This window comes from Mustela lutreola, chromosome 6, assembly GCF_030435805.1.
Source record: "Mustela lutreola isolate mMusLut2 chromosome 6, mMusLut2.pri, whole genome shotgun sequence".
NCBI lineage: Eukaryota > Metazoa > Chordata > Mammalia > Carnivora > Mustelidae > Mustela > Mustela lutreola.
The window spans coordinates 23705253-23777341 of record NC_081295.1 but is presented as its reverse complement, the minus strand read 5'-3'; the positions used below and the strand labels follow the sequence as shown (position 1 = coordinate 23777341).

Genomic DNA, 72089 nt, shown 5'->3' with positions numbered 1-72089 from the left:
CTGGTACCTACCCAAAGCACCCACTCCAGGCCGCGAAGGGGAGGGCCAGCTGCAGCCCCAAACTGCAGGGAAGCCAAACACCTGGGCACACGCACAAGCACAATATTTAATATTGCTTTCTTACCCTTGATGTGTATAATAAGCTTGGGAAAGTAGTGTTATGAATATGTTGTCAGTTATGAATGGGGACGCTCTGTGAATGATTAAGATGTCTAATTGAAATATTTCCATAATATACTAATCCTTTCTAAAAATACTCATATGCATATTTGTGTTTGGGATGCCTATTAATTTATACTTTTTTCACATCTATTTTTATTTACACAAATGCAAGCAGCTCTTGTCTAAATTGGGAGACAGGCCTGGCACTTGGCTCAGTTGGAGGAAAATTTGCTGCAGGGGATAGAAAAGCCAGATGCCCCTCTGGAAGAACAGGCCCCCAGAGACTGGAAATGGGCCTTTCCCAATGGTTATTATTTCTCAAATTCTATAGATATAGATGTTTGTGGGTTTTTTTGTCTACCGATGGCAACTGCGTGTTTAAGCAGAACATCCAAATGCCTATCTCCTTCCCCAGTCTAATTAGGAAATTAAAAGGTTGGCTCTTCTTGCAAAGCTGTGGTTTCCTCACTCCGTGGTGTTTCTCTTTCTTCCCTGCTCAGTATCCCCACGAAGTGAATGGGACCCCAATGTATCTGTACGAAGTGGCCACGGAGTCCGTGTGTGAATCAGCTGCCAGGCTTCTGTTCATGAGTATCAAGTGGGCTAAGAGTGTACCAGCTTTCTCCACGCTATCTTTGCAGGACCAGGTATGACCAGGAGGGCACTGAGCTCTTGGGGAAGGGGACTGGGGGAAAAAACAAAACCAAAACAAAATAAAAAAACCAAAAAACCAACAGTGGTCAGTCTCATGAACCTGGAGGTTACCTGGATAAATCACCAAGGCCAGGCGTCTGTTCTTAACGGCAAAGAGGAAACGATTTTTATCAGCTTCCTACGATGGGTTCAAAATATCTAGCTATGAAATCCTTACTAAGAAGCATAATTATGTTATTTCAGGAAAGTTGGATCTGGTCTATGAAAAACAAATAGACAAAAACATTAGCTCTCTTTTTTCAAGTTTAATTGAAACACCAAATTTAATCACAAATTTTAAAAATCTTAATGACAGTAAAATTGCTAATAAAACAGTGTTTCTTAAGAACATTGGACCTTGCAGAAGCAAGTGTTGATAGTATTTGCCTGTAAGATTTTCAGAGCTAGTCTCATTGTTTTATGTTCACAGCTTTATATTTTCCACTGTGGTACTCATGGCTTTGACCACTAATTGATGAGCACGTATGGGTATGGGCTGCCTTGCAGACCTCCCACAGGCCAGGATCTTCCTTGCTTCTTGAAGTCCTTTATGAGATTTCGTAAACAAATGGGCATTGTGCATAATTCTGTGGTTGTAAATGACAGTCAGAGAGAGAAGTATATGCTGCTAAAAATTACATCTTACCAAAAGCCGGAAATTTTGTTGTTAGAAATCGCAGGGATAGCGTCTGCCAGAATTTTTCTAATCTTAAGGGAAAGAAAGAAAATGAAGTGTTCGTAAGCATTAGACGTTACCAGTACATTCATGGAAATTAATGACACATTTCTCAAAAGGCTAATAAGTAGTTTTGAAAGCAAGTGGCTTATTTCTTTAATTCATTTTATACCTAATTAAAGCATAATGGTGCCCTTTAATATGAAGTATGTTTCCTACGGAGAGACCTAGCAATGTGCTCAAAACATTTAATCTTCTAGCATGGGATGTTCTCTTTTCCATAGCCTGGACTTTCAGACATGGTGAGAATTAGATATTGTTTACCTTGCATTTTAAAGTATTATTTTCTGTACCTAATGCAATAAAACTAAAAATAAAGCATTTTCAAAATTAAACCTTTTTGGTCTGATTGTGATTTTGGTTACAAGCCTTCACAATTCAGCTCTTAGCTCCCAAAAGGAAATACTTTCACATAAATCATCCAGAACTGACTGGTTTTTGAGAGATTTTTCAAAACAGATTTCTTTTTTCCAAAATAGTTAGGTTGTGTCTTTGACCAGAGTTGCATGTTGACTCTAACCATTTGTTGTGTGTGTGTCTGTGTGTGTGTGTGTATGTGTGTGCGCGCATGAGCCCACGTGTATGTGTACTGGCTGCTTTCTCTGAAAACAGGTATTTGTATACTCGTTAATAGAAACAAAATTTACTTACTGTCTGCCACTTAACCCTTCAGTGGAAACCCTTCAACAACAAGCAAACTACAATGAAGTGGAATCCGGTATATTAATTTGAAAAAGGAGTCAGATTTTCATTTTAAATATTCAGTAGCACATTTTATTAGAGTGAAAATGACAAGCACCTTGATGCTGTCCACTTATGAGTCTCAGAAAAATCAGGCAGTGAGATGAGGTAAACTCAGCAAAACCCTATTAACATAATTACACCCTGATTTCCCTGCATGCCTCTTGGGAATTAGTGATCTCTCTTTCTCTCTCTCTCTCTCTCCCAGCCCAGCCCCCCAACCCTCTAGGAAGATGGGGGCCCAGATCTGCACGCTTAGTCTGTAATCCTCAACCCTGATAATATCAGCATTTTATATGAAGGGGATCTGCCTGCTGAGCTGCTGGTGGCATTTCATAGAGCCTGGGTCTCTGGAGAAGTTTCTAGGTGGTCGGGAATGAATAGATTCAAGGCCAAGAAGGGTAAACCCTTTTCCAAAGGAAGCAAAGTTTGGGGAATTGGAATGGCTGACTCTCAGATGCCTGTGCTTATCTATAGGCACCTTTTCAAAAAGGAAAAATGTGGAAAATAAAGGAAAAGCTGGAATATTCAGAGGAAAATTTACCAAGACAGGCATTTAAAACACTTTTTAAAATAATGGAAATTTACATATTGAAATTGTTTATAAATTTATAAATTACACACTATATTATATTATACATCTATTGTATGACAGCTGATGCTTTTGGAAGATGCTTGGAGAGAACTGTTTGTTCTAGGAATAGCACAATGGGCCATTCCGGTTGATGCTAACACTCTACTGGCTGTATCTGGTAAGAATTGCACAATTTAATGACTTTGTTGTAGAAATTACCATAAAAATACATTACTGAAAAAAGAACAACATGTAAAGAATAACAAATTCCTGCTGAACAATAGAGTATACCTGTCATTTATAAATCTATATTTAAATGCAAATAATGTTGTTTTGTTGTATTCATGACTGCTTGCATTGTTATTTAAATGCAAATTACTGTGTTTGTTATCATCCAAGAGAAGATTTTATATTAACTTTCATACAATATAGCCAGTTTACATGGAATCAGATATTTTAGAGTGACAATTGAATAGATATTGATATGCAGAATTCTGTCAAAAATCAATATTAAATCGTGAAAATGCCTTCATATTAGAGCATTTATTCTATATTTCTATTCTAGGCATGAACGGTGACAACACAGATTCCCAGAAGCTGAACAAGATCATATCTGAAATACAAGCTTTACAGGAGGTGGTGGCTCGATTTAGACAACTCCGGTTAGATGCTACCGAATTCGCCTGTCTGAAATGCATCGTCACTTTCAAAGCTGGTAAGCTGACACAGACCCCCGCCTCTTCTCCTTCCCTGGGTTTGCCACCTCCCTCACTCAGCCACCTCAGGGTCCGGACTGATCATTGCACAAAGGGGGGATGGTCTTTTAAGGGAGCCGATACCGGGGGACTGGCCCCGTTTCCCGTGGTGGGGGCCCTACCTGTTCTCCAGCTGGCCAGCCATTTCCAGGGAGGTGCTTTCCCGTCTGCATTTCCTGCGCTGCTTCTCACAGCTTCTCCTGTCTTCGTTTCTAGTTCCTACACACAGTGGTTCTGAGCTGAGAAGTTTCCGGAATGCTGCCGCCATTGCAGCCCTTCAAGATGAGGCCCAGCTAACCCTCAACAGCTACATCCATACCAGGTGACTCTTGTTTGCTTTGACCTGGTACTTCAGAAAATCGCTTCCATTGTGAATGTGTGAAAAGGCCCGAGTCAGCCAGTTCAAATCCTGTGACCAATTACCCTGTTGCCCGCCTGCTAATATAGTTAGAGCCTTACTTACCTCGCAGGTGGCTGAGAGGAGACGGTCAGATTAGATGAGCAAAGTGAAAGCATTGCCAGACACGGAACAAGTTGATCTATCAAAACATTTGGACACATTTGTGTAAATGGACTTGATAGGGGAAGGGTCAAAAATGAAGGCCAAAGTGTTGTGATCTGTTAGCTGACCTATTAGAGAGTGGTCGCATCATCCTTGAGAGGCCATTTGTAACCCTGTCATGACTGTTGTTTGGCTTTGGTGACTGGTATCCACTGAGTTGTTTTGAGTCATGGCCACTTCTGGCCAAGCAGAGCCCATTGGCAGAGGCTGTTCTTGGCTCGTGTAGAAACTCTCAGCCACTGGGGCTCCAGTGGTGCTCCTCCTGGCCCACCAGTGGACAAGTCCACCCAGAGGTATATAGACTCTGATTTCATTTTCAAATGAAGAAAGGCAAGACTTTTAAAGAGTCACAGAACACTGCTAGCTTGGTAAGTTAGGATTGCAATAGATCTGAGGAATAGAATAGAATAGAGTTGCTTATGATTATTTCTTCTTAGATTGACCCTGAAAGTAGCCCATGGAAACCTTCTCCATCATCTCAAAATCACCCACAGACACAGTGCTGGGAGTCATAAATTGAGTGGCTCCGGCCACTCGTGCCTTCCTCATCTAGGGGTGGGAGAAATCCCAAGTCAGTTGGATTCACTGGGGGGGGGGGGGGGGGGACAGAGCTTCTGCTACGAAGCTGCTTATTTCTGTCATAAATCCTCCTTTGAAAACTAACGAATAAACCCGTTCCTGTCCATGGAATATCACTGAAACTCTGTTGAGTGATAGTGCCTGGGTACATGTCTTCCAAATCAAAGTGCTGTTTTTTAAAAATTATAAATACGTGTTAAATTTCCAAATGTACGGTAAACACTTCATCTTTGTTCACAATTATAAAATGGAGCAGTACGTAATTGGGGCACTTTTTGCCCACTACAGACTCACTTGTATATCATGACTGACTCCGACATTTAGAGTCATTAAGGTGTAAAGAACATCACACTGACAAGAATGTGACACCCACTTACTGATTCAGGCAAGCCTCCACGCAGGGCTCCTGGTGAGCATGGTGGGACACCAGAGAGAGCAAGACACTTCCCACTTATCCCTGCATGCAGTAGACACAAGTGTGCATTCAGTTCAGACCAGAGAAGAGAGAAAAGGTAACGTGGGCAGTGGGAGAGACGAATTCTAGTTGGTGAGGGAATGAAGACAACATGTGAGCTGATCCTTGAACGACGGGCCTTCAGCAGGGGAGATGGGCTTCGAGGAGAGCCAGCAGAGGTGCTGTGGGAGGTGCCAGAGTCCAGGAAGGGGAGTCTGAGAGGGCAGGGCCCACCAGAAGTTTCTTCTAGGGTGACCTGAGAGAGTGCAACCACAAATTAACAAAAGTCTTCTTTAGCAAAATGGCAAATATACTACTTCTCCCCAGCCTCAAAACAAGGAGATTATTTATTGAAGGATCACATTTGCTTTGACAAGGAATTTTTAGTTCACGATATGAGCTATAGCTATAATTAATTTTTTTTCTTAGAGAAGGGGGAGGGGGAGAGAGAGAGAATCCTAAGCAGGCTCCATATTCCATCTGAGATCATGACCTGAGCTGAAACCAAGAGTCAGATGTTCCGCTGACTGAGCCACCCAGGTGCCCCTGTAATTAATATTAATACCTAGAGTCATACATAGGGTGAAAAACTGCATACGCCTCATTTCTTAGCTCCTTCAATTAGAGAATATTCTCCTCTAGCACTTTCCTGTCTAGAAAAATAAAATCTGAAATTGAAATGAAAAGTCAGTATTGCAAACTGAGCTAATTATACATTAATTGTTAAAAATTGCAAACTCAGCTCTGTAGGCTACTTCTCTAATTATCTAGGACATAAGGAAAAGGCTAGGAATTGGCATTTCACACAAACTATGTTATAACTGAAGATCAAACAACACGGATCTGTGACGGACACAGAACACTTATGCCTGAAAAGAAAGCTTCTTGTTATTTTTGCTAATGGACAAAATCAGGGAAATAGATATTCTAAAAAATAATATTGAGTAGTTAGGCACTCTTTCTCTCTGCCTCACATGAGCGTGCGCATGCGCGCGCGTGTGCGCGCACGCACACACACACACGCTGTTGCTGTTTCTGGGTAGTACAAGACTCCACATATAACAGACAGTTCATCCTTGTTGACTAACCAGCCCCTTCCTAACTAGGAAATAAAAGAAGTGGGTGAGTAGGTGAGTGGATAATTTCCATGCAGAAAGTCAAGATTTAATGGTCTATGGATTCTCCAAAATCCATCATTTCTGGAAGTTACTACTTCCCACAGTGGTTCCTCACCATGGGAAAATTCCAGCATGTTGGGTTATGGCTACAGACATGGCGGAGACTTGTCTAGGCATCCCATGGCCTCCCACCCACTGTAGGGTTCTCACTCCTCAGCCTGACCCCAGGAGGGGAAGCAGAGCTGTTGAAGAGAGTCAGGTAGAAGGGAGATGTGGGTCTGGGGGTTCCTTCCATTCCATTCCTTGTCCATGGGTGATAATGAAGCTGGGCAGCCAAACAGCGAAATGAGGTTCTCAGAGGCCCAGACAGAATTATCAGCCTGGTATCAGGCTGAAGAGAGGGATTTCCGGGTGCCAAAAGCTAAGAGAAAATAGTGATCATGACTCGATTCTATTTGCAGGCTGACATTACTGGTCAGTTAAACTCAGCGTTCAGCTACCTAGCTCTTATGAGTGAATTTTGGTATCTATCAGGTTCTAGCCCTCTGTGGCCAGGGAGGGGTTAAACCTGGCTTGGTTACTGACAGGTGCCCCTGGACCTCAGTCTTCTGGGTGGTGTGCTGTGGAGGAGGGAGCCCTCCTTGAGAAATACATAGGTAGCTGATTGCAAACAATTAATGGAGGAAGCATCCGGGCCACGGTGAGGTTACAGGCATCTAAGGGCAGCAGAAAATTGAACTTGCCCATCTGAGCACAGACGTATGTTGGACATCAAGAGAGGAAATTGTTAAGCAATTTCTCACATCTTTAATTATATGCCAATTTCATTGACATGAAAGTTGGATGGCATACCACCCAACAGAACTTAGTCTTTAATTTGCAGTGTAATAAGGACGGAATTATTCCTGAGAGTGACTAAGTGTAATGCCTGAATAATAATTTGGAGAATGGCTTAGAAAAGGAAACCATTTTATCTGAGGAAACGAGCCTGAGGAAGGAGCCTTGTGAATCAGAAAATGTGGATATTAGCGCTACCCTTTATCCTCAGCAGCATGGTGATTCCCTGCCCTGGCAGACTTCAGTGTATTATCTGACCTGAACTTGGCGCCATGTTTCTTAAAATTATTTTTCTGGGGCGCCTGGGTGCTTCAGTAGGTTATGCATCTGCCTTTGGCTCGGGTCATGATCCCAGCGTCCCAGGATTGAGCCCCAAATTGGACTTCCTGCTCAACGGGAAGCCTGCTTCTCTTTCTGCCCCTCACCCTGCTTGTGCTCTCTCTCACCACCCTCTCTTGCAAATAAGTAAAATCTTTTTTAAAAATAAAAATTACTTTTCATCCAGGGGTGCCTGGATGGTTCAGTAGGTTAAGCCTTTGCGTTCGGCTCAGGTCATGATCCTAGGGTCCTGGGATCGAGCCCCACATCAGGCTCTCTGCTCAGTGGGGAGCCTGCTTCCCTTCCTCTCTCTCTGCCTGCCTCTCTGCCTACTTGTAATCTCTGTCTGTCAATAAATAAATAAGATCTTTTTAAAAAATTACTTTTCATCCAAAAAAAAAAAAAAAACGCAAGCCCTTTGCCTGATGTAGAGACAGTCACCACGTGATTTGGGCCGCGTCATTTAGGCTCTTGCCTCGGCTGTTCACCCTGCAGAGCAGGGCCAGTAGCACCTGTGGGGGCCTCCGCTGCAGGGAGGGGGGGTTGTACAGAGGCCCAGCCAGGAAGAGGGTGTGTCTTCAAGTATGGGATATGAATTTCCATGAGGAATGGATCTTACCTTGCTTTATGGCTTCTCCTTTTCCAGATACCCCACGCAGCCCTGTCGCTTTGGAAAACTCCTGTTGCTTTTGCCAGCTTTACGTTCTATTAGTCCATCAACCATAGAAGAAGTGTTTTTCAAAAAAACCATCGGCAACGTGCCCATTACAAGACTGCTTTCAGATATGTACAAATCCAGTGATATCTAAGCTCTGAGTCCCCGCTTTTCAGGATGGGACAGTGGCTGATGAACTTCTACCCGCGGAGAACAAGCCTCAACTAACAAACCCTTCAGGAAGCATAAACCTGGGAATGTGTAGCCTTCAGAAAAGCATGCCAATGAACGCAAAACAGTTCCAGTTGCTTTGACCTGCTGCCTCCCTCAGGGTAAGGCAGCAGGGAAGGAAAGGGGGCGTCACAGGACCACCGGAGCTGAGAGAACTCCTTGCTGCCGCGCCTTGGGAGGGGGGCCAGATCGGGGGCGGGGGGGGGGGCTTGCTGCAGGCCGTGCCATCCTGCCTCTTACCTGGAAGACCGGGCTGCACTCTCAAAAGCTGAACCGTCCATAGAACTTCCTTTTCTTTTTTAGCATATGAAGTTGGGTAACCAAATAGAGCTCTGTGTATAACATCATACGGCAGCCTTCAGAACTATTTTACGTTGGAGAATTTATTTTAAAAATAATGGTTAGGTTTTCAATCAAAAGTTTTATCAAAAGTTTTTCTTCTATCGTAATACATCATGAAGTGGCCTTCCGGACTGAGTTAGTAAATGAAAGGTAGTTTATGCCGTGAGACTTGTTTTCTCTCTGTTTTCTCTCCTTTCTCTCTGTTGTGTTCTCCCCCTTCTTCCCCTCCTCCTCCTCCTCCTTCTCTTCAGTACCATAGGCCAGGCAACCTCATCCAAGGAACTAGTGGATGAAAATGAGATTCACACCAGGACTTGAGCTTGGATAACATCTCAAAAATAGAAGAGCTTGACTAAAAAGAACGCAAGTTGACGGAGGATGGATAAAAACAGCAAAACCAAATAAAGCGGAGGTGAAGGCAGAGGGAGATCGCTGTCCCGTTATCAAAGTGCTGAAACCAAAGGCGATGGGGGTCCAAACTCGTGTTTCAGCAAGTCACAGCAGAGTAGCTGAACAGAGACATGACGCCAGAAGGAACCGCATGGAGATGAAGGCTAACAGGTTTCTTGATCGATCCATGGCTACAGTCTGAGACTCTTCAATGCCTTTCCGAAAACCGGTTTCTAGTAAAGCCTTGAACACACGCATGCACATGCACACGCGCGTGCGCGCGCACACACACACACACACACACACCGTCCTACACTATAAGCTGCTCCTTTGGTATGAATCTATACTTATGGAAATGTAGAAACAACCATTTTAAAATAGCTGCTGTACTTTTCACATTTTGATTTCTTAGGTACTAGCACTGAGGAAAAATATTCAGCACTTGGACTATCATAGGATGAGTAAAACTTTTCTTGTACAAAGTGAATTAACTGATTTGTGAAGTTAAAAGGTTGTACTCATTGTATTTACAAAGAATAAAAATATATTGGATTTAAAGGAATGCTCCCTGATTTCTTAGCCTCCCTCCCTGGCTGGTTCTTGCCCCCAGCTCCGAGGTGGCTGTGGCAGCTGGTGTAGAAATTGAACCTTGGAGCACCCCAGCCTGGAGAACTGAACCACAAAGGCAATTTCCTTTTTACAGAGAATCCCATTTGTAAAATGATGAATAAAGAAATAAAACACAAGATTCCGTTCTCTGCAGCTCTCAAATGTAATTGCATCTGTTAGAAAAATTGCTGTGTGAAGAAGAAAGACGCTTAACAGAGTCTTCATTCACTCACTCCTCTAACTCTCTTGCCAGCATTTCAGTCCTGATCAGGAACTTGAAATCATTTAGTGACCAAAAAAGATAGAGTATGAAGGTCTGTATCGGTGAGTAAGATGTGGAAGGAGCAGTAGGAAGAGGGTTCAGATGTTCCCAGCAAATCTCAGGGCACCGGCCCCACTGCCACCGGCTGCTCCCACGTCAGCGGCCAGGAGCAGAAATCAGAAGTGCCCAAGGCCAAGGGCGCTGTGGGGTCCTCCTGGGCAACAGCACCAGTGAGGGCCTGGAGCAGACTAGCGACTCTTGGCTAAACTGATCCTAAAGATTGCCTGTATGGAAGTACAACCAGCTGGGCACTCCTGCGCTGAGTCCACAGAGAGGAGAAGCGAGGCTTAGAGAAAAGCAAGGTACTTAAAGATGTGTGTAAGAACGTTCCTTGTAATACTGCTCATGTTTGAAGAGGAAAATGTCCACCAGTGGAGAATATATACTTGCGGTATATATAGTATTCTGTAGAAGGTTTGCATTTAAAACGAGTAGCCTGGAACCAATGTATTCATCAAGGGTCCATGTTGTGAACTACAGTGTGTGAGTGGGTGGGAAGTGAATCACAAAGGAGACATAGAGCTTGGTGTTTATGTAAAGTTTAAAGCCTACAGAACAATACCAGATTATGTTTATAGATATATAAATATACCATAAATATTTAAAACAAACATGAGTAGGATAAACACTAACTCCGTAATAGTGGTTACCTTTGGGAATGTGTGCATTGGTGAAAGGTACCAAGAAGATGCTAGAATGTTTCTGAGATGTTTCTGAGGAGGGGGACAGAGGGGTATCACCGACCTGTACTAAAATCTGTCACAAACACAGAATCTATTTTATTTATTTTTTTTTTTTAAAGATTTTATTTATTTATTTGACAGAGAGAGATCACAAGTAGGCAGAGAGGCAGGCAGAGAGAGAGGAGGAAGCAGGCTCCCTGCTGAGCAGAGAGCCCGATGCGGGACTCGATCCCAGGACCCCGAGATCATGACCTGAGCCGAAGGCAGCGGCTTAACCCACTGAGCCACCCAGGCGCCCCAGAATCTATTTTAATCCATTGAAAACCATCTCCATAAAGTTAAGAGGGAGTAAGTTTCGTGGGACCTGCCCTAGAACACATTCCCACTGGAACTGCCTGTCTGGGGCGTAAGCATGAATCAAAGCTGGCTTTCAATGTTTGAAAAAGCCCAGAGTTAAAAACTCTCTTCTGGGATTCGGGGATCTCTGCTGGCTGCGGCTTCGGTGCTCTGGCTGGTGCTAAGGGGCTGAGGGGCTGTGTCACAGGGGCCTCTGGTCATACAAGTTCAAGTTAGACCATTCCAATGTATGGAATTTGAATACACAAACAAGAGGAGGTGGGCCTAGCCAAGTGACTTCTGCAGCCAAAAACCAGTCTTCTGGGCTCTTTCTCAACACATGGTTTTTCTACATCTGGGAGGGTTGCTTTTCAAAAGTATTAGTTATTTACTGTGACAATTAGGTGAGCAGTCTTACCTTTGTGTTTGAATTGCTTTTAGTTGTCCTTTGATGTTAGGGAAGAGAAAGAACAGTGGGTGAGTTCAGGAGCTCAGTCAATAACGCTCCCAAATTATTTCACTTCGAGTTTAGGGTTTTCAGTCTAATTTAGGAGCCTAGAAACTGAACCCCTTGACCAGAGATGTGAACTGTGGTTGCCGTCCTTAATCTTTATAAAAACGGAAACCTTCTACGTTTCTGCAGATTATTCTTGTGTGTTTGGCTCTCTCTTCTGGGGGTACACGTGGCTCTGCTTCATTCTTTTTAACATCTGCCTAGCATTCCATTTTATGGATTAACTGTTGTTGATCCAACTAATTCCTCACTGACAGACTTTAAGTTATGTGCTGTTTTTCACTGTAATAAACTGTCAAGAAACATCTTTCCACGTCTACATCCACGGACTTGGGGTATTTCTGTAGGAAAAATTCTTAGAAGTGGCATTTCTGCGTCAAAGATTATATGCATTTTTAATTTTGGTACATACAACCGAATGGCTCTCCAAAAAGTTTGGATCAATGTGCACTCCTGCCAAGAGGGTATGAGAGGGCCCATTTCATTGCTCAGAATTTAAAAGTGCTTAATCAGACACGGGCTTGATGAACACTTCAGAAGCTGTTGGAAAAATACAGAGCGCGTCTGTGTTTCTGTGCTGGACACGCCTCCGCTGTACTGCTTCCCTGGCTGGCCAAGGAGGTCTCAGCCTGTCCACCGTCAAGCTCAAGTCCCCCAATTTTTCAGTCCAGACCTCTCTGGTGAGCGTTCGAGTGTACCCATGTCATGAGGCAGGTTGAGAGAAAGTAGATGAATGATTTTTTTTTTTTTTTTAAAGATAATGTAGAAGCAGCTTGGCAGCCACTTTCTGGGGCTAAGATGCTGCTCTGAGAATCTCAAGCCATTCATTTTACAGTAACATTTTTTATAATCATTTAGGAAAAATTGAAGAACAATGACCCTCTCTGATGAACCCCAGTGCCTTTAGCACAAAGGACGCATGGTTTATTTTATTTGTAAATCATCTTTTTATTTTTTTATTAAGATTTTTATTTACTTATTTATTGGTCAGAGCAAGAGCACAGGCAGGGGGAGAAGCAGGCAGGGGGAGAAGCAGGCTCTCCGCTGAGCAAGGAGCCAGATGCGGGACTCAATCCTAGGACCCTGGGATCATGACCTGAGCTGAAGGCAGACGTTCACCAACTGAGTCACCTGGGTGCCCCATAAATAATCTTTTCAGATTTGTGAAGCCTGTACTGGGACGTGAAGTGGCTGTTTGCTCTGAAGACTGCTGACCAGTACAGAGACCATCAGTGAGGGTCATCAGAATTTTCGCCACTGCTGAGCTGGGCTCCCCGGCTGCGTGCACAAGGCAGTCTCCCTAATGTGGTAACCAGGATGTTGCCACATCGCCTGGGCAGCTGCCTGACCTACCCCAGTGTTGCAATGCTCTCCTGGGAAACTGTGAGTAGGGTCAGTGCTTCGAGAAGGCTGAAGTCCTAGGTTTGATTCTCAGGAGAGCCAGGGGGACTTATTCTCATTCTTGTCCTCAGGTGGGGTCAGGAGACCAGCAGAAGAAAGTCCCCTCGGTGGCAAAAACCAGTCAGGTTAAGCGGATCCCCAGATGCGCTCAATCCTAACTACTTGCCCCCAGATCCTTTCATTTAGACAAGTCGTTCTCCATCTTGGCTGCTCCAAGAATCCCATGAGAAGCCCTCACAGCTGTCAGTGTCTGAGCCGTGTCCCAAGCACGGTGACAGCAGAATCTCTGGGGGCAGAGTCTGGGCATCGTCCTGGGAGCCAGGCTAAGGAGGAGAAGCCGCGAGGCCCACCCTCAGTCAGGAGCCTCGGGCCGGGGGTTCGCGTCCAGGCTCCAGGATCGTCTGATGCCTGGTTACTCTCCCACTACTTGCTGATGACCTTTAAAAAAGTTAATTCTTTCCCTTCTCTCCCTGCTCTGGCCTGTCATTGAACTCACCCAGCTGATTGTGGCGCTTGTGATTGAGAACCTCTTCTGACCGCTTCCCTTTCCCCAGAAATTAACGTGATCATTAAGGCTTATAATTTCACTCACCAGTGCTATCAATCAAGGGGCTGCGAAGCAGAGTTAAGAGTCCTTTTGTAATTGGCAGCAGCCTGTGATTCAGAGCGAGCATCTGGGGCGGTGGGGAGGCTGAAGTAGGGGAGGGCCTGGTGTGCAGGGAGGGGCTGTGCTCCCTTGAACTGACTCCCCAAGCTCTTTGTGGCCAGTTGCCGGCTTCACCAGCCCCACATGTCAAAAGAACGAAGCCAGCCCTTGCCTATAACACTTCAGGCTACCCCCTTGTCCACCGCACACTCTCTGCAAGGGGAACAGGTTCTCTTCAGGACTCCGGACTAGGAGAGAGAGCAACAGATTCTTTAGATGTTGGGCAACTCAGAGTCATGTTGGGCAAGGGCAGTGGGTCCAGATTATCTGTAGTTCAGAAGCGGGGTGTTGAGGCTTTCAGGCCTAAGGACTACCACTCCTCCCTAATCCCTTTGTTCAGAGATCCTCTGGAACCTGATAGACAGCAGCTAAGCCTGGAGCAGTGCACAACCTGTGCCCCCTTCCCCAGGCTCGAGTATCTCCAGGCTGGAGGCTTGTGATCAGGGTGGCCCGGGGATAATAGCTACATTTCCCCCTCCTGGGAGAGTTGGCTTGGCTGATTTGGTTTCGAGCACACACAGTGCCTGGTGGATTATCTCACACATACACAGGAGGTGCACTTTGGGCCAGGGGTGATAGGGTAGTTAGTTTTATTTTATTTTATTATTGTTTTGTCTGCATTTTTAAAAAATTTAATTAACATATAATGTATTATTAGCCCCAGGGGTATTTTGTTTTATTTTTTAAAAGATTTTATTTTATTTATTTATTTGACAGAGAGAGACCTAGCAAGAAAGGAAACACAGCAGGAGGGAAGGAGAAGCAGGTTCCCCAGACTCCCTGTTGAGCAGGGAGCCCAATGCAGGGCTCGCTCCCAGGACCCTGGGATCATGACCAGAGCTAAAGGCAGAGGCTTTAAACCCACTGAGCCACCCGGGCGCCCCAGTTATTTTTATTTTAAAGAGAACATTATAACAACGATAGAAGTGACTTTCTTTTATTAGATGATAATATAGGAAAATCTGGAGGGGCAAAAATCATCTATAATTCCATCTCCCTAGCATTTCACCCTTGCCTTTGTCTAGCTGAGATGTCCATTGGGCGGAGAGAAATACTGGGATTTGCTCTAAAAAGAATGAAAGGAGAGCAGGTTGGGGAGGAGGGAGGGGATTCTGCTTCTGATCTGAAAAAAATATGTTTATTTTATTTTATTTTTTAAGATTTTACTTATTTATTTGACAGAGAGACACAGTGAGAGAGGGAACACAAGCAGGGAGAGTGAGAGAGAGGAGGAAGCCGACTCTCCGCTGAGCTGAGAGCCCGATGCGGGGCTCCATCCCAGGACCCTGGGATCAAGACCCGAGCTAAAGGCAGACATTTAGAGTCTGAGCCACCCAGGTGCTCACCAAAATGAGTTTAAACAACAATACGATACCATTACAAACCAGGCTTATTATTTTCAGTGTTCCTTTTTCTCTTTCCTTTCTTTCTTTCTTTCTTTTTTTTCTTTTCTTTTTTTTTTTTTTGACAGAGAGAGTGAGGGACAGCACACGTGAGCAGGGTGGGGAGAAGCAGAGGGAGAGGGAGACAGAGAATCCCAGGCAGGCTCCATGCCCAGCAGAGCCTGAGATGGGGTTCGATCTCATGACCCTAAGACCATGACCCGAGTCGAAATCAAGAGTCAGACACAACCGATGGAACCCCCCCTGGTGCCCCATTCTCTCCTTTTTCAAAGGCAGCAGCTAGAGAACCGAGTTTTCTGAGTTCTGTAGTCTAGAGAAAACTCTGTTTTGGTGTATGACAGTGAAGTCATGGGGTGTGCTGCCTGATGGCTGAAGTAGAGGGAAGAAGTAAAAGAAAAGCTCCTACCTTCCTGTTTCTTGAGGGGAGAGGGAAAACCAGAGGGTGAAGCAGAATGAACCAGACCCATGTCTGTGTCCTAACTTCCAGACCTTTCACCTGGTGCTTGGGGAGGGACATGGAGAAGTTAGGATAACTTCCTGGGAAAAAGGAGTTTTCTGTGTCCACATCTGGATTCTGGTGAGCCCCAGTACTCGGAGGCTGCTTCCACGATCATCCTGGGCTGGCCATAGCAACTGGCCCCAGCATGTGGAAAGAAAAGCGAGGTCCTAAGCTTTCAGTGTCTCTCAGATTTCCTGTTAAGTGGAAGCTAACCCAAGAACTAGGGGCTGGCCATGGCAGAGCAAGGAGACAGACTGGTCCACGGAGGGTCAGGGTGGATCCCTGGGTCTACGACTATCTGAAGAACTCTGCAGAGGTCCAGGGATCAGCAGCCACCAAGACCTGAAGTGCTGCCCTGTCTTTCAGGGACCAAACCTGGAGCCCAGACAACGACTTAGAGCTGCTGCAATGCTCTGTGCAAATACCAATGGGTGGGCAACCCCTCAGCAGCAACCGCTCCAGAGACCAGTGGTTCAGAGGCGCTGTGCCTGAGGACCCCAGTTCTTCCGGACACTGGGAGCACATTTCTGCTGCACTAACCCGCATGACATGGGGACATGTTCTTGGGGAGAAAAGCAGGGAGAAGGGGTCATTCTCTGGGGGACTACAAAATAGTCAAAAAGCTATGGAAATCACCCCCACAAGATAAGCTGCAAAGTGAGCTTTTATCTCGAAGCAGCAGGTGAGTTTGGGAAAACCAGGGGAATTGTAGATAAACTGAAGAAATTGCGCACTTTGCAACTGAATTGTAGTGGGAGTTTCATTTGGGCCTCCTCCATTTGCTCTAAGGAGCTGGGTGAATCACTAGAACTGTGAAATAGCGAAACTAGATCTCCAAACTCCTGGCCAACTCTGGCATTCCGGCGCCGTCATCCGAAAGAAGAATTTTGATTGGCAGAAGGGAATGGGATGCCTGCCACCACCTCGCCGGTTATGGTATTCATCGCTCATTCATTTCTTCAGCCAGTAAGGCTGACTGAGGGTCTGCTGACACCAGAAGAGCGGGACACAGACAGGAATAGTAAAGCCCTCAAGGAGCTCGCTCGTGGTCTAGTAAGCGAAACACGCAGTGACGAGAGCCATCATGAATGGAGACGTGGCCACCTTGCTAAGGGGACATGAGAGCCGAAGAACCTCTTCCCTGGGAGGCGCAGTAAGCCTTCGCTGAGCGGGTGACAGTTACACTGACTCCTGAATGATGAGCAGGGGTGAATGAGGTGCTGACCAGCCGGGAACAGCAGTTTAGCTGGAACAGCGTGTGCAAATGCCCGTTCGACTGGTATTTTGAGTTCAAAGCCTTAGAGGCTGGAGGATGTGTTGGTAGGGGATGAAGGTAGGAGATATGTTTGAAACAAGACTGGAATCAGATTCTGAAGAGTATGTACACCTTGCTTTAGACATCACTTTCTGCCTTGAGTTGTTAGGTCTGTACACACCTTCAGTCTCCTACGAGACGGCGACATCCAGTTCCGTGTCCTGTGCTTAGAAAACAGTCACTATGTCCTGAGTAAAGACCTCAGTAGAGTGTATGGGGTCAATTATACTGAGGAGATAGGTTCTACTGATCCGTTTGACGAGTGCCAAGGAAACACAAGGGCATGGACACTGAGAGGAGCGAGTGGTGAGAGAGGCAACAGCGAGAAGCCGCCAGAGTTTAGAGATGAGCTCTCTGTTCCCCTTGCTTCAAACGCAGGCGCAGGCAGGACAGACATGTCCACGGTCCCGCAGCCGGCTGACCCCAGGGCTCAGGTTCTCTACAACTTCTCCAGCTGAATTTGGCAATCCATATAAAAAACCAATTCCCTGCTTCTTAGTATGGAATGCGTCTACTCAGTGCCTCTATGAGGAGCTTAGTTTCTTCTCAGCCCCTCTATATCCCTGGGGCTCCCCCTTCAGCGGCGCGGGGCCTGACCACTCACTTTGCTTGAGTGTTTCCAGGAAGGCAAGAGAGTTTGGTCCATGGTGTCACATTTCTGCACAAGTAGAGATCAAGAATACTTTCTTTTCTCAACAAATTCTTAGAAATCACGACTACTTCCTCAAAGAGCTATTGTTTATTTGTTTGGTCTTTTTAAGCAAATTACGGATACATGCAACAACATAGCTGAATCTTAAAACATGTTGACTGAAAGAATTCAGACAAGAAAGTACATACTGGGACGCCTGAGTGGCTCAGTCGGTTGAGCGCCCAACTCTTGATTTTGGCTCAGGTCATGATCTTAGGGTCCGGGGATGGATCCCCGAGTTGGGCTCTGGGCTCATCAGGGAATCTGTTTGAGGACTCTCTCTCCCTCTATTTCTGCCCCCCTCTCTCTCTCTTGGATAAATGAATTTTTTTTTTTTTTAAAGATACCTACTGGTCCAAGGACATAGAGCTGGGACTTGAACCCAAGCGTGGGTGACTTTGAAGCTTATTCTCTTTCTACTACTCCCTCGCCCTACCTTTTGGCTTCTGGTCTGGACTCTGGGTCTGCTGTTCGCAGAGGGCCTTGGACAAGTCCTTTCCTGTGTCTGAATAATGAGAGGCTCGGATTGGATTGTTCCCGAGATTCCTTCTAGTTCTAACATCCTGTAACTCCATATGTTTCTTTCTTTTAAAAAATATACTTATTTTTTTTGAATAGTTAATAGTCACATGAGACACAACCCAAAAATTTCCAAAGGGTGTCCATGTCACAGACCAGAGAGGCTAAAGAGATGTGACCGCTAACTGCCATGTGGTCTCCTGGATGGGATCCGGGAACAGAAAGAGGATTATTAGTGGAAAAGCTGGTGGAAGTCAAAGTTTTGAGTTTAGTGAAGAGTGATGTACCAATGCTGGGTTTCTCAGAGTTGGCAAAAATCCCGTGGTCATAGAAGATGTCAACACGAGGGCAGCCAGGGGAGGGGGCATAGGGGAACTCTGTGTTATCTGTACCAACACTCGGTAAATCTAAATGATTTCGAAATAAGAAGTGGTCTGGTTTTGTCTGCGTATACAGTGAGACATTGTCCTCTCACCCCTGCCCTTGGGCCGCCCAGTCTGCCCCCCAACCAGGCAGCCAATGGTACCTGTTTTCTTTCATAATCTTTCACAGATTATGTAAGAAAATATCCATATTGTATAAATACCATTTCTCAAAGCAGAAAGTACATCTGTGAGATAAATTCCTCTGAGCGGAATTCCTGGGCCCACAGGCTTCATGCTAAGTTGCCTTCTATGAAATTTGGGCCAGTTCATCCTGCCGGCCCACAACACGTATGAGGCCCCGCCATTTCACCAACACAGACGTGTCCGGGAGACCAACTCACCTCAGCTTAAGTCAGACTGCCAGCTCTCTAGAGCCTGCGGACTGCAGACCTCTCTAGAACGCTCTCCTGGAACGGTGGGTCCCTTCTGAAGCACGTAGCCAAGGTGAGTGGGGGGTGGCCGCAGTGGCCATGGGCAGCGAGGCTGTGGGGAGTGACAGCCAGGTGGTTAACATTCTTCACAGCCATGACCACTGTCCTCGGGAGAAGCCATTTCACAGAAGGCCATTGTATCGGCTCCATGGCACACAAAGGGTCAAGCCTCACAAACTTGCTCATAATTGGGGGGAAATCTCCCCATGGGTCAGAATGTTCAGATTACAGGTCCAGGAAAATCCCTTTACAGAAAGAAGACAGCAAATCCCCAGTGCAGTTGAAAGGACAAAACTTTCTTCACCTCAGAGATTCTCCAATGAATAAACCGGTTAAACATGGTTTGGATTTACTGAACATGAAAACAACTGGATTAAAGTATAATCTAGCTAGAAAGGAGAGGAAATGTACCGAGGAAGCTAAGTAATGACAAAGCTGCAGTGTTTGTATGTGCCAAGCGTGGACGGACATTCCAGTTTTATAACTGGGTTCTCTTCACTGTTTAACTTTCCTTTAGATCAAGAGAATGAGTCTCTGCTTGCGTTGGCCTCTGTGCTAACAATACTGGTATCAAGGCAACTGTTGGAGCACTGGAGGGGGGAGAGGGCATGGATGCCGTGGAGGCCACGGCCCTGGCAACCCCAGGATCTGGAGGCCGGGGCTGTCAGGGCAGATGCTTAGCGTGGGTCCCGCCCTCACGGCCGAGGGCCCATGCAATCCGTATTGGGGTCAGCATGGCCCTGGCCCCGGTTCCAGAATTAGAAGGACATGGGTTTCTTTCTTTCTTTCTTTTTTTTATTATTTCTTTTCAGTGTAACAGAATTTATTGTTTATGCACCACACCCAGTGCTCCATGCAATCCGTGCCCTCCATAATACCCACCACCTGGCTCCCCCAACCTCCCACCCCCACCCCTTCGAAACCCTCAGATTGTTTTTCAGAGTCCATAGTTTCTCATGGTTCATCTCCCCTTCCAATTTCCCTCAACTCCCTTCTCCTCTCCATCTCCCCAGGACATGGGTTTCTACGCCAGTTTCACTTCTTACTGCTGGATGACCTTGGACTGATCAATCACACCGTCTCAACTCTTCTTTGGTAACATGAGGATAATAACCACCCAACAGGCTATTTTGTGGGTTAAATGAGATAATACACATGAAAGCCCAGGCCGGAACCTCAGCCCATGACAGACAGTAGTAGGTCAGTTGTCTTTTGATCTCCCCCGCCCTCTCTACACACGCACAATCTCCCCCGCCTCGCTCCATGTAGACTCAGGACACGTCCAGGGCTCGATCTGGGACAGGAGCCTTCAGGAGTTGTGACATCACCACCTCCTGACCTTATTTGTGCCAAACATTCCCTCCTTGGATGTTTATAAAAGCATAAAATAAAACACACCGGATTATGAAGAAAACGAATTTGTTGAAATCATTTATTAAAGTGGTTTTTATTTTTATTTTTTAGAGTGTGCACTCGTACACGCACGCACACGCACACACACACACACACACACGAGCAGGGGTAGGGGCAGAGAGAATCTCCAGCAGACTCCCCGGTGGGCATGGAGCCAGATGCGGGGCTCCATCTCACGACCCTGACATCAGGACCTGAACCGAAACCAAAAGTTGGATGCTTGACTGAGCCATCCAGGCGCCCCATTAGCGTGTTTTTTAAAACTTGTGATAAGGTAACATCCGGGCCACTCTGTAACACATTAAACAAGATTCAGGGGTGGGTCTGACAACTGCACTCATTTTCAAGTGGTGACCAGTGGATTTCAAGATCTGTAGCCACACATGGGACATACATACTCGTATTCTACTACTTCTCTGGGTGGCTCCCACCTTCACAACGGAAGAAATGCTAAATCCCAGTTAGAGAATGTGGAGTATAAACATGCAACCTTCCCCCCATCTGAATCCAGACTCCAGATGAAACAACGGCGCCCACTCTGGCCTCCAGACTGCAGATGAAAAGCATTTCAAAACCATCCGGCCAGTATTCCTTTGACTCTGAGGCTTCTCTCGAGATTTTCCTGTTGGTCTGGGATTTTCTGCAATTAGAAAATCATATGCCTATGGGTTTTTTTTTTTTTTTAAGATTTTATTTATTTGTCAGAGAGAGGGAGAGAGAGTGAGCACAGGCAGACAGAATGGCAGGCAGAGGCAGAGGGAGAAGCAGGCTCCCCGCCGAGCAAGGAGCCTGATGTGGGACTCGATCCCAGGACTCTGGGATCATGACCTGAGCCGAAGGCAGCTGCTTAACCAACTGAGCCACCCAGGCGTCCCCAGGTTGTTTTGTATTGAATTGGTCCTGCTTGCTACCCTCTCAGCTTCCTGGACCTGGGGTTTGGTATCTTTAATTTTGGAAAGTTTTCGACCATGGCTCTGTTCTGTTTCCCCTTCTGTTCTTGCATGTGATCTTAAAACCTTTCACATATTATATAATTATTTTAAATATAACATAGTTGGGCACCTGGGTGGGCTCAGTGAGTTAAAAGCCTCTGTCTTCGGCTCAGGTCATGATCCCAGGGTCCTGGGATCGAGTCCCGCATCAGGCTCTCTGCTCAGCGGGGAGCCTGCTTCCTCCTCTCTCTCTCTGCCTGCCTCTCTGCCTACTTGTGATCTCTGTCAAATAAATAAAATCTTAAAAAAAATATATAAATCGATATATCTATATCTATATCTATATCTATATCTATATCTATATATATCTCGTAGTTATTTTAAATTCCTTGCCTGACGGTTCCAGAATCTGTGCCAAGTCTGGCTCCGGTTCTGATGCCTGCTCTCTCTCTCTCTCTCTCTCTCTCTCTCCAGACTTCCTGCCTTTGGGCATGCCTTGTGAAGTTTTGTTGAAAGCCAGACTTGCTGCATTGGGTAACAGGAAGTGAGGTAAGTAGGCCTCTGTGATTTATGGTAATCTGGCTAGGGAGTGGATATGTTCAGTTTTTGCTGTGGTTTTAGGTACCAGAGACTTCAAATTCCTTTAGGTCTGCTTTTGTCTCTCTCTTAACCTTGGGTTTCCCTCATTACTTCTCAGAGTCTTACAGCAGTCAGCGGCAATCACTAGGGCTCTACCAGAGCTCTGGGGTGTGGTGGTGAAGTAGGGGGAGTATATGCATGTTCTTAGGCCCAGATTAAATCTCCCTGTCATAGTGGGCCTGTGACCCTCCCCAGTGCGCCCGCAGTGGTAGAGCCTTGCCCCTCTGGCCCGCCCTCCCTTCTCTGACAGCCCCATTCCCAACCTGTTTCCTTGAAGTCTTGACAACCTGGTTGACTGAATGTATCCCCCCCTCCTTAGGTAAGAGAGGAAGGCTAGAGGGGCTGGTGGGCAGGGAGTGCCCTTCCCCCGACAGGGATTCAGCTCTGGCAAAGTCTTTTGCCCTGGAGAGTAGGCCTTGGTGGTAAAGAAGGTTCTGGGTGTACCTCACAATGATTATTCATCTCCTCTCCCTGCCAGAGCCACAAGGAGATCTTAAGCTTCACTGTGGTATCTGGTGGGGTGCCTGCAGGTTAAAAGCCCAGGGACATGGGCTTTGAGCCCTGCAGCCCCTCAAAACTGCAGGCTCCAGGAACTTCTCACTCTCGTGCTGGGCCATGCTCAACTTGCAGCAACCCAGTATCGGCGTCTAAGTGTTCCTGCCAGTTTGTGGCTCAGCAGTGTCTGCTCCAGGTAAACAGATTTTGACTGTCCGTTCTAGAGGAGCCTCTTTCTTCAGATTTTGGGATGATGGTTTGCCCTGCAACCTCAATTCTGATGGGTGGGTCCAAGGAAAGACACGGAATTTCAGTGTGACCCGCTTTTCTGAGAGAGAAGTGTACACGTGCATGTGGGGTGGGGCACTGGGGGCAGAGGGGGAGGGAGGACATTTTTTTTTTTTTCTTAGTATTTAATTCATTTGACAGGGAGAGAGAGAGAGCACAAGGAGGGAGAGCAGCAGGCAGAGGGAGAGAGAGAAGCAGGCTTCCCACTGAGCAGGGAGCCTGACTCAGGACTCCACCCCAGGATCCTGGGGTCATAACCTGAGCCAAAGGCAGATGCATAACCAGCTGAGCCACCCAGGAGCCCCGAAGGAGAGAATCTTGAGCAAGCTCCACTCCCAGCGCAGAGCCCAATGCAGGACTTGATCTCACCACCCCGGGATCATGACCTGAGCCAAAATCGAGAGTCAGATGCCTAACCAACTGAGCCACCCCAGCTCCCCTGACCAGCTTTTTCCGGTAAGGACAAGAGTGCCAACTTTCACCTCTTTAAACATCAGAGTTGGAACCGGAAGTCCCTTTATTTTGAATAGCCATTGCCTTGCCTCCATCTGAACTCCTAGATCCCTTCTCGTCCTCACATTTGCCGTATCATCTCTCTGGCTAGACTATCAGTGAGTTCTTTCATGACGATGTCTTTTTTTTTTTTTTAAGATTTTATTTATTTATTTAAAAGAGATCACAAGTAGGCAAAGAGGCAGGCAGAGAGAAAGGGGGGAAGCAGGCTCCCTGCCTAGCAGAGAGCCCGATGCAGGGCTCGATCCCAGGACCCTGGGATCATGACCTGAGCTGAAGGGAGAAGCCCAACCCACTGAGCCACCCAGGCACCCCTGGGGTCTTATTTTCTTAGCAAAGTTGGAATAACACAAATTTCACGCACTATGAGTTGAGTTACAAAAGTAACTTCTCAAGATCTCGTAAGTCCTGACTCCTTTCTTTTTAAAATTTTTCAGTTTTTACTAAGATTCCAGGGAGGGGCACCTAGCTGGCTCAGTTGATAATAGCACACCACCCTTAATCTCAGGGTCATTGAGTTTATTAAGCCCCCTGTTGGGTGTGGAGCCAAATAAATAAATAAATGAATAAATTCCAGTTAGTCAACATACTGTGTAATAGGAGTTTCCGGTGTACAATATAGTGATTCAGCACTTCCACACAACACCTGGTGCTCATCACAGGTGCCCTCCTTAGTCCCATCCCCTGGTTAACCCCTCCCCCCACCCTCCTCCCCTCTGGAAACCATCAGTTTGTTCTCTATAGTCCAGAGTCTACTTCTTGGTTGGCCTCTTTTTTTCCCCTTTTGCTTGTTTTCTTAAATTCCATAGATGAGTGAAATCATATGGTACTTGTCTTTCTTTGGATTTCTTGACTTTGTTTTGTAATGACTTAAGTAGCTAGGTTAAGATGGAATCTGACCAAATTCTAGGCAAAGAGCCTTCTGGCTAAGTGTCTGAACAGTTCTGTTTCAGAATTATCTAGCAAGTTAAAAAAAAAAATCTTGGACTCAGTCTTAGGGAGCAATTATGGTACACACCTAAGTGTAGAAAAATAAACTCCTGATCAGCAAGTTATTCATGTCCAAATAGTGTTTTTGTATACCCACACTTAAATCTAACCAAAAACCAAAACAAATCCCATCCATTCTTCATTCATGTTCAGTTTAGAAGACACAGGAAATGTTACTGAAAACTCATTTTTCACTCATTCGGTAAATGTACTGAGCACCAAGTAAAGGCTTGTTACTGGGTCTTGGGACCCGTTCAAAAGCAGCAAGTGCACCAACATACAGATTTTAGAGTCAGACGTCCCTACAGTCTTCATCCAGAGCCATCGCATCCTGGGTAACCGTGAGTGTGTCCCTTGGGCGTGCACGGCCTCAGTCTTCCCATGTGTGAGATTGATGCTCTGCAACAGAGATCACGAAGCAAGTACCAAGGGAAATTCACACTTCATCCTCCTAAAATGGTTTCTAACTCATTTCTCAGGCCCGGCACTGGCACACTGTAATCATCACAGCCAGCATCCGCCGAGCAGCCCACCCACGTGCCTGGCAGCGCACCATGCTATCTGTCCATCCAGATGTCACACTGTTATCTGTGAAGGTCTACAGGCCAATGGCCTCCTCTCTCCAGTGGCTGTTTATCCTCACTCCCGCAACCGAACACTGACAGAGCGGGCTGCAGCAGCAGGACAAGGGCTTGTAATCTCAAAAGCCCCATGATGTAATAAAAAGATCCTCCCTTGCGTCCCCTCTCAGAGGTCATCACCACAACTGAGGGGCACGATGGCAGAACCTCCAATAAGGAAGCCAAATAAATACCAGATGAACCTATGCAGGAACAGCCATGAGTTTCGTGGTGGTTTCAATGACGAGCACTGCCATCAGATAACGAAGTCTTTAGGTGTCCCAGATACTGCTGTGCTAAGGATTTTACATCCGGTTTGCCACCACTGTAAGTTACTGGAGGCTTTAATCACTGATGCTGATGCTTCACAACTAACAGCCGAGACGAGGCAATTACTGAGAGGCTCTTATAGCACAACTCACTGCCAGGTTAATTTCTACTTCTAGGAAGAGCCTTAAGGACTTCTAGAACCTCCTCCTTTATGGTGGGAGTTAACAGCACCTGCATTTTTACTTCACAGGCTTGAAGGTGTCATTTCTTCTTCAGAGAAATGAGAGTGTTCACGTGCACACAACACATTGCACACATGCACACATGACGAGCCAGGGGGCGGGGCACAGGGAGAGGGATTAGCAGACTCCCTACTGAGCTTGAGGCCTGGGAGTGGGGCTCCATCCCAGGGCCCTGAGACCATGACCTGAACCGAAATCAAGAGTGGGATACCTAACCAACTGAGCCACCCAGGCGCCTCAAAGGTGTTATTCTAATAGGGACCATGGTTTCAATTCTCTGACACAACCCTGAGAAGAACTTTCCCGCATCAGGCAAAAACGTATCTGAAAGAACCAACTCTTCACCTAACTTCAACTTTCTAAGAGCATGCCTGCCCTTAGGCAATTGCAGAGGTTAAAAGTAAGCAGGCCAATACCATCCCTCCGAAGCCATGTTATTTCCTTGCCTATAAATGACCAAAATCAAAAGAATTCCAGTGAGTGGAAGCCTCTGTACTCCTGGTGTTTTCTGATGTAGGAGCCCGCCCCTTGCATTGTAGGAGGCTCAGCAGTATCTCTAACTTCCGCCCACTACAGTCGGCAGCAGTCCCCAGTTGTGACCAAAGATGTCTTGGCATAGTGCAACATGTGCCTTGGGGGCAAAACCATACCTGCTTGAAAACCACTGCTTGCAAGGAATGAATTCAGAGCTGCCACTGTTCGTCCTGCATACCAAAACTCAATGGCCTTTGATGTTACTTCTCCAGCTCACTGAAATCACCTGTTGTTTAGCTTTATACCTTAGTTTATAGTAAGTGAAATGTTCAGTTTATGGAATTGTGAAGTTTTTTTTTTTTAAAGATTTTTATTTATTTATCCGAGAGAGGGGGGGGGGAGAGAGTGAGCACAGGCGGGCAGAATGGCAGGCAGAGGCAGAGGGAGAAGCAGGCTCCCTACTGAGCAAGGAGCCTGATATGGGACTCGATCCCAGGACGCTGAGATCATGACCTGAGCCAAAGGCAGCTGCTTAACCAACTGAGCCACCCAGGCATCCCTTGTGATGTATTATTTAAGCAACAAAAGGCCTTAGAGGGCAGCTCTAATTCCTAGGACTTCCAGTCTGTTTGGTGGACATCCTAGTTTGGCCCAGACCTAAGCTGGTTTCCTCTCAAATGGACTGAACTGTTTCCAGAGACAGCTCTGGAGTGGGAGGACCAACTTTCCTTACCTTGGGGTTTAACTCTGGGTCACAACGAGACCCCCCAAACCACCAGATGTTGTACAGACTCAAATTAGAGACCACATTCTGACTGCAATGGTCTGGCTACAACACAAGTTAGAGAGCAAGGAGTCCTTCATTTTCTGGCTTCTTATCACTTACACAAGTCAGGCTAGAACATTGTGCCCCTCTGCCTTGGTTAAAGAGGATGAAGTGTGCCACGACCCCAAACCAAATTAAAGAGAAAGCATGACTCTGCTGACCAAGAAAAGGGTTATTATACCCTTGCTAAGTGTGTTTAAACAAGTCACTCAGAAAACTAGGAAAAAAATTCCTGTGAAAAATAGGAGGCACAGTACTGACTTATCTTAAAAGGCCTTTTAAGAAGAATGACTTAAGATTATAAAGCATTTTTCAAATACACAAAGTGCTTCATAACAACTCAGTAAGCTTTAAGGAATGCTTTTTCTAGTACATCACTTTTTTTGTTGTATAAAAGAAAATACCCCAATTCAAAAGGTGGTAGCATATTTGATATCACCACTGTTTAAGAGGAATGGAGTTACAGGAATGAGAAGTATATAATTAGTAAATAATCCCTCTCAACAGTGAGTTAAGCAGGAAAGCCATGGAGCAGCCGGAGGCAACACAATCAGTGCATATCAGAAATGCTTTTTTATTTTTTATTTGAAAACAACTTAAATTTTTAGACAAATGATTTTAGTATATAAATTTGATTTTGTTTTTATACAGAATATAAAGATTTCCCTCATTAATCTTCCACGTGAAGGGTATTACAAGCCTGAAGGGAGACTTTTCTGCACACAAGTGTGTATCTTACACACAGGGGACTGGAAACCAATGGTGTAGTGCTTCTACACATAAATTAGGTCAAGGGACATCACATATTAAAAAGGATAAGAGAAATATTCTAGTTAATCAGATTCAAGAAGCAAACAGGACACAAAAACTGTGCAGATAAGACCAAGTCAGTAACTTTAGTTAGGACACTGCGGGTTATACTGGAGTAACAGGTCTGCGAGGTGATCATGGGGACCACATTAGAACGGCAAGGAAGAGCTATTTATATAGAAAGGCTGGAAGGAGGGATTTTCACTAAAGCAAATTAACTTCTTGTCAACTGCCAAAACAAAACAAAACCAAACTGAGCGTATGGATGTTAGTATACCGAGGGCATGTTATACCAGTTTTTGTGCGGCATGCTGAGAGTTAGTTAGAACTTCTTCACTGGTGCGTATGAACCATTAATAGTCACGGAGAGGTGTGGTTTTTTTTTGTTTTTTTTGTTTTGTTTTTTTTTTTTTGCCCCTTCTCACCAAATTTCAGGCATGTCTTATTTTAGATGGAGTATAGCTTTTATCTATAATTTCATCCTGTAAAAACATGTGAAGACAACGTTCATTCTGTGCCAGAGGATGACCAGCGACCCTAGGAATTAAAAAACACACACTTAGTCCAGTATTTTTCAAAAGAAAGCCTGGTGGGTCAAACACACATTTTCTAAGGTTAAGAAGCATGTATGATTTAGTAATAATACGTGTTATTCTGGACTGCTCACAAGGCTATGCTCTCTCAGCAAATGGTTGATATTTCCTTTCCTTTGGCTCACTGGGGTCATTTAGAAAACATTTAATCACCTGCTCTGCACTGCTTCTGGAACAAGTGACCAATTCACTTCTTTATATATTACTGGGTATATTCACAAGAAACCTAAATGAATTTTAATGTCAAAGGTAAAACATGTCATTAATTCTATGAACACATTTTAAAGAAGAAAAAGCTACAGGATTAGAATTAGAAATATACTGAAGTTCACTAAAAGCTCAAAATATTAAGAAAGAGGTGTAAGTGTCCAGTTTTTTCTTTTTGGCTTGCTTTAAAGGTTTCCATTGCAGACTACACATAAGATACAGATGGGTGACCAGACTTCTATCTCTGAATTACAAAACCACCTCAGCTGGCGGCATTCCCTTCTCCTACAGGAAAGCATATTCGTAAGACAACAAAAGTGACATGCTACAGCACTTAAGTAGAAGTTTAAGGCTTTGTACAACTTTCCCTCCTGTTTAACCACTCACAGATCTTCAATCTTTATTACTAGGTAAAAACTGAAGTGTTGATTAATACGTAAGCTCACACAACCATATTCTCCAGCATTTGATTTTATTTGGTCAAATTTAAGGCCAATGCACAATTACAGCGATCCCTTTCCTGGCATAATTCTATTACTTTGGTTTTTAAAAACTGCTGTATTTCCAAAGGAGTAAAATTAAAAGCTAGAAATTTGGTTTAAAAACCAAAATCTCAGGTCTTCTTACATTTTGAAAAAAATACATTCTGCCATGAACATTTTAAATGTGTACCTTTACATAAGACATGCTGATAATACCTCCATTTGCAATCAAACAAAATGATTGCAAGTGTTCTGTAAGTTTTATTGTTCATGCTAGAACATACCTTAAATGAGAAAGAATCATAAGTAAAACTGTATTTTTTAAATGCTGCAATTTTAAATGTAATTTGCATAAATTAACTATGAAAAACAAATACAAAACTTAGGTCAACACAAAGCTACTCATTTTAATCACTCAAGTGTGTTAATATTTATCACATGATCTTCAACTTGTTACATACTTCTACTTTATTCAAATGGTACAAACAGGAAATGGCCAAAAAGAAAAGTAGTGTTACCGTTCAGCTTCAGACCTAAACTACTAGTATCCACCTGAAGTCGTCTCAGAACACTATTCCCTCTTAAACCTCGAGGTACAGAAAGTACTCACTTGTTTATAAACTGCTCCAGTCCTTGCTTCCTTTCTTCAATAAAATTATCATCAAATATTCCATCATCTCCTCTAAAAGGAAGCTGGCGCAAAAATGCTTTTCCAGGGAGCGGGGGAACTACAACCTGAAAAAACACAGGAAAGAAAGCTCTTGAAGATGCTGACCAGGCTGTGAAAATATATAGAGCACAACATGAAGACAAGTATACGTTCACTAGGACAGCCATTCCACTGTTACACCAGTTTAAATATAAAAGAAAATCAGTAAAAAACACACTGAAAAAAGATTCAACGTTTGGAGGCAAGATAACCGAAACGCAGAATAACCCATCAGACTATGTACGGCTCCTCAATGGCATGGCCTGTAGCTTAATTATCGTTTTCCCTGAACCTGTCGAGGCACAAGTGTACCAAGAGAACACTCGAGCAATGCTACAGGAAAGGCTGTGAAGCCTCCAGACAGTCTGGATGCCACTTAGGGGAGACAATGCTCCTACAGTTGAAACTGCAGAGACCACGATCAACTTTCAATTACAACAGTAACAAACTCTTTCCAGCCTGGGCAGGTCAGAATTCCATGGTCTCTTTCTTCCACCTCATACCATCTATAAATAGTCTTTCCTACTTGTGTTCGAGCAGCATTTAAAAAATAAAATACTCAACAATTCTGTCACCACTCTACCATTTTCTAGGCTAAGAAACATGTCAACTTTCTCCCACATCCACTACCCTCTCTCTCCCCAAGGACCTGTTATTTCTTTCTTCTGACAAAGGAATATCCTAATTTTCCCCTTTAGAGCCTAACTGTCCTCTAGGACCAACTCATACTGATCTCTCTCCAGATCAGGAATTACCTGAAGCTCAAATATTTGTCTGAGTTAAACAGCACAAAGCTCTATTTCACAGGCGAGTTTGGTTTCTCAAACTATGGCACTATTAACATTTTGAACCAGGTCATTCTCTGGGGGTGGGGTGGGGCAGGGGAGGGCTTTCTTGCACACTGCATAATGCTTAACAGCATCACGGGCCTCTACCCACCAGGCTGGCTGCCACCCAGGAGCACCCCCTTGTTGTGACAATAAAAATCGTCTCCAGACATTGTCACATGTCTCCTAGGGGACAAAACTGCCCCTGGTGGAAAACCACCAACTTAAGCTCCTAATGCCTTCAAATAACAATCCCGTCTCAGGTCTTAAAAATTTTAAGAAAGCCTGGGCACAAAACAGAAGCTCAAAGACCTGTTATGTAACTAACCACTTAGCTGGATCCGTATCTTACACAAAACAGAAAAGGTGTAAGGAAACAATTCAGACAAGAAGAAATATAAATAGTAAACACCAGTAATAAAATTATATGCATTCTAAAAATGTTAAACCCTTGATGCAGTTTCTATCCTGAAACAAAAAGAAATGAACTAGGGTGAAAAAAGAAAGATCAACACAGGGCGCCTGGGTGGCTCCTGCCTTCAGCTCAGGTCATGATCTCAGGGTCCTGGGATCAAGCCCTGGATTGGGCTCTCTGCTCAACAGGGAGCCTGCTTCCCTCCCTCTCTCTCTGCCTGCCTCTCTGCCTACTTGTGATCTCTGCCAAATAAATAAATAAAATCTTTAAAAAAAAAAAAAAAAGATCAACACTTCATACAGAATAGCAAAGAACAAAATAAAAGCAAAAGAGAACAGAAAACCAAATGCCCAACATGAACTTCCTAATTCCTTCCCAGACTCAACGACTCTTCTCCCCAGAAGACCAATGATTAAGACGTCTGAAGATTTACCTTCCTAACTCTGCCTTAGCATTCTCAAATCTCTCTCCCTATATCAGCATTTGTGAAGTTGAGTGTTAAAACCTGTAAGGACCATATAACTGAGAAGCAGAGATTGTGACTACTAATTGAGCTCCAGTACAATGGCTATCTGATGGGCAGGGAAAAACACCTGTATGTATAAAGCTATTGTTAAAAAAAGAAGCCAGAACTATACTAAACAAATAACTACCATTAATTCAGGGCATAATTTAGCATGAAACTTAAGATTACTATGTGTTATCTGCAGAGATATATTCTTCCTAACATAATATTCAAAGCTGTCACTGAAATGGATGGTGAGGCTGTAGGATTAATAACCTACAAAAATCATGAGTGGCTTGTTCGGCTAAGATTCCAAAGATCCTCTTCAACATCAAATTATTTTTGCTTAAGCAGTCTGAAACGATCTCGTTCGAGTATACTGAACATCACCTACTTTCTAGCCTCAAAAACCATTATTTTGGTTAAAAGTACTAATACGTAAATGAAAATAACTGTTTTTAGCAATACTGTAATACAAGTACAACTTTCACAGTAAACCCTTCAGATATTTAACTGGCCTATTACTAAAAGTGCAGTACTGACCTTCAAAGGACAGTAATTATATGAAAACAATCCATAAAATGCGAGATTTTTGCAAATCACATGTCTGATAAGGAACTTGTAAGACTTTTTAAATATATTCTAGATACAACTCAATAATAAAAAGACAAAACATTCTATTAAACGGGCAAAGGATCTGAAAAAAGTATTTCTCCACAGAAGATATATAAATGACCGATAAGTGCACGGAAAAATGATCAACATCACCAGCCCTCAGCGAAATGAAAATCAAAACCACACTGACCCCGCACCACACATGCTAGGCCAGCTATAGTAAAGCAGCTAGCTGTAGAGGCACTTGGGCGTCTCAGTCGGCTCAGGTTGTGGGATTAAGCCCTGCATGGGGCTCTGCACTCAGCAGGACTCTGCTTGAGATTCCCTCTCCCCCACCCCCCAAAGCGTGCATACATACTCACTCTCTATCAAGTAAGTCTTAAAAGAAAAAAAAAAAGACAGCTATTAGTAAGTGCTGGTAAGGACAGAGAGAAAAGCGGGACCCTCAGACATTGGTGGGATTGTAAAAATGGCATAGCTGCTTTGGAAAACAGTCTAGGAGTTCCTTAAACAGTTATCACAGAACCCAGTAAATCCACTCCTATGTATACACTCAAGAGAAACAGAAATATATGTCAAAAAACCCTGTACCAGATGTTCAAGCAGTGTTATCTGCAACAGTCAAAAGTAGAAACAACCTGAATGTCTATCAACTAATGAAAGGATAAATAAAATAAATAAATAAAATGCATATCCATACAACAGAATATTTGGCAACAAAAAGAAATGAACTAGGAAAAAAAAAAATGAGGGAGTAATGTTAAAAACACCCTCCGTGAAAGAAGCTAGACACATCAGACTCCATACTCTATGCTATTTATATGAAATGTCCAGAACAGGCAAGTCCATACAGAAAGTCAATTAGCAGTTGTACAGGCCTGGGTGAGGAGGGGCCGAGGGAGAAACTGGTAGTGACTACTAATGGGCACGGGGTTTCTTTTATGGAATGACTAAGTTGTTCTAAAATTGACAGTAAAGATTGTTGTACAACTTTGTGAATATACTAAGAACCAATTAATTTTACTTTAAATGGGTGAACTGTATGGCATGTGAATTCTATGTCATTGAAGCCATTATTTTTTCCAGAAGTGAGGTCTACATGCCCCAAATGTTTACTAAACACTCCGGGGCAGCACATGCTATGATAAGCAAAGCCCAAAACCTATCAAGACACTTCTTCCCATCAATCAAAGACAGAAAAATACTGCATCATTTCACTTATGTGTGGAATCTAAAAAAATGAGACTCTTAGCAACGGAGTGTAGCAGATTAGTGGTTGCCAGGGGGTGGGGGATGGGGGAAACGCAGGCTGCTGGTCAAAGGGTACAAACTTCCAGTTATAAAAATGTTCTGGGAGTCTAATGTAGAGCATGGTGACTATAGTTAACAATACTCTACTGTACATTTAGAAGTTGCTAAGACTGTAGATCTTAAATTTTCTCACCACCACCAAAAAATACCAGGCGGGAGGGATAGGGTGATTGAGTTATGGTTATGGACACTGGGGAGGGTATGTGCTGTGGTGAATACTGTGAATTGTGTAAGACTGATGATTCACAGACCTCTACCCCTAAAGCAAATAATACATTATGTGTTAATAAAAAAAAAAAAAATTAACAACTATGTGAGGTGGATATATTAACTAAGCTTACTGTGATCATCATTTCATAATATATACATATAACAAATCATTATGTTGCACGCCTTAAGCTTACACAGTGTTATTTGTCAATTATATCTCAATAAAGCTGGGAATTCTTCCCTGTGGTCATAATTAATTTCTTGTTACCCAAAATGTTCCTAACTTGTTTTGTACATTTAGATCTTCAAACCATCCATAATTCATATATAGTGAGTTATAAATTTTTATTCCTAAATAGACAGCCAAAATGTTTCAATCCCATTTACTGAATATAAATTATTTTCCCTACTGATTGACAATGTTATTTTTGTTACTAAATTTCCAATAAACATGCAAGTTAGCCCCTAAGTTCTATTACATTCTGCTAATCTATCTGCTTATCTCTAAAGCAATACCAAACTGTTTTAATTACTGCAGCCTTAAGAGAAACTCTGATGTCTGCAGGTGTTCCGCACATGCTGAAAATAATTTTTGACTCTTCTTGGGGTTCTCTTTGATTATAAAGCTCATATATAAATCTGTAAGTTTATTTAAAAAAAAAAAAAAACCACTAAGATTTCTATCAGAGGAGATAATGCTTTGCTTTGATCAGGTCTACTGCTAAAATGTCACCTCTAAGTGAGGCCTTCCTCTGACAACTCTAAAAAAAGAGTACTCTCCTGGCACTCCCTACTTCCCTTGGTTTTTGTTTTTTCTTTTTCCTTCTTTCTTTTTTACAGGCTGTATTTATTTATGTAACACACAGAGATCACAAGTAGGCAGAGAGGGGGGTGGGGGAGGAAGCAGGCTTCCTGCTGAGCAGAGAGCTGGATGCAGGGCTCTTTGATCCCAGGACCCTGAGATCATGACCTGAGCCTAAGGAAGAGGCTTAACCGACTGAGCCACCCAGGTGCCCCGGTTTTTGTTTTCTTTAGAGCGTATCACCATCTGACATACTAGATATCTACTTTTTCTGCTTTCCCATCACTGCCAGCCGACTTCCCCAACAGATTATAAGGACCATGAAAGTGGGGTCTTAATGTGTTCACAGATCTATCCGTAAGTCAAAGGACATTCAGGATAGCTCTCAAATGTTTACAGAATAAATTAATCTTCAAAAGTGACTATTCCAAACCAAGAATGTAGCATTTCTATTTATTAAGTTATGCTTTTGTCTTTCGGTAAAGTTTTGAAGTTTTCTTTACATAGGTCTTAAATTTCTAGTTTTATTCATAGATATTTTATTCTTTGATATTCTTTTGAGCCAACTGATTCTGCTTTACATTTCGATAGAATGCTATGATTTGTGTAATATATCGCTCTTCTATCCAGCCACAGGTATCTGGTTAAGGAAGTTTTCCTTCCATTTCAACTTGTCACACTTGAGAAATGAGCACAAGTTAGCCTTCACCTGCTTCCGGGCTCCAACACACCAACTTCTGATGCCCTTCTGACACCAGGCTGAAATTAGGGTCATTAGAATGAGACCTTGCCTTGCCGTAATTTTTTTTGCAGCCAAAGCCACTAAATTTTAAGAGAAGATAACTCTTACCAAAGTATACAGCAGTGTTTTTAAATTGCATGTAGCAACCAATGAGACCATGGCCATCATTTGAAAAGCTAAGCTGAACAATATCAGCACATATCACAGGTAAGGTGAGTACTGGTTTATGAAAACTCTGGCTATATGTACATGTGTGACAATGAAAAAGTGTATTACGAATCAGTAAAAGAAAAAGAACTGCAAATACAGTGATATATGAGATGTACTGAGGAAGAGAAACTTCGGAAGGTGTAGGGAAGGGGAGGGGCAAGACGGAAGAGGAAGGTGAAGGAAAGGAAGGAAGGAATAGCAAAAGAGTTCTGAGAAGTAAGTGTTGGCCAAGCGTGAGTCCGTAAAGGCCTCAACTGGGCCATTAAAGTAGACAAGGGAAGAATGAGGTTTAAAGAAACATTATAGCCTTCCCCCATCGCCCAAAAAATAAGAGGAAACTGAACTACCAGAAAAAAAGAAATTATACTTGCTTTTACCCCCTTCATTCAAGGTAAGTTTTCTGAAACATTAAAATTCAGAGTCTTTGGCTTTAAAGTCCCATTACAAATAGTTCTTACCTTGCTCTCTCTTTCTAATTCACTTCGCAGCCATTCAAAGTCACTGTATCTTCTTCTAACGGTAGATTCCTTCAGCTTGAAAATAGGCAGATTTGTCTGAAATTTAAAAAAAAAAAAAATCACTCCTAAGCTGAAGCACAGGATAGGGACTTCAAAAACAGAGCTGGGGTGAGGAATCTGTCAAACTGATCACATGGCAGGCCTGGTTACCTTAAGAAAATCATGAAGTTATTCCGATGACATTTTACCTCTAACAAAATAAAACTTGACTAAACATTAAAGTGTATTATATATGCTGGAGTACAACTTTTAAAAACGCACGTCTGCACATATGCTTTAGAAGGTCATTCTGCCTGAGGTCAGTTACGTAAATATAGGGCATTTTTCCTATTTTGGTGAGCTGTAGAAATGTCAAGTGGACAGGAGTGGGATAAAGCTAGCTCCGATGGCTGTCCAGTTTAGACAGTACTGTACCATACAATGCTCAAAGGGGGGAAGAGACCTTAACTACTTTGACATGATATACATAATATTTTATTGTGATGACTGGATTAGATGTTTCACAATGAAAGAAATGAATGAAGGATTATGCTTAATGGTCTTCTAAAAAAATGCGAGAAACTAGCAGGGAAAGAGTGCAAAGTCTGCACTATTATTACTAGTAGGAAATCAGGAGTCAATCACATTAGATCGAGTTCATAGATCCACAGCTTTATAGACTGAGGGCAAGTTTAAGAACGGAAAACAGGGGTGCCTGGGTGGCTCAGTGGGTTTAGCCGCTGCCTTCGGCTCAGGTCATGATCTCAGGGTCCTGGGATCGAGTCCCGCATCAGGCTCTCTGCTCAGCAGGGAGCCTGCTTCCCTATCTCTCTCTCTCTCTGGCTGCCTCTCTGTCTACTTGTGATTTCTGTCAAATTAATAAATAAAAAAATCTTTAAAAAAAAAAAAAAAAAGAACGGAAAACATAATGCCCAGAACTCTGAGGTTACGCTGGAATGGAGACTGCTCTTTACAAGACTGCAAGGACCATTTATGTCTACTTCTAAAAGTAATAAAAAAGATTTCTGTTATCTTTTACTGATCCCTAGAAAAAGAGAAAATACACCACCAAACCCACTTTAAAATGGCTCATGATTAAGGGCTATTAGCAGAAGCCCATGACTTTTTTAGCAAGAACAGAATTTAAAGTGCACATAATATCACAAAGTTTATAGGAGACAGAAATGATCTAACATAATTAATGCCGTACCATACTGAAAATGCTATTTAATACTAGATACTCATGGGTTATACTTTGTCTCTAATTTGCTCTTTGTACTTGTAGAACAGCAAACCGTTTTACAGCTGAAAAGAAAAGTTAAGTGTCACCAGAAGAGACATCAACCATCATGTAAACCTTACTCTTCAGAAAATGTCGATCATTTGTTAAACTTAATGCCACTGATAAATAATTGTCATTCAGCACAAGAAAAGCTTTTTATTCAGGGACCTAAACCCATTTTGTAGTAGATTTTAGTTTTTTCCAAAGTGTATTAACTTCTCCATGCTGTATACCTTATAGCTTGGAATCTTCTACAGATGCTACTGGGCATAACACTGGATAGGTTTCAAGCGTGAAACCAAATCTCACAAGAGGTTTAAAAGCACTTGGATTTTCTTTCCCAGGTAACCACAACATTTGTTCATTGTATTAATGACTAAGAGCAAAATTGCACCTAACAAGACTCTTATTATACTAAAAGTCAAGCTTATATTTAGAGATGCTGGCTTGCTGTTTACAGAAGGGTATTCTCATTCCCCACAGGGAATAAAATTAGGTCCCCTGGGGAGCAGGATGATAATTCCCAGAAAGAAAGCACTGGATTATTTCTCTCTAATTTCACCCATTGGCTTTTTAACCAAGTTCACCCTTCCGCATTAAAATATTAAGTCTTTGTAAGTGTCTAAAGATAGAAAGGCTTTTACAGAATTGAGTGTTTTCTGCAGGTGAGATTTTACATTCTGAATTCCCTCCTCTCAAATTACTTTACAACAGGGATTAGCTGCTCTCTTTATTCAATACGTTAAGATCAAGCTTGTGAAAAGAGTTCCCTGCGAATTTTCATACTTCTGGGTACGGAAGTCCATAAAGTTAATCTCTGAAACAACATATCAAGCTTACAGGTACAATGTTGAGGGAAGAGTGCCAATTCAGCTCATTTTACCTTCCATTTTCCCTTTTGAACTTTTGACACAATCATGATTATATCTGATTCACTTTAATAGAAGGGGAGTGGGAAGGCGAAAAAGTCCGTTCCATTCTATGATTAGCTAGTAATTTTTTAGATTATATATAAAAAAGGTTCACAGTTAAAGAAAATTCTTCTATTTAGTCTGCTCAACGGGCTATGCTTTCTCTTTACATGATGATTCCTTTAAAGTTTTGATAAAGTCACATCATGTAATTCTTAATATTATTTACCCATTACATTTGGCGTGGCAAGTTTGCCTGTTAACTTCCTCCTGATCAACACAACTTGATCAAAATAAAACTGAAAAAAACGTGGAGGTGTTTTCGTTAAACCACTATTGATTATAAACTCTTGATCAGTCACTTACAACTTATTTAACCCTCATAAAATGTTCCATTTTGTTTTTCTAAATAGAGAAGAGTGAGGGTGATTACCTTTTTTTTTTTTTTTTTTTTAACTACAGGTTTAGGAGGATTCAACTATTTTTACAATTTGGGAACATTTATAAAAGGGCTAGTGCTAGGTAAGTTGAGGAAATGTAAAGACTGAGATGGAGCCCTAACCCTTTGAAGCTTGTTTTAGGGAGGTTAAAGAATAAGAACACAAAAAATTTATGTGGTTAAAAATACCATACACCGGGCGCCTGGGTGGCTCAGTGGTTAAGCCGCTGCCTTCGGCTCAGGTCATGATCTCAGGGTCCTGGGATCGAGTCCCGCATCGGGCTCTCTGCTCAGCAGGGAGCCTGCTTCCTCCTCTCTCTCTCTCTGCCTGCCTCTCTGCCTACTTGTGATTTCTCTCTGTCAAATAAATAAATAAATAAATCTTTAAAAAAAAAAAAAAAATACCATACACCATAAGCAAAAACAAAGTTGAAAGACCAAGAACAAATTGTAGACAAATATTTGCAACATAAAACAAAGGGATAATTTTATTAAAATGTAAAGAACTTAGAGACCAATTAAGGAAAAGATGAATAACCTGACAAAACAGGCAGAACATAGACTAAAGGTCAATAACGTTCACCAACTTCACTCACACAAGAAATGCTAGTTGAAACAGGAAGATCCTATTTTCCTTCAGACCAGCAGGTATTACATTTTAATACCTAGTGATGGAACGGAGACAGACAGACGGACAGACAAGTGAAAAATCTGGTTGACGGAAGCAACTTGTAAGGAGGGCATTCTGGTAACACCTCTCATTCTTTCAAATGCATAGATCTTAAAAATAAGATGAAAACAGGGAGAGAAACCGTAAGAGACTCTTAACTGTAGGAAACAAATTGAGGGAAGGCTCCTGGAGGGGAGAAGGGTTGATGATGCGGTGGGAACTGGGAGACATTAAGGAGGGCACTAGATGGAATGAGCACTGGGTGTTGTATGCAGTTGATGAATCATTAAATTCTACCCCTGAAACTACAGTAATAAAATAAAGGCATATATCCTCTAAGCCAACAGTTCCACGAGGAATTAATCCTACAAATATTTCCACATACACAAAAAGATACCAGTATTATATCATAATTATATATCTCAGTAGTTTACTTAAACATTGTTCATGTGATAATAAAACAAAATCTAATACAACTGCTACAAACATAAGTGAAACTTTATACAGCTTTTACAAACTAAAATTCAGCCAAAGGCTGATCAGAAAGCCTAAGATGTGTTAAAGAGACGTTTAAGAGCATGTGACCTTTTTTTTTTTTTTTGAGTATGTGACTCTTGATCTCAGGGTAATGAATTCAAGTCCCATGTTGGGGGCAGAGATTACATAAAAAAGTAAAACCTTTAAAAATAAGTTTCCTAACAGTACATACAGTATGATACCATTTTATGATACCATTTGTATAATTAAAGCGTAAGGGAATTGATACTGGATTTGGCCAGTATTCTCTTCACACATGGAGTAAGCCACACTGTAGGAAGACCTTGGAAAAAGTTAAATAGTGTGAGCTACATGCTGAGTACACTAAAGCGTAGGTCATGGGAAAACTGAAAAGGTTAAACTATGCCCTGAGTATGTGGCTAAGGTGTGTCTCTGTGAGCATCAGGATTAATAAACATCTCTAAACAGGAAAATAACTTCGAAATAGAAAAACAGAAGAGAGAAACTGCCATGAAGTTGAAGCCACAGAACTGGACAGATTAGCTACATGTTGGTGCACGAGGGGCCTAACAACGGGTGCCGTTCCTAAGTTGGTTCCGTTCTCATCCCAAGAAAGAAAATTTTTTGTGACTATGTATGGTAGGAGATGTTAACTAGACTTACTGTGATCATTTCACAAAGTATGCTAAATATGGGATCATTCATTACGCTGTACATCTGAAACTAATGTAGTATGTCAATTATTATTATTATTAGTTTTAGTTTTCTTTCGTTTGGTAAGCTCTCCACCCAACATGGGGCCAAAACTAACAACTCTGAGACCAAGAGTCACTAACTCTTCTGAGCAAGCCAGGCAGGTGCCCCATGTCAATTATATCTTAAACAAACAAATAAACAAAAAAGAACAGCTGTTCTAGCCACTTCTAAGGCTTGAAGAAAATGCACAAGAGCCAGACTACTGAGGCAAATTAAAGCAAAAGTTCCTAATAGATTTTACTTTAGATTTCATTTAAAAATGCTTCATAGACTTATCCAGAGAGAAATAAAGTGGTAAATTCTGAAATTAAATGTAAATCAGACTTCAATATGGTTAACTTATTTAAATGACTAAAACTCTGAAACTTCCAAAAGGCAACATTTAGTATTCTCTTATCCTGACATTCATATTTCTCCCGTAGTTGTTCTAAATTGCTCAGACTGTGCATAAACTAGAAGCCACTATTTTCTGCCAGCTACTATTATTTTACCTATAGAACCACAGTTATTTTATTTGTAGGAACAGTGATCAGAGGCCCGTAACATCAGAGACAAGTAAAATAAAGTCCATCATCAGGCAAGAACCATAAACTAAGCCATAATCTTCATTTATGTGTACAGGTACCTATTACTAGTAAACGCTGAAGGTGTGAGTAATCTTGGTCTTTTTTTTTTTTTTTAATTAAATTAAATTTATTTGACAGAGAGAGAGAGATCACAAGTAGGAAGAGAGGCAGGCAGAGACAGAGAGGGGGAAGCAGGCTCCCCACTGAGTAGAGAGCCCGATGCGGGGCTCGATCCCAGGACCCCGAGACCATGACCTGAGCTGAAGGCAGAGGGTTAACCCACTGAGCCACCCAGGCACCCAAACTTGGTCTTTTCAATAGTATCCATGTAACTGTGAAAGTTGTACAACTTGTTTCATTATAAATCTGAAGCAAGACAGACGCGCCTACAAACACATCAACTATTCCTATAGCTTCTATGTAAGAAACCCAGTATTAACAATAATTTGAAGCTATGTCAGGCCCAAACTTTACATTTAAAAAGCAAAGAATTATAATTATCTGCCTCTTAAAAAAGCTAAGCAAGTTGCCAGGAATTCATTAAGTCTGTAGAAACAATTTTATACACTAAGGAATCTGGGTGGCTCAGTTGGTTAAGCATCTGCCTTCAGCTCAGGTCATGATTCCAGGGTCCTGGGATTGAGCCCTGAGTCAGGCTCCCTGCTCTGCAGGGAATCAGCTTCTCCTTCTCCCTCTGCCACTGTTCATGTGCTCTCTCTCTCTCTAATAAATAAATAAAATCTAAAAAAAAAAAAAAAAAAAAAAAAACCACCAATTTTATTCACCATTCCAAAATATACCTTTTTAATTATTATACAACCCAAATACTAGTTAATGTGTCAGCACTACTTATTGACTTTTGGGGGGGGCACCTGGGTGGCTTCAGTTGGCTATGCATCCGACTCTTGGTTTCTGCTCAGATCAAGACCTCAAGGTTATGAGATCAAGCCCCCTAGTGGGGCTCAGTGCTCAGTGCAGAGTTTTCTTAAAACTCTCCCTCTGCTCTTCCCCACCACTCTAAAATAATTAAAATAAATAAATAGAAAGGTAAATAAATAAATGGTGCAATGTTAAGTCACAGAGAAAGAGACAAACCAAAATCTCCACTCTGTATCTTACCACTACTAAAATCAATGACATCAGTAGTTCTTTTTTTTTTTTTTTTTAAAGATTTTATTTATTTGAGAGACAGAGAGAGAGAACATGTCTGGGGGAGTGGGGAGACTCCCACTGAGCAGGGAGCCCAATGTGGGGCTCGATCCTGGGACTCCAGGATCATGACCTGAGCAGACGTTTAACCAACTGAGTCATCCATGTGCCCATCAGTGGTTCCTAAATCCAGTTATGCTTCAGAATTACCTAGGTACCTTGAAACAATTTCTTAAATGGAAGTATAACATATGAGCAAATAACACCGAGGGTATAGCTTGGTTAAGTTTTCAGATGGTAGCAATTTGGGCAGTCTTTATAATCAAACAAACAAAAACAGTCTTGAGGCCTGCCTCAGAGCAACTAGATCAGTTTCAAGGGGAATGAACCCTTTAAAGATTTTACTTACTTTATTTTTTTAAAGATTTTATTTATTTTACAGAGAGAGCGCATGCGACCACAAGCAGGTGAGCGGCAGGCAGAGGGACAAGCAGGCTCCCCAGAGAGCAGGGAACCCAATGCAGGGCTCGATCCCAAGGCCCTGGGATCATGACTGGCACAGAAGGCAAATGCCTGACTGACTGAGCCACCCAGGTGCCCCAAGACTTTTTTTTAAGGTACCTCAAGATTTCAATTATTTTAGAGAAAAAGAGAGAGGGCAAGTTCAAGGAGAGGCAGAGGGAGCGAGAAGAACAAGCAGCCTCCACACTGAGTGCAGAAGCAGGACACAGGGTTTGGTTCCACAACCACAAGATCATGATCTAAGCTGAAATCAAGAGACCAATGCTGAACTGACTGAGCTACCCAGGTGCCTTGGGAATGAGCCTTTTAAAAAGGTTCCCCAGATGATTAATATACAATTTTAGTAACTATTAACTATAACATGTATGACTGGTTCAAACAATCACCCAACAAGTAGCTAAACCAGTGCTCAGATGAAAATCTACAGCTGTAAATGTCTACATTAAAAAAGATGAAATATCTCAAGTGAATAAACTTCCACCTTAAGAAACTAGAACAAACTAAAAACAAGTAGAAGAAAGGAAATAATAAAGATCAGAGTGGAAATCAGAGTGAAAAACAACTGAGTGGAAAACAGAGAATAGAAAAACAGAAAAAATACAAATGAAAAGCATTCCAGGGCACTGGGTGGCTCAGTGGCTGAGCATCTGCTTTTGGCTTGAGTCATGATCCCAGGACTCTGGGATCAAGCCCTGCATTCGGCTCCCTGCTCAGCGGGGAGTTGGCTTCTCCCTCTGCCCCTCACCCCGCTTCTGTGCACTCTCTCAAATAAATAAAATCTTTAAAAAATTCAATGCTTCAAATAAAGAAATGAAATTTTAATCAAATTTAAGATTTTAGGGTGCCTGAGTGGCTCAGTGGGTTAAAGCCTTTGCCTTCAGCCCAGGTCATGATTCCAGGGTCCTGGGATGGAGCCCCACATCAGGCTCTCTGCTCAGCAGGGAGCCTGCTTCCTCCTCTCTCTCTCTGCCTGCCTCTCTGCCTACTTGTGATCTCTGTCAAATAAATAAATAAAATCTTTTAAAAAAATTTAAGATTTTAATATCTTGTTTTATAAAACTTTATAGTACTCATACTATTCCTTCTGCGGTCAAAGAAAATTAAAGTCAGTAACCCTACTCTTTCTCATTCTGTCAAATCTCACATTTAATACTGAATCTCACATTTATAAAATCTCACATTTTATACTGAATCAATCATTCAGTATAAAAGTACACACTTTATGATATTCTATATTACAACAGTGGTTAAGAGCTCAGTCTCTGTTTAGGTTCAAATTCCAGCATGGTCAGTTAGCTGTATGAATTAGGCTAGTCAATCTATTTTTTTAATTTGCTCATCTATAAACTGGAGATAACAGTGTGAGAGTGTATAAAAATAAATGGTTTAGAAGTTGAACTAGCCCAGATAATTTCTTTTCTACTGCTTGGGAAATCATTCAAGGGATAAATATTTTGAAATAAGTTAGATATGTGGTTCTTGAAGGCCATGCTCTTATAACCCTATCTCGTACAGCTGTTGTAATGATGAAATGAGGTATGTAATATAAACACGCTAGAACCATACATAGCACCCAACTGCAAAGTCTAAGTTGCTTTTCTTACATCACCCCTTTTCTATCAGCAAAACTTTCTATTATTATAATACCCTCCTTTACCTTTAACCAACTGTTGTTAGTTATATTTGCTTTCTTTTTATTTTTTTTTAAAGATTTTATTTATTTATATGACAGACAGAGATCACAAGTAGGCAGAGGAGCAGGCAGAGAGGCAGGCAGAGAGAGAGGAATTAAAGCAGGCTCCCCGTCAAGCAGAGAGCCTGATGTGGGGCTTGATCCCAGGACCCTGGGATCATGACCTGAGCCGAAGGCAGAGGCTTTAACCCACTGAGCCACCCAGGCACCCCTACATTTGCTTTCTTAATCTTCTGCAGCAGTTATTTCTGCTGAACCATTTGAGAGTAAACTGCAGACATCATAATCCGTTACCACTAAGCACTTTGGTGTGCATTCCCTAAGAACATTCTCTTATTTAACCACAGAACAAGGACCAAATACAGGATATTTACATTGATGTACAGTCTGTATTCAACTTTAACAGTCGTCCCTTTAAAACTTTTTAAAAATTGGAATCTAATTAAGAATCAAGCTCTGCCTGTTGTGTCTCTGATCTTCAATTTAGAACACTCTTCCTGATGTATTACCATTCAAGATGCTGACAATTTTAAACACCGAAGGCCAGATATTTGAGATGCATTATACATTTGAGTTCGTCTGTTTCCTCTTAACCAGCCATATGTCCTGCATTTCTGGCAGTAATGTATGTTCCTAATGGCTGGAATGATGAATCTGTCTCAGCACATCACATCAGAAAGACATGGTGTCAGTTTGTCCTGTTACTGGGTCACCTGATTAAGGTTAAGTTAGCCAGATTTCTCCAGTGTAAAGTTACCTTTTTTCCTTCTTTACAGTAAGTCTTTTTCTTATTCTTGTGCTTGCCCTTATAATAAAGTTTAGGGCCATTTGGAATTTATCCACCTAATTTAAAGCTCAAGAACTGTCAGAGCATAAAATGAATTCTGCTTCTTGGAGAAATTCACATTTTTAGGTGAAGTTATATGCCTGACTTTAACCATAAGGAGATGAGCTTACTGGACTGCCAAATAATAGCACCAACATACAGATATGTTAAGGACGTTTGGTTCACAATTTGACTTAGTAAACAGATCCTGAAGAGGACTGATAGTCTATTTGGCTAAAATGAAGCCTTAGGAGAATATTTGTACTTGCCTTAGGAGAAATTCAGGGTGATTCTCAAGCTTCTGTGTATCAATTGCAAGAAGAAAATATATTTTGCAGAGCACATGACAAGGTAACGGACTAATTATACAAGATACCTGGTATATTCAGAAAACTCGAAAAGAGTGTAAGACTAAAAACTTGAAGAAAACTATTCAGTATTGTCTTTTATGTTATAATAATATACCAGAAACAAAACTCCAAAGGGATGAAACGTAGTATCTGTACGCCTGTACTGCACGACTGCTATCTAGTGGAGAGCACGGCATAATCTACAGACACGCTCAGTCATTAAGCCGTACACCTGAAACTAACATAACACTGCTGCAACCGCACGCAAATATAAAAAATTTTAAGTCCTACCATTTGTATAAAAGAGAAACCAGCCAATGTCCCAGAAGGTGTAATTAATGACACAGAGTAAAATCTTCAGAAATCCAAACAGATACTACACACTATAGAGCAGAGTTTTGAAACCATGGTACAGACCACTATTTTAGAAAATAAGTGCTCCCTTCACATGTAAGCAGAGGAAACGGTCACACTGGTCTCCAAAAACCTGAGGCTGACACGCTTCCACAGGCTGACCTATTAAAAGTCAGCAGCTCACAGATACCCTATATGTAACCTGATGATCACTGATAGCCAAAGAGAAAACCAAGCCTCAAAATGTGATCACATGAATATAGCTCAACAATAGATATTAGAAAAATGTTTACTAGGTGTTTCTAGTATTTCTTCAGATAGTGTCATGTATACATTTGAGAAAAGAGACTGGCAACAACATCAAAAGTATACTCAATAGACCATACTCTATTTAACCAATCCTAAGAGATGTAAATGGATGCCTCACTCCTGTTCTCATTAAACGGCTGCATTTCTCCAAATATCTACATCTAGAGATAAAGGATAAGCTGAGAAGTGCTTAAGCTATTACCTCCCCCGTCAGTACTTTTGATACTTGTTTTACCCCATCTGGAACAGCATGAATAACTGCAGATATGGTTTATAACCTAGATGAACTCTAAATATGGCTGGGGAGAAGTCATTTAAGTGAAGAATAAGCTTTTTAGTCCAGAGAACCTTTGAAATGTAGATTGTCAGTAAGCCAAGGTATTTAGTTTAGTTTCTTTCTTTAAAAAAAAAAAAAAGGACATGGCTTTCCAGTGATACAATTTCCCATTATTTTAAAAGAAGTATCCTTTTTTTTTTTAATTGAAGTATAGCTGACATACAGTATGATATTAGTTTCAGGTGTACCACATGAAAGAAGTATCCTTTACAGCATAATATCCAAAACAGTAGAGAAGAAATTATCTAGACTTCTTTAATGCATAAATCAAGTAATTCCATATACTTTTTCTACTTTGACCATATTCTTCATTTGTGAATTGGCAACAAGACTCATTTGTGAGCCTATGAAAGGTTTTCGCCTTTAAGGAAACCGCAGTAATACTTCTACTGTAAAGAAAAACTGGTTCCTCATAGTTCATGAACATTTATATCATCCCAGATAGGCTTCTGAAAGAAAACTGCTTATTAACAGTCTGTGACCTTTTGTGAACTATTTTAAAAGTGCAAAATTATTTTCTGTATCTTCCTAACTTGCCTCATGGTGAGAACTGTTTCAAGAGCTGTAAACACCCCCCAATTCCCACATATCCCAAGTGCCACAACCTACAGAATCTCATTCGTAGTAGTCTGAGGTGGAACCCGGACATTGGGGTTTTTAAGCAATGCTAAGGGGCAGCCAGGGTTAAGAACCACTGCCCCAGAACCCCTGCCCTACACCTACTAACTGTGAGACAGGGAAAGGGAGCTAAGGAATCTGCATGATGACCCCATCATTTCAGTTTAGCCAAGATAATTACAGGCCATGATATTTTACCTCTTCAAGGACAGTGATTTGGAACTAACTCTTATGACACTAACTGGGAATGAGATGCAAAGTCATTGCAGGTAAAACTATAACGGGGAAACCAGCGGAAGAATATTAGCTAAGCACCTACTCAGTAAGTGTATTCTGAACAACTATATACACAACATCAGGCATGCGCAGACTACAGGGATCTCAACAGGATCTCCCCCTCAAGAGCTGTGCATGGCATGAAGATGGAAGGTGGGAGGGATTAAAGAAGCAGAGTAGAAATAAAATAATTTAAGGGGTACGCGGCTGGCTCAGTCTTGGAACATGCAACTCTAAATCCTGGGGCTGTGAGTTCAAGCCCCAGGCTGGGTGCAGATTACTTAAAAATTTAAAAATCTTAAAAAAACCCCACACCAATATACATATGAAAAACACATTAGGTTAAGTTTGCATGATAGGCTCATAAAAAGTATCCTTACAATTCAAAAAATTAGAACAGTAATACACATTCCTTTCTAGATATTTCATTTTGATACATATCCTTTCAGACTTCTATATATACAACTTCTATTTTTATTAAATATGTTAGGAGAGTCTCATTTGTATCATTAACAGGATTATACAGAAGCTATCTCCATGAGAGGTGGGTCAAACAATGATGAAGCACACAGCTCTGGAACCAGACAATCTGGTTTTAATCCCAACTCCTGCATTAACCAGCTACCTCACCCTTGGCAAAATGCTATGGAAGAGAGAGTTAGATGAAGCCTTGATACAGCTCCAGGGAATTTATATACTTTCCTTGAGACAAACCCCTGAAGGTGAAATAACTGAGCCAAAGGCTATGAATGCTAATGCTTCACAATGGCCTCAAGGGAGGCTACTTCACTAGACTGGGGAGGTCTGGAACCGGAGCAGGCGGTTACTTTGGTTACCTGAAGTAAGTCACGCTTTCTGTATCCTTTCCCCTCTTGACTCGGCCATGTAACCGCCTTTGATGAATGGTACATTACCAAGTATTTGTGAATTGAGGCTTGTCCTCTTGGAGCATCTGTTCACGAAAAGACATTCTCTCTTGGAACCCAGACACTATTCTGTTAGAAATCCAGCTATTCACATGAAGGAAAACTCAGGAACTGATCAACAGCCCCAGCTGAACTCCCAGTTGGTGCCAGCACCAACTTGCCAGCCAGCCATTTGACTGAATCATCTTGGAAATAAATCCTCCAGCCCCAATCAAGGTGCTCCGGCAGGTATCAAGGAAAACACAGATAAAACTGCTCCTTCTAAGACCTGACCAGATGGCTGAATTGTGATAAAGTGAAAGTTAGTTGTTTTAAGACACCAACTTTTGGGGTTGTCTATTACATAGTAATAGACATGAGTAATGAGTAACCTGACTTTGGTAGAATTATGCTAAACAAAAAGCACACTGAGAGGACAGTATCTCATATATAAAAACATGGTACTTAGTAAGTGTATAGACTTCTTTATTTTTAACACTTTGCTCTTAACTTTTTTGCTTCCTTATTACCTCCTATGTTCTGAGCAGCTGAGGTTCCCAAAAAATCTAAAACAGTTCATTGATTATGGATTAATTATGGAAGTGTTTTTCCAGAATTTAAGCAGGTGATAAAATGAACTGAAACTTTTCTACTCTAAACAAAAGCAAGGTCCTAAAGTAAGTTGTAATTTAAGGTGCTTTCTCTGCACTAACGTGATAAACTTCTAAGAACAGAGTATGAAATAATTGGCCACCTACATTATAAAAGAATGAAACAGACGTGTTTCTTCAAAGTATGAAGTAGTACCTGGGACACAAAAACAAGAGGGCACTTACCGAGTCTTAATTATTTAAGACCAGAGTAATGCTTCTGTTAATAAAGTCTCTTCTGTTCTTGTGAGAGTGACTAGCTATAATAAGACCACCAGACAATGGCATTAAATACTATATACATTAGACTGGCAGCAGTGTCATTACAATACTTCATTCCTTCCATAAAGCCCCACAAAGAGTGATTACTGTTCTTATAACCCAAAAGTACTCAAATTACTAACACAAAATCCTTTTACTAGATACAGTAAGTAACTCTCTTAAGAACCCCCATAATAAACAGCTGGAAAAAGCACAGATCACAAGTTATAACATGTCATCAAAGATTTCAATACATTATTAATTAAGTCAGTAATTTTAAAAAAATTTCTTGCTAGCATATTGTCTTTAACTATTAAGTGACTGTGGTGGGGCTGCAGAGCAGGGTATTCTGGGTTCTGTCCCTCACAATTTAAGTTCATTTCTGAGTACTTAGTCTAGCCTCTTTTTTTCCCTCATACTTTCCCTCCCTTACCCTGTCCTCTGAGTTGTAAAGTTTCTAAGAAAAGGAAATCATTCCAGATCCTTCACCTCTATCAGGTGATTTATCAGATATGTCATTTGCAAATATCTTCTCCCATTCCGTAGGCTAGCTTTTATTTTTTTTATTTTTATTTATTAATTATTTTATTTATTTTTTATTTATTTTATTTTATTTTTTAAGATTTTATTTATTTATTTGACAGACCTTCATAATACATTTCCAAACTATTTGGAAAATATTTGTGGGAAATATATTTTAAGTCATGACACTTATAAATATTATGTATCTCATAAGCCACTGGTGTTACTTAGAATGCTAAGAACTATACAGGATAAAAGTATTAATTGGGAATCCACCACAAACACTGGCTAAATATATGGACGTGGTCCCTGATTGGCAGACTTTATACAGACAAGGATAGGTAAGGTTAAGGAGAGGGAAATTAAGGATACTAGAATACAATGGGGCAAATTTCTGTAGATGGTACCCAATCTGGGGAGTGCATAATTGTAACACAGACATGTATGTACAACCTTTTAAGCTTAGAGGCTTTAAGACTCATTAAAATTTTTTCTGAGGCTCCTGGGTGGCTCAGTAGGTTGAGACTTCACCTCTTGGTTTCTGCTCAGGTCCTAATCTAAGGGTGCTGAGATCGAGCCCTGCATCAGGTTCTGTGCTCAGTGGGGAGTCTGCTTCTCTTCCTCTGCCCTTCCTCAGCTCTCTCTCTCTCAGATAAATAAGTAAATCTTAAAAAAATAAAAAATAAAAAAAACCCAAAAACATTACTTTAGGGGCGCCCAGGTGTCTCAGTTATTAAGCCATTAAGCCTTCGGCTCAGGTCATGATCCCAGGGTCCTCAGATCAAGCTCTGCGTTGGGATCCCTGCCCAGTGGGAAGCCTGCTTCTCCTTCTCCCATTCCCCTTGCTTGTGTTCCCTCTCTTGCTGTGTCTGTCTCTATCAAATAAATCAATAAAATCTTAAAAAAAAAATGTTACCTTCCTTCTCTGAGTTGCATCATCTTTAAAATGAAGACACTGTCATTTACCTCAGTAATTAAAGAGGAACTTTTATTACTTCAAACATATTATCAAATGAAACAAGATGGGATTGGGAGGGAGACAAACCATAAGTGACTCTTAATCTCATAAAACAAACTGAGGGTTGCTGGGGGGAGGGGGGTTGGAAGAAGGCGGGGTAGGGTTATGGACATCTGGGAGGGTATGTGCTTTGGTGAGTGCTGTGAAGTGTGTAAACCCGGCAATTCACAGACCTGTACCCCTGGGGATAAAAATATATTATATGTTTATAAAAAATTAAAAAAACATATTATCACTTATTGGATATTGAGTGTAGGACAAATATCATGCCACATTTTTCCAAAATTTTTATATCAATTCTAGTTAGGTAACATACATTCCAATATTGGTTTCATGAGCAGATCAGTGATTCATCATTTACATAGAACACCTACTGCTCATCATAACAAGTGCCCTCCTTAATGCCCATCGCCCTCTACCTCCCCCTATCAACCCTCAGTTTGTTCTCTACCTTTAGAGTATCTACGGTTTCCTTCTCTCTTTTTTTGGTCCCCCTTCCCGTATGTTCATCTGTTTTGTTTTTTAAATTCTATGTATGAGTGAAATCACACAGTATGTCTTTTTCTGACTCATTTTGCTTAGCATAATACATTCTCGCTCCATCCACATAACTGCGAATGGCAAGAATCCATTCTTTTTGATGGCTAAGTAATATTCCATTGTATGTGTTTGAGTGTGCATGCATACCACTTCTTTATCCATTTATCAGTCTATGGATATTTGGGCTCTCTCCATAGTTTAGCTATTGTAGATAATGCTGCTATAAACACTGGGGTACACATACCCCTTCAAATCAGTACTTTTTTTTTAAAGATTTTATTTATTTATTTGAGAGAGAGACAGTGAGAGAGAGCATGAGCGAGGAGAAGGTCAGAGAGTGAAGCAGACTCCCCATGGAGCTGGGAGCCTGATGTGGGACTCGATCCCGGGACTCCGGGATCATGACCTGAGCCGAAGGCAGTTGTCCAACCAACTGAGCCACCCAGGTGTCCCTCAAATCAGTATTTTTGTATCCTTTGGGTAAATACCTAATAATACAATTACTAGATCGTAGTTTCTATTTTTAACTTTTGAGGATCCTCCATACTATTCTCCAGAATGGCTGCACCAGTTTGCTTTCCAACCAACAGTGCGAGAGGGTTCCCCTTTCTTCGCATCTTTGCCAGCACCTGCTGTTTCCTCTGTTGTTAATTTTAGCCATTCTGACAGGTGTTAGGTTTCTCAGTGTGGTTTGGATTTGTACTTCCCTGATGATGAATGATGTTAAGCATTTTTTCACATGTTTGTTAGCCATCAGGATGTCTTCTTTGGAAAAGTGTCTACTCATGTCTTCTGCCCATTTCTTAACTGGATTATTTGGGTCTTCTGGGGTTTTGAGTTTGGTAAGTTCTTTATATATTTTGGATACTAACCCTTTATCAGATATGTCATTTGCAAATATCTTCTCCCATTCCGTAGGCTAGCTTTTATTTTTATTTTATTTTATTTTTTAAGATTTTATTTATTTATTTGACAGAGAAAGAGAGAAATCACAAGTACACAGAGAGGAAGGCAGAGAGGAAGGGAAGCAGGCTCCCTGCTGAGCAGAGAGCCCGATGTGGAGCTCGATCCCAGAACCCTGGGATCATGACCTGAGCCAAAGGCAGAGGCTTTAACCCACTGAGCCACCCAGGCGCCCCTTTTTATTATTTTTTTTCAAAGATTTTATTTATTTGACAGACAGAGATCATAAGTAAGAAGAGAGGCAGGCAGAGAGGGGGAGGGAAGCAGGCTCCCTGCTGAGCAGAGAGCCCGACGTGGGGCTCGATCCCAGGACTCAGGGATCATGACCTGAGCCGAAGGCAGAGGTTTAACCCACTGAGCCACCCAGATGCCCCATAGCTTTTAGTTTTGGTTGATTCCTTCACTGTGCAAAAGCCTTCTATCTTGATGAAGTCCCAAAAGTTCATTTTTGCTTTTGTTTCTCTTGCCTCCAGAGATGTGCCTCGTAAGAAGTTGCTATGGTCATCAGAGTTTGCTGCCTGTGTTCTCCACAATTTGGATGGTTTCCTACCTCATATTTAGGTCTTTCATCTATTTTGAATTTATTTTAATGTAAGAAAGTGGGTCTAGTTTCATTCTTCTGTATATTGCAGTTCAATTTTCCTAACAGCATATGTCTAAGGAATTGCCTTTTTCCAGTGGATATTCTATCTTTTGTCGAAGATTAGTTGACCATATAGCTGTGGGTTCATTTCTGGGTTTTCTATTCTGTTCCACTAATCCACATGCCTGTTTCTGTGCCAGTACCATACTATTTTGATGATGACAGCTCTGTAACACGGCTTCAAGTCCAGAATCATGATGCCTCCAGTTTTGTTTTTTCTTTTTCAGAACTGCTTTGGCTGGTAGTCTTCCAGTTCCATACAAATTTTTCCATACAAACTGTTCCAGCTCTGTAAAGAATGCTGGTGGTATTTTGACAAGGATTGCATTTAATAGGTAGACTGCTTTAGGCAGTATAGCCATATGTCACATTTTATCCTCTGAAGTTTCATTTTATGGCTGAAGAAACTCAAAAAAGCAGAGTGAGGTAACTTGCTTAGGGTCATATGCATACAAATAGGCAGAGAGAGAGAGAGAGAGAGAGGAGAAAGAGAGAGGAGACAGAGTTTTTTCTTTCAAGTTCAAAGTTCATGATCCTAAGGCATACTATGGTTACAGTACCTGACCCAAAGCAGATGTTAAATAAAGCTTTAAAAACCCCACTTAAGGGGCACCTGGGTGGCTCAGTGGGTTAAGCCTCTGCCTTCAGCTCAGGCCATGATCTCAGGGTCCTGGGATCGAGCCCCACATAAGGCTCTCTGCTCAGCGGGGAGCCTGCTTCCCCCTCGTTCTCTGCCTGCCTCTCTGCCTACTTGTGATCTCTCTCTCTCTCTGTCAAATAAATTAATAAAATATTAAAAAAAAACTCACTTAAGCGTTTAATATCTGAACAACTACTATGTACAAGAAGCTAAGTAATATTTTATCAAGAGGCCTTTAAAAACATTTAAACGTTGCACAAAGAGTACTCCTGAGCAGATAGAAACTAACATTAAAAGCATAATAATATTAGTAAGACTTTTTCAAAATATAAAACCTCAAAAAAAGATAGAATGCAAAACAGTAAGGGTGGGAGCTGCTGGAATGGTGAAGAGCTAAGTAAAACGTCTCGGACTCCCTCGCCCCAAATCAATGATAAAACGGTATCAGGATTCTGAAAATTGGCTGAAGACATATAACAAATCGAAAAGCATCTATTCAAGGAAAAAACAGTGAACCTCAGATAAGAGTGGAAGTCTGTGGTGTTTTAACCACCACCCACCAGCTCCATCACTGGTAGTTTCACCAGTGTGGGACAAAACCAGCATCATCATTACTAGAGGGGGATAAGTGATTAAGAGAAAAATGCAGAAAAGTTCCATATGCAGGGGGTATTGTTGAGAACAATAGTGATCTTGGTTGCAAACAGTCAAGAAGGCCAAAACTGCAGCAGCCAATGGTTCCAAGACTGACTAGGGCAAGAAAACAAATGGCTACACCTGACAGAAACTCAGCAGAGATGTCCTGAGAATGGCACAACCACGATGGGTCTTAGTAAGTTATCCCTGGTGGTCTGAGAGGCTGTGTGCTTGCACAAAGCTTGCAGGCCTAGGAAAGACTGACAAGGACCCTACTCATCTAGGTATCCCTGGCTGTAAGGTCTTTCACAGATAAGGAAGAGTCACGGACGTGAGAAGACTTGGCACAAACCAGAAGCTGGAATCTGTAAATTGCTTATGCTTTGAATTCATTCCCAACCTACAAATTAATTCACTGTCAAAGGGCAGAGGCCTTAATGGCTCAACATGCTTATGTAGAACCTCCGACTCAGTCACTGGCTAACCACTAAGCTATGCTAATCCAAGAGTGACCCTTATGAAACTAGGCTTAAAAAACAAGAACTACGGGGGAAAAATCAGAGATATTGGCAATAGCACACCACAGACTTTGTGCAGGCAGGTCCTTAAAAAATATACAGAAATAGACCCTGTCCTGTGTGGGAGAGGCAAAAGGTGACAGAATTCATTAGTCTCTAAAATATATTATCTAAGGGGTACCTGGGTGGTTCAGTTGGTTAAGTGTCTGACTTCTGCTTGGGTGATGATCTTAGGGTCCCAGGACTGAAACCCATGTTGGGCTCTGTGCTCAGAGGGGAGTCTGCCGCTGCTTCTCCCTCTGCCCCTCCCCGTTTGTGATTGCTCATGCTCACAAATATTTTTAAATAAATAAGTAAATAAATTGTCTAAAATGTTCAAACAAAATAAAAAGTTCAGCTTAACAAAAAAGTATTATTAAACATGCAAAGAAACAGAAGAGTGCGTTCTACATTCAGGGAAAAAATTGTTTTCAACAGAAATTATCTCTGAAGAGGCTCAGCTGTTGGACTTAGCTGACAAGGATTCCAAGGCTTTCAAAGCTATCACAATAAATATGCTCAAATAACTAAAAGAAATCATGCTTAAAGGATTCAAGGAAAAGTATGTTGACAATAACTCAAGGAACAGAGCACCTCAACAAAAAAAGATTATAAAGAAGACCCAAGTTGGGGCGCCTGGGTGGCTCAGGGGGTTAAGCCTCTGCCTTCAGCCTGGATCATGATCTCAGGGTCCTGGGATAGAGCCCCACATCAGGCTCTCTTGCTCAGCAGGGAGCCTGCTTCCCCTTCTCTCTCTGCTTGCCTCTCTGACTACTTGTGCTCTCTCTCTCTGTGTCAAATAAATAAATAAAATCTTTAAAAGAAGAAGAAGAAGAAGAAGATGATGCTCCAAGTTGGAATTCTGAAGTTGAAAGTGTGTAACTGGGGCACTCGGCTGGTTCAGTCAGTGGAGCACGCAACTTTCTCGTCCTCAGGATTGTGACTTCAAGTCCCAGGCTGGATGTGGAGATTATTTAAAAGTAAAATCTTAAATATAAAAAAAGAGAGAAAAGTGAAACAACTGAAATGAAAAATTCACCGGAGGGGCTCAACAGATTTGAGCTGGCAGACAAGAGAAATCAGCTAATGACAGATCAATAGAAATTGTTCATTCTGAAGAACAAAAAGAACTAGAACAGAGCTTTAGAAACCTGTGAGACTCTGTCACAGGTACCAACACACAAGTAATGAGAGTCTGACAATAAAAGGAAAAAATAAATTAATGACTGAAGACTTCCTAAATTTGACTAAAACCTTTATACATCACATCTAAGAAGCTCCATGAATTCCAAGCAGGAGAAACATAAACACATCCATACCTACATACATCATGGTCAAACTATTAAAAGCCAAAGACAACTAGAAATCTTAAAAATGGCAACCAAATCATAGATAGGGAGACATACAAGATTAATAGCTGACTTCTCCCCTTAAATACAAACTAGGAAGCATTGGAATATCCATAAAGCTGAAAAAAAAATACCACAAAGTCTATAAATTCAGTGGTAGACAGAAATCTGACATGCACCTGTCCCAATTCCCACCCCTCCCATATGAGTGGTATACATCTCCCATGAGAGTATGGGTGAGATCCACAAATATGATGAATGTCACTTTCATGATTAAGTTACACTGTATGGCAAAGATGAAGCACTTTTGCAGATAAAGTCCCTAATCCACCTTTGAGTTCCTCAAGAGTTTTTTGACTCGACTTGACTTAATCAGGTGAGCCAATTAAAAAGAGAACTTCGGTTCCCCTGAAATCAAGACTTTTTCCCACTGGCCTTGAAGAGGAAGGCCACTATAAATTTTATAGCTACAAGAAAATGATTTCTCCCAAGAACCACACCATGTAAGCATGGAAAGAATCCCAGGCCTCACATGAGACCACAACCCAGATCAAACCTTGACTGTAGATCTTAAGACCTGAGCAAATGGCACAGCTAAGCCAAGCCCAGATTTCTGACTTACAGAAATTGGTGAGGTAGTACTTTAAGGTGCTACATTTACTTTAATTTTTCATGCACTAATAGAAAACTAATATATCTATTAGTTTTATTATTCACTATTAGGATAGCAAAACTATCCTTCAAAAATAAAGAGAAGGGGTACCTTGGGCTCAGTTGTTAAGCATCCAGCTCTTGATCTCAGCTCGGGTCTTGATCTCAGGGTTGTGAGTTCAAGCCCCACAAGGGGCTCCAGACTGGGCATGAAGCCTACTTAATACATACATACATACGAAATAAACTGTTCCCAGAGGAACAAAGATTGCAAGAATTTATAGTAAGATCTGCCTTACAAGAAACACTAAAGAAAGCCCTTCAGGGGTGCTTGGATGGGTCAGTCAGTTAAGCAACCACCCAGGATCCTGGCATCAAGCCCCATGTCAGGTTCCCCGCTCAGCCTGCTTCTCCCTCTCCTTCCTGCTTGTGCTGTCTCTCACTATCTCTTTCTCTCTCAAATAAATATCTTTAAGAAAAAAAAAGAAAGGAAAAAAAAAAAGAGAGAAAGCCCTTCAGGCTCAAAAGAAATGATAACAGATGGTTACGGGGATCCACATGAAGAAATAAGAGCAGTAGTAAAGGTAATTACACAGTAAATGTAGAAATGTGTTTTTCTCTTTTCTTAGATCATTAAAAAGACAACTGCATAAAACAATTATAAACCTCTTCTGTTACCCTTGTACTATGTCAAGACATAATGCACATGACAATATAAAACAAAGGAAGGGGGAGGAACTGGCTATATTTGGAGCAAAGTTTCTATATTTTACTGGAATTAAGTTAGCATTAAAGTGAATCATACTATGATGTAAATTCCTAGCTCAAACACTAATAATTTAAAGAAGAATTTTAAAAGGTCTTAGGAATTAAAATGGTATATTAAAAATATCTATTTAATAAAAAAAAGCAGTAAAGGAGGAATAGAAAAACAATGAGATATAATGAATAAGTATTAAGAAGTACACTTGTGGGGCACCTGGGTGGCTCAGTTGGTTAAGCATATGACTCTTGATTTTGGTTCAGGTGATGATCTCAGGGTTCTAAGACCTGTTCCTGCGCTGGGCACGGAGCCTGTCTGAGATTCTCTCTCCCCTTGCCCTCTGCCCCTCCCACCCAGCTCATGCTTGCTCTCAAAATAAATAAATAAATAAATAAACAAATTGAAAGGGGCACCTGGGCAGCACAGTCAGCTAAAAGTCTGACTCTTGCTTTTGGCTCAGGTCTCGATTTCAACATTGTGAGATCAAGCCCTGTGTTGGGTTCTGCAATCAGCACAGAGGCTGCTTGAGATTCTCTCTCCCTCTTCCTATGCCCCTTCCGCTTGTGCGCGCTATCTCTCTAAAAGAAGTAGTAAAATAAGTAAATCTTAAAAATAAATTAATTAAATAAAAAAGTGCACTTGTGATGAGCAGTGGGTGATGTATGAATTGCTGGATCACAGTATTGCACACCTGAAACTAACGTTAACATGGTATACATTAACTAACCAGAATTAAAATAAAAGCTTTAAAAAAGAAAAAAGTATCAAATGGCAGAAATAAACCCATCACTCCAATAATTTCATTAAACATAAAACTATTAAACATTTCAATCAAAAGACAGAGATTGTCAGTCTGGATTTTAAAAAAAAGATTACCATTATATCCTGTCCACGAGAGTCACATTTAACATTCAAAAACATAAACAGGTTAAAAGCGAAGGATGGAAAATGATATAGCCTACAAATAATCACAAAAAAAGCTTGAGTGACTATATGAATAACAACTAAAATAAACTTTAAAAAATTTTAAAAATATTTTATTTATTTTTAGAGCGCGAGAGAGGGCCTGTGAGTAGGGGAAGGAGCAGGGGCAGCGGCGGGGGTGGGGAGTTGGAGTGTGCAGAGAGAGGGAGCCAGAGAGAGAACTGAAGCAGACTCTGTGCTGACCACAGAACATGACCTGGCGATCATGACTTGAGCTAAAACCAAGAGACAGTTGCTTAACCAAATGAGCCACCCCGGCACCTCTAAAATAGAGGTGAAGCCAAGATAAATGGGTAAGGACAAAGATTCTTGTTAAAACGTCATGAAGAGGAGCACCTGGGTGGCTTAGTGGGTTAAGGCCTCTGCCTTCAGCTCAGGCCATGATCTCAGGGTCCTGGGATTGAGCCCCGAGCCCCGCACTGGCTCTCTGCTCAGCGGGGAGCCTGCTTCCCCCTCTTTCTCTGCCTGCCTGCCTCTCTGCCTTCATGTGATCTCTGTCAAATAAGTAAATAAAATCTTTAAAAAAAGGGGGGGGGTCATGAAAAACTGCTTTCCTTCCCTGCTTTGGTAACTTCAAAGAAAACATTACATTAACTTATTCAACTGCTCCTCCTCCATAATTTGTTTCCTTTTTTTTTTTTTTTAAGATTTCTTTCTTTATTTATTTGATAGAGAGGGAGACAGCAAGAGCAGGAAACAAGCAGGGGGAGTGGGAGAGGGAGAAGCAGGCTCCCCGCCAAGCAGGAAGCCCGATGTAGGGCTCGATCTCAGGACCCTGGGATCATGACCTGAGCTGAAGGCCAGACACTTAAACGACTGAGCCACCCAGGCGCCCGTTTTCATATTTTATTTTTATGTGATAAAACACACATAAAATTTACCATTATATGTCACAGAGTATACATTTTTAAATGTACAGAACTCTGAAGCATTAAGTACATTCACACTGTTGTACAACCATCATTACCATCCATTATCACGTTTAAATAATACACTCTGCAATAGTGTAAGAGATTCTATAGAGTTTTTACTTTTCCTTAACAACATTTCAATGATAGGGGCGCCTGGATGGCTCAGTGGGTTCAAATCCTCTGCCTTCGGCTCAGGTCATGATCTCAGGGTCCTGGGATCAAGCCCCGCACCAGGCTCTCTGCTCCGCAGGGAGCCTGCTTCCTCCCACCCCGCCCGCCCTCTGCCTACTTGGGATCTCTGTCTGTCAAATAAACAAATAAAATCTTAAAAAAAAAAAAAAAAAAAAAAGAAAACCAATCCTTTACTACATTCAGTACTTTCTTTTCTCTTTTTTTAAAGTAATCTCTACACTCAACGTGGGCTCAAACTCACAATCCTGAGATCAAGAGTCACATGCTCTAGCAACTGAGCCAGTCCGGCGCCTCCTTCTCTTTGATAATGCAATAGAAAGCTAAAGCCAACTCAGTAATTAAATAATAGCAACAGCTAATATTAAATGAGATAGGAACCCTGAGGAACACTGAGATCAAGACCTGAGCTGAGATCAAGAGTCAGACGCTTAACTGACTGGGCCACTCAGGCATCCCAAATGAGATTTATCAAAGTGCTTTACAATCTGAATTTAATGTCCTCCGCTGAGTTGCTTTTCATTTGCCTACAGGAGAATTTAGTCGTTAACATTTAATCTAGCAGATTTTCCTGAGGCCTTTATTAAGAACCCTTGAGGAAGTGGGGCAGGAAGGGATTTCCTCTTCTACTGGCCACAGCAAGACCTGTAAGAGATCCAACTTCTGTGAAGAACAGGAAATTACTTCAGGGGCCTGAGCTAAATACCACCGGAAGGCCCACTGCTCTCAACAGACCTGAAGGCAACTGTAACTGAAACCACTCATATTTTACACGTACCTGTACAACACTGAAGAGAAGTAAGAGTCTATCCACTCTGAAAGGCACCATTTACTCTTATCCCAGTTCTCTTTGGTTAAGCTACAGCTTAACTATAGTTTCCAAACTTGTGCTCAACTTCCTAATACATTAAAATTATCCTATAAAGAAAGTAAGTCTCTAACCTTTGACTGGATTAGGAAATTTTCTCTATCTTAATCAGCAGAGAACAGGGGGTGTGTGTCAGCGCATGCTGGGGAGTTTCGCCGAAGGGTAACAGTGAACAGACTGTGAGTGACCAATGACTGGAAACGACAACGAGATGGGGCAAAAGGTTACAGAAACTCAAGGGAAAAAGCCCTGATACAATGGTCCCTTTATATATGACACATACCGTATATTCAAGCCCAATTATCACTTGTAATAAACTAAAGACAAGTCAAACAATTCAACTTTAATCCCAAGGAAATAGATGTCTGGTAGCTTCTAACTAACACCTCAATTTAAATAGCCTCTTATGACTAATGGCTACTGTATTAGAACAGTTCTAGACAAAGGGCTATCAAATGTTCTAGAGAAAAGCAAATCAAAGAATATATACAGAACATCCTTCTAAATAACCCACTGAATAGTATTCATAACTAATAGCCTACTCCAACCTATAAATACTTTCTTAATTTTATGAATGTTTTATCAGATTTTATAGTTAAAAATCCTTCTTCTACAATGCTTCCTTAGCTTTGACATTCTTGAACTTTCTTCATATAGAAATTCTGGGTGCCTTACGTATTTGATATAGTTCATATACCTCATAGCCTTTTAAAGTTGGATTTTTAAGATCTATCCTGTCATAAATGGATCTGGATATTTTAAAAGAACCGCCTGTTCCTACTCATTATAAATAAATGCCTGAGGCTAACGTGCAGGTTTCTTTCCAAAATAGAAATCCAAGAAAAAAAAAATGTAACATCAGAAGAAATCGTGTAGTTATACATTTATTGCCTGAAATACTTAAATGTTAGACTTTGAAACCTAGAATCACAAGATACAGAACTCAAAAGTATTTTTCTTCCAATGTGTGCTACAAATATAAGATACTATTGCTTCCAAGAACTTGCCTAGAATTATGGAGGGTCAAAGGCTAATAATAAAGAATTATACCTTTTCTAAGCTAAATTTTTTTTTTTTAAAGATTTTATTTATTTATTTGTCAGAGATAGAGCGCGAGCGAAAGCGAGCACAGGCAGACAGAGTGGAAGGCAGAGTCAGAGGGAGAAGCAGGCTCCCCGTGGAGCAAGGAGCCCTATGTGGGACTCGATCCCAGGACGCTGGGATCATGACCTGAGCCGAAGGCAGCTGCTTAACCAACTGAGCCACCCAGGCGTCCCTCTAAGCTAAATTTTAACCAAGAGCCAATAATCCACAGTATTCATCACAAAGTACGCATAATTTTATATCTGTCTAGTCTCAGAAGTTGGCCCCCTCTCATATAAGAGCACCAGATAACAGCAAGGATAAAAAACCCTATTAAAGGGGCACCTGGGTGGCTCAGTGGGTTAAAAAACCCTATTAAAGATTATGTGGTTCTTTTTCTTATACCCAGTTTTTAAAAAAGATTTTAGTTATTTTAGAGAGAGAGAGCAAGCAATAGCAGAAGACCATGAGGGAGGAAAAGCAGACTCCCCACTGAGCAGGGAGCCAGATCTGGAGCTCAATCCCAGGACCTTGGGATCATGACTTGAGCCAAAGGCAGACATTCAACCACCTGAGCCACTCAGGTGCCCGGGGAAATGACTTTTAGTAAAAGGGTATGGTTATTCTTATTAATTTCCTATTGCTGCTGTAACAAATTGTCACAAACTTAGTAGCTTAAAACACAAATTTATTGCCTTGAGTTGTGGAAGTCTTCCAATAAAACTATAAAAACAGGGAAGTCCACAGCTTACTCACTACTGCTCTAGATCTATTAGTACCTTTTTTTTCTTTTAAATCTATTAGTGTCTTAATAATTTTCTCAGTGAGGTGCCTGGGTGGCTCAGCAGGTTGGGCTTCTGAATCCTGATTTCAGCTTAGGTCATGATCTCAGGGCAGGACAGAGAGATCAATCAAGCCCCAGGTCCAGCTCCACACTCAGTAGGGTGTTGGCTTCGAGTCTTTCTCTCTCTCTCTCTCCCTCTGCCCTTTCCCCTACTCATTGCCCTCTCTTTCCAAATAAATAAATAAATCTTAAAAAAAAAAGTTCTCAAGTTACACAATATGGGAGGCATCTCTGACTATAAATACATTTATTTAAGATTTTATTTATTTAAGAGAAAGAGAGAGAGTGTGTGTGCGCACTCACACAAGTGAAAGCTTAAGGGAGAGAGGGAGAAAATCTCCAGCAGACTCTGCGCTGAGCACAGAGCCAGACACAGAGCTCTATCCCACAACCCTGAGGTCATGACCTAAGCTGAAACCAAGGGTCAGATGATCAATGAACTGAGCTACCCAAGCACCCCTGGGTATAAACTTAAATAAAGACCTGACAATACATAATATATGCCTAGCCAACAAGACTTTTATCTACTTCTGTTTCCATTTCAAGATAACGAATAATGTCAAGGCAAAAGAGGAGTGAGATGCAAAGAAATGGATGTAAGGAGAGGAGATCTGAGACTCCTCTCCTCCTCTGCATGGATCAAAATCCCCAAATTTACTATCCCACAAGGCAGGAGTGGGGAAAAAACAGAAGGCCAACAATCTATAGGTGGCAAGTGTGGAAATAATTTAAGGAAATCCAAGCAAACAGAGATGATCCATCATTGATAAAATCAAAGTCTAGAGAGCAAAGAATTAGGAAGTGCCCGTTCCGATACTGCTAGACACAAAATAATTTTATGAAAATTATTTCAAGTCTTCTATGATTTTCTGGTAAGAGACAATGATCTCACTTATTTGGGTATCTCAAATTATATACTCTAACATTCAATACCATCAACTAAAATGCTGGTCCTAAGTAGAACTGCCTCCATAGTTTTAAACAGCCATGGAAGAAAAAAAAAAAGATTAATCATGTATTTTCAACACCTCTAATCCAACCCCAATCTCATGGTATGCCTCTATCAGATATACCATGTCTTAACAATAGTCTTTCTCAACTTATCGAAATTAATTCTCAGGAAGAAATCAAAACTCATTCACATTTAAGATTGTAAAAACTGGGGCACCTGGGTAGCTCAGTCGGTTAAGCATCTGTGCTCAGGTTAGGGTTCTGGGATCCCTGGCTCCTTGCTCAGTGGGGAGTCTGCTTCTCCCTCTCCCACTGGCCCTCCCACTCATGCTAATAAAATAAACAAAAAATCTTAAAAAAAAAAAAAGATTGTCAGAACTAATGAGAACTCAATTTTATTTCTTACCCACCTTCCTCTAAACTTTGAAATCAGACATCAGCAAAAAAGTAAAGAATTAAGAGAGATTATCAGAATGTTGCTAAAGCCACACCCTAGAAGGGCTGATCCCAATTACTTCTTTATTGTGTTCTTCCTTTCTTCACATGGCTGAAGATGTGACTAAATTCCCAGCTTCTTTTTGAGGAAAAGGGCAATGGAGCAGGAATACATTTTCCCCTTGGCTAGAAGATGGATGTGATGCTGGGAGCTGACAGTCAAGCCAGGGTAACAGCCCAAGATTGCCTCTGAAACCTGTCATGTGAAAAAATAAAGACTCTATTGTTGAAGACTCTGTGAGAACAGCCCAAACTGTATCCTGATACCACCTTCCTTGAAAGTTACATCATATGCCACATTTTACTACCATGTCAAAATTCCTAGGTTCTAAATATTTCTTTAAGGATGTAAAATTCTGGTTGAATGGGTTAAGTCATTAACTATGAAATCAGTAAATAGCCGTACTGAGATTACAGTGTTGCTTTTCTTGGACACCATCTCTCTTATCTGATGTTCAAAAAATTGCTGGCTCTGCTTACATGAAAGCAGATTCTCTCTGTCCCAGGACACCTGGCTGGCTCAATCGGTTAAGCATCTGCCTTCGGCTTGGATCATGGTCCCACAGTCCTGAGATCAAGTCCCACATCAAGCTCCTTGCTTGGCAAGGACCCTGGCTCTCCCCCTACTTGTGCTCTCTGACAAATAAGTACACAAATTCTTAAAAAAAAAAAAAAAATAGGGGCGCCTGAGTGGCTCAGTGGGTTAAAACCTCTGCCTTTGGCTCAGGTCATGATCCCAGGGTCCTGGGATGGAGCCCCGCATCGGGCTCTCTGCTTGGCAGGGAGCCTGCTTCCTCCTCTCTCTCTGCCTGCCTCTCTGCCTACTTGTGATCTCTATCAAATAAATAAATAAAATCTTAAAAAAAAAAAAAAAAAAAAAGATTGTCTGCCTCCCCACCTGGGCTCATGTGCACACTTGAAATAATAATAATAATTATTATTATTATTATTATTTCTTTCTTAGATGGATATATATTTTATATTTCCCTAACTCCTGGCTTACCCCCCTGATTCTTACATGGGAACACAGTACAAGTGGCAAAAACAACTGTCTTGGCTGAATACAGCCAATGCCTCCCCTTCTTCTGAAAAAGCTAAGCTATACAGGTTGTTACACTTTCAGCTAGTATCTAAATTGCCTCCCCTCCAAAAACAGTTTTCTATCTTTGGTAAATGTCATTGGTTTTCCTCTCCACTCTCAGATCTCTATCAGGATCTGCTTTTTTGTTCTGGTTGGCTGATTTGTTTCTATTTATTTACTTAGAATTTGCCTTTCTAAATCACATCTAACTACCAACCACTGTGGTTCCAAATATTTGTTTCATACTTCTCAGAGACAGAGAGCATGGTGCAACCAGGAATGAGCCTTCATGTGTATCAGTAAAGCGTCCTTGCTAGGGTGCTTTTTTTTTTTTTTAAGATTTTATTTATTTATTTGACAAAGAGAAACAGAGTGGAAGGGAGAGAGCAAGAGAGGCAGGGGCAGAGGGAGAAGCAGACTCCTTGCGGAGCAGGGGGCCCGACACAGGGCTCAATCCCAGGAACCCTGGGATCATGACCTGAGCCGAAGGCAGAAGCTTAACCCACTGAGCCACCCAGGCACCTCAGGAAATGACAGTTTAAGAAGCATTCTAGCTGGGCTCCCTGCTCAGCAAGGAGTATGCTTCTCCCCCTTCCTCTCCCCCGGCTCATGCTCTCTCCATCATTCATTCTCCTAAAAAAAATAAAATAAAAATAATATTTTTTTACATTAACAAAATAAAATCTTAAAAATAAATAAAGAAACTACCATTTCCCAAATCCCACTTCTGCCCAATGAAAGAAGACAATGGTTTCAAAAGCTCCCCAGGAGAATGGTCAATACAGGCTCTGAAGGTCAGAAAATGTAGATCAAATCCCAGTTTTGCCATTTAATACCTATGACTTTGGGCAAGTTACTTAACCTTCCTAAACGTCATTATTCATAATGTCCACTACGTGGAAGTGCAGTGCCAGGTGTTGAATAAGGGTGATCATGACAGTCCCTGTCCTCTAGGAGCTTATAGTGGAAGACACAAGAACTAAAGGAAGCCACAAATAAGCAAATAAATTTAATCCTCATAGGGCTACAAGGCTACACAGGAAGGAAATCCAATCTAAATTCCAAGGATCAGCAAAATCTCTAGAAAAATGATAGCAAGGGGGACCTGGTGGGCCAGTTACCCCTGTGCCTACAGTAGAGCCTGCCATTCCCCCTCTGCTTGTGCTCTCTTGCTCTCTCTGACAAATAAAGAAAAATCTTTAAAGATAAATAAATAAATAACTTTATTTTTTAAAGTAATCTCTACACCCAACGTGGGGCTCAAACTCACAAGCCCAAGATCAAGAGTCACACGCTTCGCCAACCGAACTAGCCAGGCACCCCAGGAAGATGGTCTGTAATGACGGAGGAAGTATGTAGACACAAGAGGCCTGGATAAAAGAGAATTCAGCTTATTCAGGAGGTACAAGCAGCTCAACAGGCCTGGAGCATAAAGCAAGAATGAGGAAGGGACCAAAGATGAGGATCAGATCAACAGGGACCCCAGCTTTTACATCAGCAAAACAGGAATATTCCCTATTCTCTTCAGTTACCTCAAAGACCGTGTTATATATATACAGCAGTGCTCGCTTCAGCAGCACATACACTAAAATTGGAAGGATACAGAGACTAGCATGGCCCCTGCGCAAGGATGACACGCAAATTCATGAAACACTCCATATTTTATAGACACATATATATAGCACAGCGCCTTGAATAGAAGAAGCACTGAAGTGCTAAGTCCCCTCTTCGGCTTCAACACACACAGAAAAAAAGGCCTGCCTTTTATAACATCACCCGCCAGCCAGTCAACAACGAGTTCCCTCCAGGTCTCATCAGAGCACAGAATTTAACAGCAAGCTCTTGGCAGCTGCTCGCCTCTCCTGGGTGCGTCTTACCCGCCGTGCATTACTGAAGACTCAACTCAGGCCTCAAGAGTACCAACCCTGGGATTTCCTTCCAGTGTTCAGACACCCAAGGGTGCCCCAAAACGAGGCTGCAGACAACAAGGGTTTTAATGTCCTGTTTTAAATTAAATGAACTGCAGCTGTGAAGCAATTCTGAACCAGGACCAGACTACTTCCAATCTAACCCTGGCTGTGACACTAGTCAGATAATTTACTTTGGGTGAGAGACAACTGTCTATGCTTTGGTTCCCTAAAGTACTATAATGAACAATACAGAACAGTCCCTAGTAGCCCAATATAGCAGGACTACTTTTTAACTGTCACTGCTTCCCTCCCCCATCTTAAGGCATGGATTAGGTAAGAACCTTGAAAGCTAGTGACATGCCCATCCTTCATGGAGATCCCGGAAGCCAGCTGGAGCCACCAGCAAAGATGCGTATCAGACATCTCCTGGCCAGCTGATAAAGCTACCTAGATTCTGCAGATGTCCTTTGACATAAAATACCTTGATTCTTTAAAACATCATTAAAAAATATATCTGGGCCCTTTACTAAAACATTCTTATAAATACTGATAGCAAGTCTAAGAATTTCTTTCTTTCTTTTTTTTAAAGATTTTATTTATCTGACAGACAGAGATCACAAGCAGGCAGCGAGGCAGGCAGGCAGAGGGAGAGGAGGAAGCGGCTCCCCGCCCAACAGAGAGCCCAATGAGGGGCTTGATCCCAGGACCCTGACGTGAGCGGAAGGCAGAGGCCTTAACCCGCTGAGCCACCCAGGAGCCCCTAAGAATGTATTTCTTAGTTTCCAATCCCGATATTAATAATTTCCAATTTAAAATGAGAGGACTCACACAGAGTAAAATCACCAATATGGGTTTAGAATGGAAAATTGTCAAAATGCTACTTTTACTAACCATCTTTCTTGTCCAAATGTTTATCAGACTTGCGGCGCCTGGGTGGCACAGTCAGTTAAGCATCCATCCACTCTTGGTTTCGGCTCCGGTCCTGATTCAGGCTCCCGACTAAACGTGGAGTCTACCTGAGTTTCTCTTCTCTCTCTGCCCCTCATCCCCCACCCCCACTCACTCTCTCTAAAATAAATATATAAAATCTTAATTTAAAAAAAATATATGGCTGGGTGGCTCAGTCTGTTATGTGTCTACCTTTCACTCTGGTCATGATCCCAGGGTCCTGGAATCAAGTCCCACATACGGTCTCTGCTCAGCAGAAAGTCGGCTTCTCCCTTTTCTTTCTTCCTCTGCTCCTCTACCTGCTCATGTTCTCTCTCTCCATCAAATAAATAAATAAAATCTTTTAAAAAAAGGTTGATTAAACTTTAGTATTCAGCTTTGTATTTTAATAAGCCTCAATTTTAAAAGGCTACTTCTGTAACTATGCGAGGAGTTGCATGTTAGCTAACCTTATTGTGGTAATCATTTCAAAATATATGTGCATAAAAAATCATTTTGCTGTACAGCTTTAATACCTTGTATATCAACCATATCTCAATAAAACTGTAAGAATACTATTATAATCACAAGAAATGTACAATCTTAAAATATGAAGTATTCTATTAAATATTTTGGGGCTTAATATGAAATTTACCACCTTCCAAACGACATCACAACTTTCTACATGGAATCACACAAAATAATAAAAACTTCAAACAAACCAAAAAGCTCCTGAACAAGATGGCTTCTTTTATACTACATCTGCCGCAATGAAAGTATACTTCCATGCCAAGAAAATCTAACAATTTTAGTAACTCAACTGCACAGTAACTCAGAAAGTGTAGTTAGTTGATCACTGCCTTTTAAATTAGAACTTAACTGTTTTTAGAAAGAGGTAACTTTTGAAAGCTTAGTATATGTACCAGTCAATGCTAAGGAGATTTACACATTATCTCATTTAGTCCTACGAGTACATGCTATTGCTAGCATACCTATTTTACAGAGGGGAAATGGAGTTTAGATTGTTGACCTTACTCTGCTTATAATCTATTCAATGAACTCAAAGCTCAAGAAAGATCCTTAACTTGTTTGAAACAACTGTCTCTAGCTACAATAGTAGATCTGAACTAACTTCAAATCCCCAGAAAATTAAGGTGGCATTATGGTACAAACTTCAAAAATAGTGACTGAGTTTCTCCTTTAAACTTCTCTTTAATATGCCAAAATAGTTCTAAACCCCGAGCTTTCCTAAATCTTTCATCATTTATGGTGCTCTCTGCTGTACCTACCCATTAGAACAATTTTTAAAAACATTAACACTGTACCAATTATTTTCAAAAGGCCAGAGATACTAATCAAGTGATCCTAATAGTCTTAAACACTACCCTCAAACCGAAAGATAAATGGAGACTGGGAAACTTCCATTCTAAAGTACCACTATCTAGATAAAATTACTTTGTGAATTAGAGTAATTTCAATCAGATTCTATAAAATTGAACACTTTACTCAAGACCAGAATTAGAAAGTAACTATAAGATAGTTTAAGGTCCCAAACTCCACATGGCAATTCAGTAGCAAAGGGCAGGCAACAGGGGCTAGGGAGAGAAGCAACAGTTTAGAAAGTAGTAATAAATAAAATTACAAAATGACTTAACTATTCATCTTCTTGGCCATTTTACCTTAACACAAGACTGTAATTACTCTAAAAAATCATATGCTACTTAAGTAAGACCTACTGTCTTACTATAAGGTGTTCTGAATTTTAAGTTAACACACCACATATTAAAAACTCCAATGTCATTTCACAACCATTAGAAACTCAATTACACTTTTTTTGGGATACCTGCATTTATGACTAATACCATCATTAACACACACAAAAAACTGTTTTATATAATACAAACCAATGCAGGTGTATTCTTTGTTCATTCCATAACTTATTAACCACTCTTAAAAAGGATTATTCTTAAAAATGTAAATGATCATACCATAAACACTATTTTTAAAGTGTCCCATCAGCTATGCAGTAATCAAGTATCAGATGTATTTTTAAATGATTAAATTATAATACAATGCTTTTAATACAATGCACTCAGCAAGATAAACACGAAGTTATTAAATGGAGGAAGTGGAAGCAGAAGATTCTGCTTCAGTTGTATGACAGGAAGTACTAACTATGGAAGTTTAGAAACAGGAATACCAACTTCTGTTTTAGCACAAAAAATAAAGGAAAACATGGTGGTGAATTAGGGTAAAAGAGGAAGTTCTTTTTAGTGAACATTCTGCCATATATTTTAAAATCATTCCAAAAGTTAAAAAAAAAAAAAAAAAAGGGGGGCCGGGGGCCTTACTCTTTCACTAGGCTTCTGTGGTAAAACACTTCCTTGAGTATACCGGAGGCTGGATTTTTTCACAAAACTGCATATGGCTCACAGTTTACAAATCCGTAGGGACACTAGGTTGACTTGGAACATAAACTTTAGTTTCACATTTTAAAGTCTGATTATTAAAATTCTTTTAGCAACACATATTTTTTAAATGCATAAATTTCACAATATGAATCTACTTAGCACTACTGAACTGCACACTTAGAAATGGTGAAGATGGCAAATTATAGGTTGTTTTTTAACCATATGCACAAAAAAATGCACAAGTTAATGAGAAATTACTCCATTTAAACATTACTAGTAACTTGTTATGTAAATTTCGATTACTGTAAAGTGAAATTCTTAATTTTTAGTAAAATCTGTTGCCGTTTTTAACAGCTAAATTCATTTCATTAAATTCAAGTCATTAACTTTTAAAGATACTTTCATACATAAGAAAGTTCTTTAATCCTGAACTACAGTGAAAGTGAAGCACTATTTTCAATTAGCATCTTTCAAATCATCTGAATTACTTGCTATCAAACACTAGCTACGAAATTATAAGTGTGTTTCTACTTCAGCTGATTCCTTCATTCAGTTAAGTGCAAATCTCGAAATTAAGAGTAAGATCCCTAAGGGAATAGGCTTTCTTAAAAGCAGTTGTAGTTTTGGATTGTGAGGTACACAACACTCGCCACACCTCAGCCTTTAGCACGATGGTGGCCCAGAAGGCTAAGGTCTATCACTGTTCTCTCCAGGCTCAGCCCTACCAAATTCGTCAGGCTTTTATGAACACCCACAAGATTTTGCTCCGAGAAGTGTACAACCTAGTCAGTTTGGTAGCTCGGGAAAGGCCTGGAACAACCAACCAGCTTGGCTCGGCCACCTTTAGGAAAAAAGTCTCCAGCTCAAGAAGACTGGGAAAACTTCAACTTTGCGCAAAGCCCCTTTCTCAGTCAGATCCAGCTCTCCTCCCGAGGAAGCACTGTGTTCTCGAAAGATCTACACCTTTCCAACTCAAATGTCATTCCCAGATCAGCTGCTTGAGGGGCAAGCGGCGCTCAACCCACGCCCTCTTCTTCGAGCACCTTCTCCACATACGAGGGCTGGGCTCAGCTCACTCTGCAGACCCCTTGAGTAAGCCCTAGAGGAAGCGGGGCCCTGGCCCAAGACCCCGCCCGGGGACAAGGCTGCCCGACCGAGTCAGCCCGGAGCTCCCGGCCTGGGCGGCTATAGCCGCCGGAGGGGACCACTCGTGGGTTGACAGGGGGAGACCACGGACGGCGGGAGGGGTCTCTCCGAAGGGGAGAAAGACAGCCTCACCTTGACCCTGATTTCGTAGGTGGTGAAGCGGCCCCGGCCGACCCCCACCGTCTGCGGGTTGCTCACATCGATCTCGAGGAAGTTGCTGGGCGGCCCGTAGGCATCATTCAGGTTCTGCGGCTTGGTGATCAGCCGCCGGGTGTCCGCCACGGTCTCCGCCATTTCTCTACTGCAGCCGCCGCCGCCGCGGACTCCCTCCGCCCCCTCCGCGTTCCACCGACGCCGCCGCTGCTGCCCGCCGCGGGGACACCGGGCTCGCGCACAGCGGTCGCGAAGCGAACGAGCACGTAGGACGGGCGTTCACCCCGCACGCGAAGCTCCTCCCTGCGTCTCTCCGGCTTCCGCCTCTTGGGCCCCGGCGAGAAACAGCTGACTCGCCGGGACGCCGCGCCCTGGGCCGGGGAGGCCCAGCGGAGGCCGCGGAGGGGAACTGAGGGCGAGGAGGCCGCGGGGCAATGACGGTCACGGGACTTGTAGTCGTGAACAGGTTCCGGCCAGACTACAGTGCCCACAATGCACCGGGCGAGCGCGTCGCCGCCAGGCTGAGGCCGGGGTTCCGCGGGACCTAGGAGTCCGGGGGTGGACGCTTCCTGTCTCTCTGCAGTCGTTTGGGCCTGGAGCGGTGGGAGGGAGCACGGAAATGATCTTCACGGTCTAGGGGGCTGCGAGAACAAAAGTTAAACGGCTAGATTTGTGGGATTTGCCCGCAGTCGAAATGAAACTCCAGCTAACTCTGTGTCAACCTTTCACCGGTCTTACCTTGAACCGCTGACAATGCCTTTCTAGATAACCATTAACCTGCCTCACATTCTGTTTTTGACATCATCGTGACAGTTTGACCAGACGCGTATCTAGATTGATAAAT

General features: G+C 41.9%; 2 protein-coding genes and 1 non-coding gene across 3 annotated transcripts in view; 2 read left to right on the top strand and 1 right to left on the bottom strand.

Moving 5' to 3' along the window:
• NR2E1 (nuclear receptor subfamily 2 group E member 1) overlaps nucleotides 1-9705 on the top strand; it is a 20941-nt gene extending 11236 nt beyond the window's left edge. The window contains exons 5-9 of the mRNA XM_059176940.1: nucleotides 663-809; nucleotides 2988-3084; nucleotides 3472-3621; nucleotides 3878-3983; nucleotides 8176-9705. Coding sequence (XP_059032923.1) covers nucleotides 663-809; nucleotides 2988-3084; nucleotides 3472-3621; nucleotides 3878-3983; nucleotides 8176-8338 — 663 coding nt within the window. The 3' untranslated portion in view covers nucleotides 8339-9705. The remainder of the gene's footprint in view (nucleotides 1-662; nucleotides 810-2987; nucleotides 3085-3471; nucleotides 3622-3877; nucleotides 3984-8175) is intronic.
• A 17556-nt stretch (nucleotides 9706-27261) lies between these two features.
• Nucleotides 27262-71698, bottom strand: SNX3 (sorting nexin 3). The gene is made up of 4 exons (XM_059176938.1): nucleotides 71225-71698; nucleotides 35600-35695; nucleotides 29406-29530; nucleotides 27262-28050 (listed from the first exon to the last, which is right to left on the bottom strand). The coding sequence occupies exons 1-4, from the start codon at nucleotides 71384-71386 to the stop codon at nucleotides 27945-27947; spliced, it is 489 nt and encodes a 162-aa protein (XP_059032921.1). The 5' UTR covers nucleotides 71387-71698; the 3' UTR covers nucleotides 27262-27944.
• LOC131834910 (U6 spliceosomal RNA) lies at nucleotides 66260-66363 on the top strand. The gene has a single exon (XR_009355002.1). It is a non-coding gene; the product is annotated as a U6 spliceosomal RNA (small nuclear RNA).
• Nucleotides 71699-72089: the final 391 nt, after the last annotated feature.

Coding starts and splice junctions, on each gene's coding strand:
- SNX3 (XM_059176938.1), bottom strand. CDS start 71,386: ATGGCGGAGACCGTGGCGGACACCCGGCGGCTGATCACCAAGCCGCAG. Junction 35,696..71,224: donor CCTACGAAATCAGGGTCAAG/GTGAGGCTGTCT, acceptor TTTAAATTTCAG/ACAAATCTGCCTATTTTCAA. Junction 29,531..35,599: donor AATTAGAAAGAGAGAGCAAG/GTAAGAACTATT, acceptor GTGTTTTTTCAG/GTTGTAGTTCCCCCGCTCCC.